Genomic DNA, 72,089 nt, shown 5'->3' on the forward strand with positions numbered 1-72,089 from the left:
AAAGCCCAACTCTTACAGGTTCAGGATTGGGAATTCAACGATGTGAATTCAAGTGCTGACAAATATCTAGCAGTATTAATTGACTGCCTATTATGTGCTGGGACATTTTCTAGGCATGAGAAAAACAGCAGTAAACAAACAAATATGTAGCTTTGGATGTGGTCTTTTAATCTTTCTTACCTGTCCAATGGAAAGAAATAAATGAAATAACATATAGTGTCCACAAGAAAGTAAGCACACAGCATCCTTCTGTATTGAATATTACCCATCAGCATTCAAACGTAGTGGTAAGTCTCCCATTTTTAAAATAATCATCCAGTTTCTTTGATTCTACACTCCCTTCCAGTTACCAATTTACTTTTTCCCTACTGTTGATTGACTACCCTGAAGATAAGTATTGTCCATACTCACTGTTTTCAACTTCTCCCCTCCCATTCTATCTTGAACACATTCCAAACAGGGGTTGGCCCAGAAACTGCTTTTGTCACCCGGGATTCAGCTTGTAAATACTATGCCTTTGTGCAAACTAGAAAACGGCACCCGCCTGCATGGGTACATTATAAATAGCTGTGCCCTCCACATGCATGGAGCAGAGGCGGGGAGAGCTTCATGACCCCTCACACACTTGAACAGACACCATTGTGCAAGACATGCCCGCCCATCCACAGTGATGCTTCTATGGCTGCTGGTGGCTAAGCCTACTGATCAGATCTCAGCCCTGATCTTGCCTACATTGCCAGCAACATAGGCCAGGGTGGATTTCTACCTACTCTTTGAAGCGCCTTCATTATAGCACATTCTTTTCTTTTCTTTTTTTTTTTTTTAACTCTTTTTCTCCTTTCTGGTTTTCCTTCCCCCCACCCCCAGTTTTATTGAGATATAACTGAAATAAAACATTGTGTAAGTTCAGGTTATACCATGTGATGATCTCATATACATATATACTGTGAAGTCATTACCACAATAATGTGAGTTAATACCTCCATCACTTCACATAGGTACCATTTGTGTGTGTGTGTTTATGTGCCTGTTTGGTGAGGACATTTAAGATCCTCTCTTCTAGCAACTATAATACAATATTGGGAACTATAATTAACACACTGCACATTAGCTCCCCAGAACTTATTCATCTTATAACTGGAAGTTTAACCAGCATCTCCAGCACCTTCAACCAGCATCTCCCCATTTCTCCTTCCCTCCAGCCCCTGGCAACCACCTTTCTAATCTGATTCTGTGAGTAAAATACTGCACAGTATCTTACATGTGGAATCTAAAAACAAAAAAGCAAAAATATCAAACTGATAGGAACATGGTAGAAGAGGGACTAATTGTCGGGGGGGAGATGTTGGTTAAAAGGTGCCAACTTTCAGTTATGAAATTAATAAGCTATGGGGATCTAATATAAAATATGGTGACTATAGTTGATAACACGTCATTGTGATTTTGAATTATTTTAACAACAAAAAAAAGTATTTGTCTTTCTCTGACTTTTGTTTAGTACAACGCACTCAAGATCCATCTATTTTTTTTTTTGCATGAAAGGATTTCTTTCTTTCTCAAGGATAAATAACATTCTGTTATTTTACATATAAGTATACACACACACACATATATAAAGGTGGTGTGTATATATATATTATACACCATCTTTTTTATCCATTCTTCTGTCAATGAACACATAAGTTGTTTTCATGTCTTGACTATTGTGAGTAATACTGAAATAAATAAGGGGGTACAGATATTTGTCAAGAAACCAGTTTCATTTCCTTTATGTATATACCCAGAAATGGAATTTCTGGATCATATGGTAGTTTTATTTTAATTTTTGAGAAACCTCCCTACTATTTTCCATAGTGGCTATACCAACAGTGTACAAGTAATCAGTTTTCTCCACATCTTGACACTTATCTCTTTTCTTTTGATAATAGCCATTCTGATACGTCTGAGGTGATGTCTCATTGTGGCTTTAATTAGTGGTGTTGAGTACCTTTTGGCTACTTGTATGTTTTGGAAAATGTTATTCACTTCCTCCGCCCATTTTTTAATTGGATTATTTGGGGTTGTTTTTGCTATTAAGTTGTCTGATTTCTTTATATATTTTGATTCCCTTTTCTTTATCTTTTGTATATACTGTAGGTTTCTGTGGTTACCATGGGATGTACATAAAACATCTTATAGATTCAGTAGTCTATTTTATGCTGATATGGACTTAGCTTCAATCTCATTAAAAATCACTCTTTACTCACTGCCATTTTATGTTTTGCTGTCACAATTTACTTTTTGTATTATATATCCATTAACTATTATAGCTATAGATATTTGTATACTTTCAGTCCTTTAATTTTTATACTAGAGTTAAGTGGCTAATACATCACTATATTACAGTGGTATCAGTGTTCTAAATTTGAGCATATATTTTCCTTTACTGGTGTTTTGTATATTTTCATATGTTTTTATGTTACAAGTCAGCAACCTTTTATTTCAAACATGAATAATTCCTCTATCAGCATTGGAAGGCCCTAACCCATGAACTTCTGTATCCATCTGCATCTCAGTTATTTCCCTCTGGGTACTTAACAAACATCTCAAAGTTAACAAGGCCAAACTGAGTTGCAGTCATTTCTCTAAGCCCAACATTATCTTCTATCATCATTCTAATTATTCGGATGAAAAACTTGAGTTACAGGATTTCTTCTTTGTCTCATACCCCCACGTTCATCTATAAGCATATTCATCAGCACAGCCTTCAAGTGTAGAAGGAATTCAACAGCGTCTTACTGCCTCTACTACTCACGCTTGATCCAAAGCAAAACCATCATTGATCTATTATTTCAATTGCTTCCTAACTGTTGAATCTGCTTCTTTTCTGGTCCCCCTTCAATCTATTTTCCACATAACTCAGAATGAGCCTGTTAACCTTCAAGTCGGATTATTTCACCTGTCTCTTGAAAACCTCCCAGTGGGTTCCTGGCTAAACCAGAGAAAGTCAGTGATGGTGACGGCACGCCAGCATCCCCTGCTGACATCTGGCCTGGATTGCCTCTCTGACCTCATCTCTGATACCTCTGCCCCCAGCACACACGGTTCATTTCTCTTCTGCCACATTTACTGATTTATTTTTCCTTGGGCGTGCACTTACCTCAGGGATTTTCTGCTTACTCTGCAAGTGTTTTTTCCTCCCTCTTTAGAAAACTCCCTTATTTACTCCCTACTTTCTTCTCAGTGATGCTTCCATGACAATCATCTTCAAACTACAATACTCCATTTTCCTTTCCTGCTTTATTATTCAATAATATAAAATACATTTTACTTATATTTTGTTTTCTTTTCGTCTCCCCCCAAAATAACAAGGTCCACATGCATAAACCATTTTTTGTATTAACTCTTTTATCCCTAGAAATTCAGCTAGAGCCTAACAATAAGTCAGTGCTCAAACAATATTTGTTGAATCAATATATTTTCATACATGTAAATTTTAAATAATTGAAAGAACGTATAATATCCATCAAGAGTGGCAAAGATTTTTCCTTGACTATTGCCAAGTGGCAGCCCCACAGAAGTTTCAGAAAGAAGAGAAGTTTCCAGTGATTCTGGAAGTGACTGACCAGATGCCGGCAGTGACATGGCAGAATGCAGGTGCTGGGGAAATAAAGGCAGTAGGAGTCGTCATTTGTGAAATTTACCAAATTTAGATTTCTTTTACTCTCAAGCACAGGTCAAACTCAGATGAATATAAAAAAGATTCCTAACGAGACAAATTAGATAGGTCAGAGAAATTTAAGGAGACTAAATTAAAAGTGTAGAGTAGTAAAATATACATGTATAGGCATGTTGACTCACCTAGAGCCAGACATCCTGGAATGTGAAGTCAAGTGGGCCTTAGGAAGCATCACTATGAACAAAGCTAGTGGAGGTGATGGGATTCCAGTTGAGCTATTACAAATCCTAAAAGATGATGCTGTGAAAGTGCTGCACTCAATATGCCAGCAAATTTGGAAAGCTCAGCAGTGGCCATAGGACTGGAAAAGGTCAGTTTTCATTCCAATCCCTAAGAAAGGCAATGCCAAAGAATGCTCAAACTACCACACAATTGCACTCATCTCACACGCTAGCAATGTAATGCTCAAAATTCTCCAAGCCAGGCTTCAGCAGTATGTGAACCGTGAACTTCCAGATGTTCAAGCTGGTTTTAGAAAAGGCAGAGGAACCAGAGATCAAATTGCCAACATCTGCTGGATCATCAAAAAAAGCAAGAGAGTTCCAGAAAAACATCCATTTCTGCTTTCTTAACTATGCCAAAGCCTTTGACTGTGTGGATCACAATAAACTGGAAAATTCTGAAAGAGATGGGAATACCAGACCACCTGACCTGCCTCTTGAGAAATCTGTATGCAGGTCAGGAAGCAACAGTTAGAACTGGACACGGAACAACAGACTGACTCCAAATTGGGAAAGGAGTACATCAAGGCTGTATATTGTCACCCTGCTTATTTAACTTATATGCAGAGTACATCATGAGAAATGTTGGGCTGGATGAAGCACAAGCTGGAATCAAGATTGCCTGGAGAAATATCAATAACCTCAGATATGCAGATGACACCACCCTTATGGCAGAAGGTGAAAAGGAACTAAAGAGCCTCTTGATGAAAGTGAAAGAGGAGAGTAAAAAAGTTGGCTTAAAGCTCAAAATTCAGATAACTAAGATCATGGCATCCGGTCCCATCACTTCATGGCAAATAAATGGGGAAACAGTGGAAAACTTTATTTATTTTTTTTTTTTTTGTGCTCCAAAATCAGTGCAGGTGGTGACTGTAGCCATGAAATAAAAAGACACTTACTCCTTGGAAGAAAAGTTATGACCAACCTAGACAGCATATTAAGGTCCGTCTAGTCAAGGCTATGGTTTTTCCAGTGGTCATGTATGGATGTGAGAGTTGGGCTGTGAAGAAAGCTGAGCACTGAAGAACTCATGCCTTTGAACTGTGGTGTTGGAGAAGACTCTTGAGAGTCCCTTGGACTGCAAGGAGATCCAACCAGTCCATCCTGAAGGAGATCAGTCCTGGGTGTTCATTGGGAGGACTGATGTTGAAGCTGAAACTACAATACTTTGGCCACCTGATGGGAAGAGCTGACTCATTGGAAAAGACCCTGATGCTGGGAAAGATTAAGGGCAGGAGGAGAAGGGGACAACAGAGGATGAGATGGTTGGATGGCATCACTGACTCGATGGACATGCGTTTGGGTGGACTCCGGGAGCTGGTGATGGACAGGGAGGCCTGGCATGCTGTGGTCCATGGGGTCGCAAAGAATTGGACACAAATGAGCAACTGAACTGAGCTGAAGCATGTTGAGGTTCACTGTTGTCACCAGTATATTGTTCTCCTTTTCTTCCTTTCCTCACCCCCACATTTAAGTGTGGTTATTCGATCAGCACTGGACAATGAAACGTGAATTTTACATCCACTTGTCACTACCTGTACTTGGCAGTTTTCTTTGTATTTATCTTGTTTGTGTTCTGTTCACTGTGATTCTTGAATCTGTGGGCTGATGTATTTGATCTATTTTAGAAATGCTTAGCCATTGTCTTTTTGAATATTGATCTGTCCCATCCTCTCTCGTCTCTTTCTTATACTCCAGTTACATACATATTAAACCATGTGTCTCTCATGTCCTTTATGCATTATTTGCTGCTGTTCTTTTTAGTTGTTCTCTCTCTGTGCTTCACTTTGAGTTTTTATCGACCTGCCCTTGAGTTCTATAAGCATGTCCTTTGCCTTGTTCAAGTAAAATTCATTTAAAATCTTAAATATTTTAGTTCCAGAATATTCATTCTTTTTTATAGTTGTCAATTATTGAATAAAATACTCTCTTCATCCTTTTTGTCAGTCTTTTATTTTTTAACCTGTTTAAGGTTTTTCATAGTCTTTGTCAATTCAACATGTGTGTGTATCTCTTCTATCAATGACTTTTTCCCCTAATTATTAGACACATTTTCTTGCTTCTTTACATGTCTTTTAAGTTTTTATTATGTACTAGACATCACATGTAAAATAAACAGAGTCTAAAATTGATCTAATTTTTTTTCCAAGAAAAGGTTTGCCCTTTCCTGAGTTGTTCAGATGAGTTGAGAGTCTGATCAAAACAACGCTATCAGGAATTTAGTTTAGTCAAAGCCAGGTTTTAGCTTTAATTAGAATTATTCCTCATCTAGTATCATCTGTATGTAGTAGGCCCCTCCCTCTAGGGCGACTTTTCCTTCAAAGCACCATGAGACTGTGAGTGATTTATTTTTCTAGTTCAGCCCTCCAAGATCCCCATACTACCCTATCACTTAAATATCTTATGGAAAAAAACAAGCCAGGAGATCCTTCTAGATTCCAGTCTTTCACAATAGCTCATGTGGCCATCAAATGCTCTGCTGATTTCTCTTTCATTCCAGTTGTATCCTTCTCTCTGTGGCAAGCCCATCCTCAGTCCATCTCCAGGCATGACAAATGCCACCATAGGAGAAAGTATCTTGTGAGCTAAATTCATCAAGCCTCTCCATGTCTAGAACTTCAGTTCACTTGTTTATTTTTTACAGACATGACTCCTATGTCTGTAAATATATAAATGTTATGAATATTGTTTTTTTTCTTAGTTACAGCTTGCCATTACCTCTTACATCATAATTATTAACACCAGTGGAAATCAAATTCTATATTTAGGATTTAGTTGGTAAAACCTAAACATAGCACTTCACCATTCTTAAGCTTTATGTCCACTGATCAGGCTTTGAAATATTAATTATGTTATTCAAACCATTAGAAAGTATTGCAGTTCTATCTCATCTAATACTTTGATTTGCAAAGCATCTGTATATTCAATCAGTAAATTAACTAGGACTAAGTTATTCTGGCTATGGTTAACTGCAGATTTTTCTAATGAAATATTAGAAATCTGCTTGAATTGATAGTTCCATCAATTAACAGTCTTTAAGCAAATATTCAAATAGATGTTAGATCATCCTTCACTAATGTTCATGTCACTTCTTCACCTACAAAAGAGATTATCAACGGGAGTTAAGGGGGCTAGCGTAATTATGGCAGGTTGGCTTAGTTTCCCTAAAATACGTAAAGTAGTTACAGTCAGTTGTTTTGAAGTTGATAATTTATAAGTTACAATTATAACTCTTAATAGTTGTACTAGTAGCTTAGAAGTGGCGGTACATTATTCAGAATACTTAAAATCATTGCAAGCTGAATAGATAAAACATCCATCTTAAATTTGAAAGCACAAGTCACTGAAGAAAACACAGGTTTCTGCCTGAAACATAACAGAAATTCTAATAAAGGATATCAGCGCATGAAAGTAAGGTGCTCTGGAAGTGGTATTTGTGGGAAAGTGGTAAGAAAAGAAGCACTTTTCATTTGTACAAATGTATTTCTTTTAGTTCCAGTAAGTTATACACCAGTCTTTTAAAAATTTGATTTCGTTTTATTTCAAGATAAACACATTTTTATTATGCTTTTAAATACATGTATGTAGGTTTCTCAACACTGATTGTATATTGCATTACCCACGAGTCTTTGTTTCAATGTCCATGAGGGATTGAAACATTAGTATTTTTTAAGGTACTAATATCAAAATTTCTGGGAAAGGAGCCCACAAATGTAATTTTTTAAAGACTATTTTAGTTTTAAGTCTACTATAAAATGGAGAGGAAGGTACAGAGATTTACCATAAATCCCCAACTCCCACGTCTATATAGCCTTCATGATTATCAATATTGCTCATCAGAATGGTACATTTCTTACCGAAGATGAATTTGCATTAATGAATCATAACCACTCAAAGTCTGTAGTTTACCTTAGGGTTCACTCTTAGTGTTATACATTCTATGGGTTTGAAAAAATGTATAATGACATTATGTCCATCATTGTAATATCATACAGAGTATTTTCACTACTCTAAAAAAAAACTCTGTACTCTCCCTATTCATCTTTTTCTCATCCTACTCTTGGCAACCATGGATCTGTTTGTCTTCATAGTCTTACCTTTCCCAGGACGTCATATAGCTGGAATCATATAGTATGTAGACTTCTCAGATGGGCTTGAGCTCTCACTTAGTAAAATGCATTTAAAGTTCCCGCAGGTCGTTTCATGGCTTGATAATTCATTTCTTTTTAGCACTGAAAAATATTCCATTGAATGAATATATAACAGTTTTATCTGTTCATGTACTGAAAAACATCATGGTTGCTTCCAGTTTGGGGCAGTAATTGATAAAGCTGCTAGAAACATTTGTGTGCAGGTTTTGGTGTGGACATAAATGCTCAGCCCCTCAGAAGAAATATCGAGGAGTGAGATTGCTGAGTCAGATGGTCACAGTATGTTGAGAATTGCCGGAAACTGCCAAACTGTCTCCCAAAGTAACTGTGCCATTATGCATCAGCATTTCCCATTGTTCCATATTCATATGTATATCTAAATCTCATTCATTTTATCTGACCCCCTTGGATCTAACAATCTGGATTTTTATTGCTTGTTCATATTTGATTTTACTTTTTGACCAGCTCTGGACTTTTTGACTATATCTTGGTCACTTCCCCAGCTTAGACCCAAGTTGAAGAATTCACTATTCATCAACTTTCACTGAGCCACATAGACTGTGTAGGGGAAATCCAACCCTTACTCATGGTTGAAAAGTGCTGCTTTACAGAGTTGTGCTCTTGTATTGAAATACTAGGCATGATTTTCCAATATTATGGCCAACTTCATTCATAGGCTGGGCAAGTAGAATGAAGATCTGAAATGAAACAGCACAACTTTCCTTTATAAGTAAATATATGTTAAACACTTATAATCCAACAGCTAGAGTAGACTCAGTTTGGTTCAGTTCAGTCCCTCAGTCATGTCCAACTCTTTGCGACCCCATGGACCACAGCATGCTTCCCTGTCCATCACCAACTCCCGGAGTTTACACAAACTCATGTCCATTGAGTCGGTGAGGCCATCCAACCATCTCATTCTCTGTCGTCCCCTTCTCCTCCTGCCTTTAATCTTTCCCAGCATCAGGGTCTATTCCAATGAGTTAACTCTTCACATGAGGTGGCCAAAGTACTGGAATTTCAGCTTCAACAACAGTCCTCCCAATGAACATTCAGGACTGATCTCCTTTAGGATGGACTGGTTGGATCTCCTTGCAGTCCAAGGGACTCTCAAGAGTCTTCTCCAACACCACAGTTCAAAAGCTTCAATTCTTTGGCGCTCAGCTTTCTTCATAGTCCAACTCTCACATCCATACATGACCACTGGAAAAACCATAGCCTTGACTAGATGGACCTTTGTTGGCAAAGTAATGTCTCTGCTTTTTAATATGCTGTCTAGGTTGGTCATAACTTTCCTTCCAAGGAGTAAGTGTCTTTTTATTTCATGGCTGCAGTCACCACCTGCACTGATTTTGGAGCGCAAAAAAAAAAAAATAAAGTTTTCCACTGTTTCCCCATTTATTTGCCATGAAGTGATGGGACCAGATGCCATGATCTTAGTTTTCTGAATGTTAAGCTTTAAGCCAACTTTTTTACTCTCCTCTTTCAATTTCATCAAGAGGCTCTTCAGTTCTTTTTTACTTTCTGCCATAAGGGTGGTGTCATCTGCATATCTGAGTTTACTGATATTTCTCCAGGCAATCTTGATTCCAGCTTGCACTTCTTTCAGCCCAGCGTTTCTCATGATGTACTCTGCATATAAGTTAAATAAGCAGGGTGACAATATACAGCTTGACGTACTTCTTTTCTTATTTGGAACCAGTCGGTTGTTCCATGTCCAGTTCTAACTGTTGCTTCCTGACCTGCATACAGATTTCTCAAGAGGCAGGTCAGGTGGTCTTGTATTCCTATCTCTTTCAGAATTTTCCAGTTTATTGTGATCTACACAGTCAAAGGCTTTGGCATAGTCAAGAAAGCAGAAATGGATGTTTTTCTGAAACTCTCATGCTTTTTTGATGATCCAGCAGATGTTGGCAATTTGATCTCTGGTTCCTCTGCCTTTTCTAAAACCAGCTTGAACATCTGGAAGTTCATGGTTCACATACTGTTGAAGCCTGGCCTGGAGAATTTTGAGCATTACTTTACAAGCGTGTGAGATGAGTGCAATTGTGCAGTAGCTTGAGCATTCTTTGGCATTGCCTTTCTTTGGGATTGGAATGGAAACTGACCTTTTTCAGTGTGGCCACTGCTGAGTTTTCCAAATTTGCTGACTAGCAAAGGCAAAACAAGGCTGTTAAAGTGTGTGGGTGTTTAGGTAGTGAGAGGAGGTAAAATTGGTTGACTTCTGGAACCAAATTAGAATAGGACAGGAGCAAAATCCTGGTTATTGTTAAGTTAGATCACATTGCCATGTGATTATATAGATGGAGAAGATGATAGTACAAGGGTTCAAGAGTTCTGATATGAGATCTCTAAGGGAATGTTCTGTGACTCAGAGAAAGTCTAAAAACTATAGAAGTTGTTAACTGCGCAAGAACCTAGAAGTCATCACTTGAGCTGGAATTACAGATCAGACAAACAAGAAGCATGGCTCCATACTAAAGCTTAGCAAACACTTGATCAGAACTCTGTACCACTTTCTGCTCTGCCTAGAGCCCAAATTATACCAACAAGAAACACTATGTAGGTCATCGATTATATTCAATATAACCAAAAGGCCCAGTTAGATTAGAATTGAATGGGGGAGGAAGGTGATGGTAGGTAGATAGATAGCATGAAAGTGAAAGTGAAAGTCGCTCAGTCGTGTCTGACTCTTTGCAACCCCATGAACTATAAGGTCCATGGAATTCTCCAGGTCAGAATACTGGAGTGGGTAGCCTTTCCCTTTTCCAGGGGATCTTCCCAACCGAGAAATCGAACCCAGGTCTCCCACATTGCAGGCAGTTTACCAGCTGAGCCACAAGGGAAGCCCAAGAATACTGGAGTGGGTAGCCTATCGCTTCTCCAGTGGATTTTCCCAACCCAGGAATCAAACTGGGATCTCCTGCATTGCAGGCAGATTCTTTACCAGCTGAGCTGTCAGGGAATCCCAGATAGATAGCATGGACCAAGTAAATAAGTCAGGGGTTAGTGACACAGAGAGAAAACACTTTTCTGTAATGAACTGACAAGAGATTAGGTAGGTCGAAGAAAGGTTGACTGTTACCTCAAAGCTGAGAGTAGGGAAGAAAGGAGGTCCTGTACCCAGTGCTTGCTATGGGATCAAGAAGTGCTTATGAGTGAAAAGTGGGTCTGATATCACAGTGTTTTATCATCTTGAGCAGACCACTTTTCTTATCAGGCCTCTGATCATGCAATAAGTGCAAAAGGATTTTAGGAACTGAGCTAATTAACAAGTCAAAGATCACTATAGATAAGATCAAAACCAGCCTATGCAAACTGTAGGCTAATAACTTAAGGGAGCAGAACAGATGCTGACAACCTACAGAGCAATGTCTTCCAGTCTTAGAATTCTGGATCCCCAAGGAGACCCTGAACTATGGTTAGGAATGTTTAGATCCTTCTGTGTTCCAGGCATTTTCAAATGATGAGATAATATACTATTCTTTTCAAATGTCTGCTGATACCATAAGGTTAATCAAATATAAGTTAATTAAGACATATCATTTTATTGAATCCATGGTTTATTTTCATTCTGTATTTTCTAATTGCAATCTATAATTGCAAATACTAAAATATAACTACTATCAGATATTGGTCTGAGTAAGTGTTAGTCATTCAGTCATGCCCGACTCTTTAGACCCCATGGACTGCAGCCGTGCCTGTGAGATTTTCCAGGCAAGGATACTGGAGTGGGTGGTCATTTGCTTCTCCAGGGAATATTGGTCTGAGAAAATGTTTATAGGGAATATTTTCCAACATTAGTCACATAGGCTGAGAACTACTGCTCTAAAGGAAAAGACAGAGACAGAATCATCCCAAGGAGGAAGCAGCTAGACTTGATTGGCATGGGGTGAAGGCAGTGTGACAATGCAGAGGTAACTCAGCTCAGATCCCCTCTGCATCATTTCCTAGCTGTGAGCAAATTATTTATCTTTCTATGGCTGTTTTATCAATGTTAAAATGGTCAGAGTATTATCCAAATGGAAAGTGTTGTTGCAAGAATTAATGACAATGTATGCAAAGAATCTGGCACATAATAGCTACTCAATAAATGGTAACCATTAACGCTACTGCAAAAGAGAAGATAATTGTGAGGTAAAAGTGATAAACAAGTAAAATTCAAAATAAGGAAAAGTAAAGAATGCTGAAAAATTGGTCAGAAAAATATAAATACTGAGTCAAGGTATAGAGAGATGAGAACTTTACTCCTGGATCTGCCATTTAGGAAGTGAGCATAAATTACTTAACGTGTGGACACTAGTTACTTCCTCACTGAAATAAAATATTTGGACTCAGCTTTAAAATCATATGAGTTTTCTGTGATTACTTTTAGAATAACAAATTCAACCCCAGATACATGAGTCAGTTCAGCTGTTGAGTAATTGGTGCATGCTCTCTGCAGCTTCTTAATTTCTGTTCTTCCCATCCCACCCCTCCTGGTAAAGTCTCACAGAACCTACAAGAAAGAACTAAGCCTGCAGCCAGCCAGGTTCCAACAACGTAGGGCTCTAAGAGTTTTCTCCCAAGTAAGGTATGTGGACTTAGAATGGGTTTCCCAGTCACTTAGTTTCCTGTCTTATGGTAAACACTCAACCACGACCTGTTCCATCTCCCAAATGATGCCATAAATTGGACTCTGTACACGGGTGCCAGATTCTACCTTGGAGACAGAGTCTGAGTGAAGCAGAAAGAAATGGCTTTATTGCCTTGCAAGGCAAAAGGATCCACAGAGGGCTAATGTCCTCAAAAGTGTGTGTACTGACCTGAAGGGGATGGTGAGGAGTTTTATAGTAATGGTTCAAAGGACAGGGCATGATCAACTCCTGGGCGTTCTTCTGATGGGTTAGTGGTAAGGTAAGTGGGAATCAGCATCATCAACCTTTTTGATCTGGGGTTTACATGCTTGTGGGCGGCAGTCAGGTAACTTCTCCCAACTGGCAGGGTAGGTTTCAGTCTCTGCGAAACATCTCAAAAGACATGGTTCAGAATATTTTCTATAGTCATTGAAGAAGAACCAAAGATCCTTGAACTTTGTTTTATGGCTAAAATATCATTGTTTTGTCTTGCTTGCCTGATTTCCTTTGTTTCTGCATTTTTTCACTTCTGTGAATTAAATTTATTCTTTGACTACAATTTGTTCTACAGACAAAACGCAGGTGGAGGACTCGGGTGGCAGTTTATTCTGGAAAGGCCTCATAGCGCCCTGCTCGGTTACACAAATACTGTGAAATCCTTGTCTCTCAAACACAACCCCTGTTCATTTCCACAGTGTTTGACTGCTTCCTCCTCCATGTCCTCTCACTATTCACACTCACTTCTTGTTACCTGTTAATACATATAACTCGTCCTTACTAATAGCTGTATACAAATAATGCTGTACCATGAAAATAGTTCTGTAAAAATATGCCATGGTTTGTGCAAACTTCTACTTATGAACTTTCATCTGGCTTTCAAGTTTTATTTCTATGAATAATGCCACCTCCCATAAAAGCAACTTACATATGTGGTTACGTATTCATACTTTAATTTCTATAGGGTAGGATCCCATAGTGTAGTATTTCTGCTTGAATAATGTAGGTTTTTAAAAAAATTATTTATTTTTGGTTGCACTGGGTTTTCATTGCTGCGGGCAGGCTTTCTCTAGTTGTGGCGAGCAGGGGCTACTCTTCGTTGCGGTGCACAGGCTTTTTTTTTAATTACAGTGGCTTCTCTTGTGGTGGAGCACAGGCCTCAGTAGCTACAGCATGTGGGCCCTCGAGCACGCAGGCCTCAGCAGTTGTGGTGCGCAGGCTTAGTTTTTCTGCAGCATGTGGAATTTTCCCAGACCAGGGATCAAACCTGTGTCCCCTGCATTGGCAGGCAGATTCTCATCCACTGCACCATCGGGGGAGTCCTGAATAATGTACTTTCAATTTTAATAACTGCTGCCAAATTGATTTCCAGAAGAGCCTGCAACAATGCATATTTCTACCATTAATATCTGAAAATGTCCTTTTCTATGATTCCCATCAGTAGTAGGTGTTGTAGTTTGGTAATTTTTGCCAATACAATGAATGGAAAATAAGGTCACTATTACCTTGATTTTGCAGAAGCTTGGGTACATGGGCAGGCTCAACTTATTTTTATACAGGTATATGTGATACAAATTTTCTCTCTTCTGAAAAGTCGTTTGAAACTTTTGTTTATTTTCCTATTGGGTGGTTTGTGTCTTTCTTATCAATCTGTAAGAACTTTTTCTGGCCAATAGGTGGTCGTTGTAAACTATGAATACTGCCACATATACCTTGAAAATATTTCCCCAAATAATGTTATCTACTCAGTTTGCTTTTTGCCAGAGAATATTTCGGTTTCGTATACTTAAGTGGGGTTTTATTTCTTTTGAAGCTGCAGCATTGCATTTTATTTATTTTATTTTTGGTCGCACTGGGTCCTTGTTGCTGTGCCTGGGCTTTCTCTAGTTACAGAGAGCGGGGGCCACTCTTTAGCTGGGGCGCGTGGACTGTCATTGCAGTGGCTTCTCTTGTTTCAGAGCACAGGCTCTAGCCACATAGTTTCAGTGGCTCCAGCACGCGGGCTCAGTACTGAACCTGCGGTACACAGGTTCCATTTCTCCACAGTGTGTGGAATCTTCCCAGACCAGGGATCAAACTCAGGTCCCTGAATGGGCAGATGGATTTCTATCTACTGTGCCACCAGCAAAATCCCAGCATTGTATTTTTATTTAAAAACTTCTACACCAAATCCTCTAAAATTTTGGAAATATTACAACAATTTTTTAACATTTAAATGTATAATATTAGTAAAATTTCTTTGATTATAATGTGAAATAGGACTCAAGTGTTTCTTTTCAGATGGTTAGTTATTTTGGCCAGCCATTTATAAATTGAACCATTATATTCTTACCAAATTGTCCCAATTTCGAGTATATTAAATTTGCATGATTACTAGAAGGCTAAGCTCATATTTTTGTTCAGTTGCTCAGTTGTGTCCAACTCTTTGCAACTCCATGGACTGCAGCATGCCAGATTTCCCTGTCCTTCACTATCTTCTGGAGTTTTTTCAAACCCATGTCCCTTGAGTCGATGATGCCATCCAAACATCTCATCTTCTGTCATACCCTTCTCTTCCTGCCCTCAATCTTTCCCAGCATCAGGGTCTTTTCCAATCTATCAGCTCTTTGCATCAGGTGGCCAAAGTACTGGAGTTTCAGCTTCAACATCAGTCCTTCCAATGAACATTCAGGGTTGATTTCCTTTAGGATTGACTGGTTTGATCTTCTTGCTGTCCAACAGACTTGCAAGAGTCTTCTCCAACACCACAGTTTGAAAGCATCAATTCTTTGTAACTCAGCCTTCTTTATGTCCCAACTCTCACATCCATACTTGAATACTGGAAAAACCATAGCTTTGACTATACAGACCTTTGTTGGCAAAGTGATGTCTCTGCTATATAATATGCTGTCTAGGTTTGTCATAGCTTTTCTTCCAAGGAGCAAGCGTCTTTTAATTTCATGGCTGCAGTTACCATCCACAGTGATTTTTGAACTAATACTGTACTGTTTTATTATAGTGAGTGTGGAGGCATTTTGACTTTTGTATTCAGTTCCTCAGTCTCTCTTGTCACGTGACCCTGAAGTGCAGAGGAGTGGTAGAGTATATTTTCCAAAACCCATCGATGTTGGGGCTGGCCTTGTGACATGTTCTGGCCAACAGGATGTGGGTAGAAGTGACAGTGTGCTAGTTCAAGCCAGGGCCTTGTGGTCCTATGAGCCACGAGAGAAGAACATGTCCCATGTGATCCAAGGAGAATGTGAAGGCACACAGAACAGAACTGAAACCAGAAATGCTGGCTTCTAGCCCAGGAAATACAAAGCATGAAGCAGAGCCATCCCACCTGACCTGCAAACACAGGACAGAAAGAAAAACTTGCTGCTGTAAGCCACTGAATTCTATGCTGCTTGTTATACCTCATTCTGACAACAAAATACCAACAATACAGTATAGCTAATATGACTTAAAATCTATCAAGGGACCTCATACTTACTCATTTTCATCTATATTCACATATGTAAAGTTTCATAGGAAGTTTAATATCACATATAAAAGAAGAAAAATCATAAAATTGTTGCTATTTATAGATATGTCATGTCTTTCCATTTTATTCAGATCATTTTCCCTAAGTTCTGAAGTGTAATTTTATAGTTTTCTTGAAGTAAGTCTTTTATTAGACAGTTTGTGTCTATTTGAAATGGATTATCTCCCCAATTATTATACTAGTGCTTTTTTTTTTTTTACTAGATATTGAGTTTTTTAAGTATCCAATAATATTAGTAGAATAAAAGGTAATTATAGCTATCTTATTCATGGTAATTTTGAAAGTTTCTTTTACTTTTTTGTTGTATTGTGGTCAGTATAATGCAAAGTCTTGATGGATAGCATTATAGCGAACAGCATAATTGCAACTTGGTTTGAGAGCTAAAGATATAAACAGAAGTGATATGGAGAAAATAAATACATTATTACATTGTGTGTGTGTAGTCACTTTAGTCATGTCGAACTCTATGTGACCCTGTGTACTATAGCCTGCCAGGCTCTGTCCATGGGATTCTCTAGGCAAGAATACTGGAGTGGGTTGCCATTTCTTCCTCCAGGGGATCTTCCCAACCCAGGGATCGAACCCATGTCTCCTTACATCTCCTGCTTTGGCAGGAGGGTTCTTTACCACTAGCACCACCTAGGAAGCACTCACTATTACATTAGAATTAAGTGTAAATGATTTAGCAATGCTAGGGCTAAATGACATATGTCATTATAGACTGGGCTTCCCTGGTGGCTCAGATGGTAAAGAATCCACCTGCAATGTGGAAGATCTGGGTTCGATCCCTGATTGGGGAATATCCCCTGGAGAAGGGAATGGTTACCCACTCCAATATTCTTGCCTGGAGAATCCCCATGGACAGAGGAGCCTAATGGGCTACCATCCGTGGGCTTGCAAAGAGTCAGACAAGACTGAGCTACTTTCACGTTTGAGGAGGATCATGATAGACTTAAAAAAGAAAAACTGAAAAAAAAAAAGCCACTTAAAGATATTTCATGATCTATTACTAAGTGGTCTACAAGGGAAGTCATGCTACCTACCAAAATATTCATGTGAATCTAGCTACTTCCTCTTCTTCTTCTTCTTCCTTAGGTTTTGATCTTTGATAGTACTTTTCATTAGTGGCAATTCTATTCTATACGGCAGGAAAAAAATTAACATAGGCTTGAAAAACGCTGTGCAAGAAAACAAGTATGTTTTTTAAATACCAGAGGCAGTGCTGAAAACATGAAGAAATGTCTAAAGAGGTTTGCATTGGCCAGTTACAACATCATAAGTATCAAAAAGAAAGTAAAATTCTGCTTGAATGGAACAGGTTGTGTTTAAAACAGCCATCTATAATGATACTGGAAAAGTAGGAAAATGAATGTAAAAAGAATGAATGAATTTATTTAGTTTTAATGAAAGGAGTATAGATTTGTGCCGGCCTTCTGTTTATCCCATTAAGTACATATTTGCATGTAGAAAATAGATATACATTTTCTCTATCCAGTCTAAGTAGAGTAGATAGAGAAACCTACAGAAGACTGAATAGTATCAGAAAATTTGGTCCAAAAGATGAGCATGATGTATATGAAGAAATTCTACATTGCTTCTGAAGAGTATAAAAATAAATGAATGAAAAAACATGCAATGTTATTTGAAAGAAAGACTCAGCATCCAAAAAGTTTCCCAGTTTAGTGTAAAACTTTATTGTAACCTATTAGCAATAAAGGTTGTATTGTTTTGTTGGACTGGGAAATAAATTCTAAAGTTTCTAGGAAAATTTAAAACTATTAGGTTGGTGCAAATATAATTGCAGTTTTGGACCATGAATTTTGAATCATTACAACTTGGCTCAAACACATCTTTATTAATCAAAATAGGAACCATTACAATCAACACATTTTTTGCCAATGAGAAACAAGTTTGTTTATTCTTGTAGCATAAAAATCTGTGCTTTGGGATTTGACAGACACTTAGAAAGCATTTTCTGCCTCTTGCTGGCTATGGAAGCATTTTCCCTACATAAAGTTATTGAGATCTTTGAAATGGTAGTCAGCTGGCGAGAGGTCAGGTGAATACAGCAGATGAGGCCAAACTTCACAGCCTAACTCGTTCAACTGTTTGAAGCGCTGGTTGTGCGACATGCAGTTGGGGTTCACCGTGAAGAAGAGCTGGGCCCTTTCTGTTGACCAGTGTTGGGTGCAGGTGTTGAAGTTTTCAGTGTATCTCACTGATGTGCTGAGCATACTTCTCAGATGTAATGGTTTTCCCAGGATTCAGAAAGCTGTAGTGGCTTTCAGACCAGCTGCAGACCACAAAACAGTGACCAGGACCTTTTCTGGGTGCATGTTTGGCTTAGCAAAGTGCTTTGGAGCTTCTTAGTCCAAATACTGAGCTGGTTCATCACCAGTTGCAATTTAAAATCCACTTTTCATCACACGTTATAATGCGATGGAGAAATGGTTCATTATTGTTGGGTAGAATAATAGAAGATGACACTTCAAAATGGCAATTTTTTTTTTTCATTTGTGGTCAGTTCATGAGGCACCCACTTATCACACATTGTCACCTTTCCAATTTGCTTCAAATGCCAAATGACCATAGGATGGTCAGTGTTGAGTTCTTTAGCAGTTTCTCACATAGCTGTAAGAGGATCAGCTTTGATGGTCCTCTCAATAGGTCCTTGTCAACTTCCAATGGCCGACCACTGTGCCCCTCATCTTCAAGGCTCTCATCTCCTTTGCAAAACTTCTTGAACCACCACCGCACTGTACATTCGTTAGCAGTTCCTGGGCCAAATGCATCACTGATGTTGCAAGTTGTCTCCACTGGTTAATGACCCATTTTGAACTCGAATAAGAAAATCACTAGAATGTGCTTTTTGTCTAACATCATTTCCCTATTATAAAATAAATATAAAATAAACAGCAAGTAATAAGTCATGAGCAAAAAACCCATAAAGCAAGAAGTGTGCATTAATATGATATATAACATAACCACATTTATTAAAGAATGTATTCTAATATCAAACGGCAAAGTTCAGCAATGCAAAACCATAATTACTTTTGTTACAACCTTATATATATATATATATATATATGATATATATATGAAAAGATGGGACTTCCTGGTGGTCAAGAGGCTAAGACTTCATGCTCCCAATACAGGGAACCCTGGTTGGATCCCTGGTCAGGGAATTAGATCCCACACGCTGCAACTAAAGATCCCGCATGCTGCAACTAAGACCTGGTACAGTAGAATAAAAATACTTACATATATGTATGAAAATATTCATATATATATATGAAAAGACAATAATTTTGGAAGTATGTTTCTAACAAGTAAAAAATTGTTAATAAACTTAAAAATTTAGAAAGTGCTGAAAAATCTGCAACTCATAAAGAGACTTCATATATAATAAAGATAAAATTTCTAATTACTGGGGAAAATAATTCATGAATGGCATTTAAGAACAGAGAAATGATTTAGAAAATTACAAAGTTTGATCCCAAATGTACCAATTACATTTAAATCAATGTAATAAGGTTTTAAAAATTAAAACTGAAATTATAAATTATTAGATATCTTAAAAATATGCTTTTTCAAGTTAAGAAATCCTTTTTCTGCTTGGGGGTTGGTTTGTTTTATAATGGATGCTGAATTATACTCAGAATTGTTTTGATTTTGTCAAGATCAAGGAAATTCACTTTGCTACTTGTTGTTCAGTCGCTGAGTCATGTCTGACTCTTTGTGACCTCATGGACTGTAGCACACCAGATTCCCTTGTCCTCCACTATCTCTTGCAGTTTGTTAAAATTCATCCATTGAGTTGATGATGCTATCTAACCATCTCATCCTCTGCTGCCTTCTTCTGTTGCCTTTAGTCTTTCAGCGCAAAACAGGATCTTTTCCAATGAGTCAGTCCTTCACATCAGGGGTCAAAGTATTGGAGCTTTAGCATCAGTCCTTCCAATGAATATTTAGAGTTGCTTCCATAGCTCAGTTGGTAAAGAATCTGCCTGCAATGCAGGAGATCCCGGTTTGATTCTTGGGTTGGGAAGATCCCCTGGAGAGGGGAAAGGCTACCCACTCCAGTATTCCTGATCTTCCCATATGGCTCAGCTGGTAAAGAAACTACCTGCAATGTGGAAGATCTGGGTTTGATCCCTGGGTTGGGAAGATCCCCTGGGAGAAGGGAAAGGCTACCCACTCCAGTATTCTGGCCTGGAAAATTGCATGGAGTGTATAGTCCATGGGCTCACAAGGAGTCAAACACGACTAAGCGACTTTCACTTTTTCTTTTAGGATTGACTGGTTTGATCACCTTGCAGTCCAAGGAACTCTTAGGAGTCTCCTCCAGCATCAGGATTTGAAAGCATCAATTCTTTAGTGCTCAGCCTTCTTTATGGTTCAACTCTCACATCCATACATGACTACTGGAAAAACCACAGCTTTGACTATATGGACATTTGTTGGCAAAGTAATGTCTCTGCTTTTTAATACACTGTCTAGGTTTGTCATAGCTTTTCTTTCAAGAAGCAAGCGCCTTTTAATTTCATGACTGCAGTCACCATCTGCAATGATATTGGAGCACAAGAAAATAAAATCTGCCTATGTTTCCATTTTTTCCCCATCTATTTGCCATGAAGTGATAGGACTAGATGCCATGATCTTAGTTTTTTTAATGTTGAGCTTTAAACTAGTTTTTTCACTCTCCTCTTTCACCCTTATCAAGAGGCTCTTTAATTCCTTTCACTTTCTGCCATTAGAGTGGTATCATCTGCATATCTGAGGTTGTTGATATTTCTCCTGGAAGTCTTGATTCCAGATCAGGATTCCTCCAACCTGTCATTTTGCATGATGTACTCTGTGAACAAGTTAAATAAGCAGGGTGACAATATATAGCCTTATCGTAATCTTTTCCCAATTTTGAACCAGTCAATTGTTCTGTGTTCTAACTGTTGCTTTTTGACCTGCATAAATGTTTCTCAGGAGACAGGTAAGGTGGCCTGGTATTCCTATCTCTTTAAGAAGAATTTTCCAGTTTTCTGTGATGAACACAGTCAATGGCTTTAGCATAGTGAAGCAAAAGTATATGTTTTTTCTGGAATTCTCTTGCTTCCTCTAGGATCCAACAGATGTTGGCAATTTGATCTCTGGTTCCTCTGCCTTTTCTAAACCAAGCTTGTATATCTGGAAGTTTTCCATTCCATACAAAGTCACTTCAGTCGTTTCCGACTCTTTGCAACCCTATGGACTGTAGCCCTCCAGGCTCCTCTGTCCTTGAGATTCTCGAGGCAAGAATACTGGAATGGGTTGCCGTGCCACTCCTGTGATCCAGGGGATCTTCCTGACCCAGGAATCGAACTCACGTCCCCTGAAGCTCCCACATTGTAGGTGGTTTCTTTACCCCTGAACCACTGGGGAAGCCTGTTCTTTATTCTGTTGTTGTTCAGTCACCCAATTGTGTCTGACTCTTTGTGATCCCATGGACTGCAGCATACCAGACCTCCCTGTCTCTCACCATCTCCCAGAGTTTGCCAAAGTTCATCTTCATTGAATCACTGATGCCATCCAGCCATCTCTCATCCTCTGACACCGTCTTCTCCATCTGCCCTCAATCTTTCCCAGCATCAGGGAATTTTCCAATGAGTCATCTGTTCACATCAGATGACTAAAACACTGGAGCTTCAGCATTAGTCTTCCCAGTGAATATTCAGGATTCATCACCCTTAAGATTGACTGGTTTGATCTCCTTGCTGTCCAAGGGACTTTGGACTCTTCTCCAGCACCACAGTTCAAAGGCATCAATTCTTCAATGCTCAACCTTCTTTATGGTCCAGCTCTCACAACCGTACTTGAACACTGGGAAGACCATAGCCTAGACTATAAGGATCTTTGTTGGCAGAGTAATATCTCTGCTTTTCAACATACTGTCTAGGTTTGTCATCCCTTTCCTGCTAAGAAGAAATTGTCTTCTGATTTCATGACTGCAGTCACTATCCACAGTGATTTTGGAGCCCAAGAAATCTGTCATTACTTCCAACTTTCCCCTTCTATTTTCCATGCAGTAATGGGGCTGGATGCCATGATCTTAGTTTTTTTAATATTTAGTCATAAGCCAGCTCTTTCACTCTCCTCCTTCACCTTCATCAAGAGGCTCATCAAGAGTTCTCCATTCACGTACTGCTAAATCCTAGCTTGAAGGATTTTGAACATAACCTTGCTAGCATGTGAGATGAGCACAATTGCACTGTAGTTTGAACAGTCTTTGGCATTTCCCTTCTTTGGAATTGGAATGAAAACTGACCTTTTCCAGTCCTATGGCCACTTTTGAATTTTCCAAATTTGCTGATATTTTGAGTTTAGCTCTTTAATAGTATCATCTTTTAGCATGTTAAATAGCTCAGCTGGAATTCCATCACCTCCACTAGCTTTGTCCATAGTAATGCTTCCTAAGGTCCACTTGATTTCATACTCCAGGATGTCTGGCTCTAAGTGAATGACCACATCATCACAGTTATCCATGTCATTAAGATCTTTTTTGTATAGTTCTTCAGTGTATTCTCGCCACCTTTTCTTAATCTCTTCTGCTTCTATTAGGTCCTTGCCACTTCTGTCCTTTATCTTGCCCATCCTTGCATGGAGTGTCCCCTTGATATCTTCAATCTTCTTGAAGAGATCTCTACTCTTTTCTTTGCATTATTCATTTAAGAAGGCCTTTTATCACTCCTTGCTATCCTCTGGAATTCTGCATTCACTTGGGTATATCTTTCCCTTTCATGACTTTCACTTCTCTTCTTTCCTCAGCTATTTGTACACCCTTCTCAGACAACCACTTTGCCTTCTTGCATTTCTTTTTCTTTGGGATGTTGTTGGTCACCACCTCCTGTACACTTTTATGAACCTCCATTCATAGTTATTCAGGTAGTCTGTCTCAGTTCAGTTCAGTCACTCAGTCTTGTCTGACTCTTTGTGACCCCATGAATCGCAGCACTCCAGGCCTCCCTGGCCATCACCAACTCCCGGAGTTTACTCAAACTCACGCCCGTCGAGTTGGTGATGCCATCCAGCCATCTCATCCTCTGTTGTCCCCTTCTCCTCCTGCCCCCAATCCCTCCCAGCATCAGGGTCTTTTCCAATGAGTTAACTCTTCACATGAGGTGGCCAAAGTATTGGAGTTTCAGCTTCAGCATCAGTCCTTCCAATGAACACCCAGGACTGATCTTCTTTAGCATGGACTGGTTGGATCTCCTTGCAGTCCAAGGGACTCTCAAGAGTCTTCTCCAACACCACAGTTCAAAAGCATCAATTTTTCAGTGCTCAGCTTTCTTCACAGTCCAACTCTCACATCCATATATGACCACTGGAAAAACCATAGCCTTGACCAGATGGACCTTTGTTGGCAAAGTAATGTCTCTGCTTTTTAATATGCTATCTATGTTGGTCATAACTTTCCTTCCAAGGAGTAAGTGTCTTTTAATTTCTTGGCTGCAGTCACCATCCGCAGTGATTTTGGAGCCCCCAAAAATAAAGTCTGACACTGTTTCCACTGTCTACCCATCTATTTCCCATGAGGTGATGGGACCAGATGCCATGATCTTAGTTTTCTGAATGTTGAGTTTTAAGCCAACTTTTTCACTCGCCTCTTTCAGTTTCATCAAGAGGCTCTTCAGTCCCTCTTCACTCTCTGCCGTAAGGGTGGTGTCATCTGCATATCTGAGGTTATTGATATTTCTCCAGGCAATCTTGATTCCAGCTTGTGCTTCTTCCAGCCCAGTGTTTCTCATGATGTACTCTGCATATAAGTTAAATAAGCAGGGTGACAATATACAGCCTTGATGTACTCCTTGTCCTATTTGGAACCAGTCTGTTGTTCCATGTCCAGTTCTAACTGTTGCTTCCTGACCTGCATACAGGTTTCTCAAGAGGCAGGTCAGGTGGTCTGGTATTCCCATCTCTTTCAGAATTTTCCACAGATTGTTGTGATCCACACAGTCGAAGGCTTTGGCATAGTCAAGAAAGCAGAAATAGATGTTTTTCTGGAACTCTCTTGCTTTTTCGATGATCCAGCGAATATTGGCAATTTGATCTCTGGTTCCTCTGCGTTTCCTAAAACCAGCTTGAACATCTGGAAATTTATGGTTCACGTATTGCTGAAGCCTGGCTTGGAGAATTTTGAGCATTACTTTACTAGTGGTGAGATGAGTGCAATTGTGCAGTAGTTTGAGCATTCTTTGGCATTGCCTTTCTTAGGGATTGGAATGAACACGGAACTTTTCCAGTCCTGTGGCCACTGCTGAGCTTTCCAAATTTGCTTGCATATTGAGTGCAGCACTTTCACAGCATCATCTTTCAGGATTTGAAATAGTTCAACTGGAATTCCATCACCTCCACTATCTTTGTTCATACTAGCCTGATCTAATTCCTTGAATCTATTCATTACCTCCACAATATAATCCATAAGGGATTTGATTTAGGTCAAACCTGAATGACCTAGTGGGAGCTTCCCAGGTGGCACTAGTGGTAAAGAATCTGCCTGCCAATGCAAGAGATACGGATTCGATCCCTGGGCTGGGAAGATCCCCTGGAGGAGGAAATAGCCCCCACTCCAGTATTCTTTCTGGGAGAATCCCCTGGACAGAGGAGCCTGGACAGCGATAGCCCAAGGGGTTGCAAAGAATCAGACATGACTGAGTGATGAATGGCCTAGTGGTTTTCCCTACTTTCTTCAATTTAAGTGTGAGTTTTACAATAAGGAGCTCATGATCTGAGCAACAGTCAGATCAAGGTCTTATTTTTGCTAACTGTACAGAGCTTCTCCATCTTTGACTGCAAAGAATATAATCAATCTGATTTCAGTATTGACCATCTATTGATGTCCATGTGTAGAGCTGTCTCTTGGGTTGTCACAAAAGGGTTACTATGACCAACATGTTCTCTTCACAAAACTGTTAGCCTTTGCCCTGCTTCATTTTGTATTCCAAGGGCAAACTTGTCTGTTATTTCAAGTATATCTTTAATTTCTACTTTTGCATTCCAATCCCCTCTGATTAAAATGGCATTTTTTTTTCTTTTTTGCTGTCAGTTCTAAAAGGTCTTGTAGGTCTTCAAATAACCAGTCAACTTCAGATTCTTTGGCATCAGAGGTTGGGTCTTAGACTTGAATTACTTTGATGCTGAATGGTTTGCCTTGGAAACAAACTGAGATCATTCTGTCATTTTTGAGGTTTCACCCAAGTACTACATTTCAGACCCTTTTGTTGACTATGAGGGCTACTCCATATCTTCTAAGGGATTCTTGCCCACAGTAGTAGATATAATGGTCATCTGAATTATATTCACCTATTCCCATCCATTTTAGTTCACTGATTCCTAAAATGTTGATTGTCAGTCTTGCCACCTCCTGATTGACCTTGATTCACAGACCTAACACTCAGGTTCCTATGCAATATTGTTCTTTATAGCATGAGATTTTACTTTCCACTAGACATATCCATAACTGAGCATCATTTCTGCTTTGGTCCAGCCATTTCATTCTTTCTGGAGGTATTAGTAATTGCCCTCTGCTCTTTTCCAGTAGCATATTGGACACCTGCCAACCTTGGCGTTTCATCTTCCAGTGTCATATTGTTTTACCTTTTCATACTGTTCATATGGATCTCATGGCAAGAATACTGGTGTGGTTGCCATTTCCTCCTCCAGTGGACCACATTTTGTCAAATCTCTTCACTATGAGCCATCCATCTTTGGCCCTGCACAGCATGGCTCATAACTTCATTGAGTTATACAAGCCCCTTTGCCATGACACGTCTGTGATCCATGAAGGGTTTTTCCACTTTAATATATATTAATATGATGAATGATATTTCTAGATTTTCTTTTCTAAAACATTATTACATTTCTGAGATAAATAAAACTTGGTCAATTTTCACTACTATTTTAATAAACTTTGTTAGTTGGTTTGCACATATTTCCTTTGAAACTGTATCAATGATCATGTGTGATACTAGTCTATGATTTTTTTTTTCATGGTGAGTTTGGCTTAGTACCAAAGTTATACTGTCTTAATAAAATAAGTAGTAAAAAATCTTTTTCTATTTTCTGGGAGAGTTTATATAAAACATGAATAATTTGTCTACTATTGGTAGAAGTCTTCTACACAACTATCTGGACTTCATTTGCTCTTTATAAGAAAATTTAAACTTCTGATTTGATTTCTTTTTTTAAGTCAATCTTTTATTATGATATAATTAGAAAATATATTTCAACGTACTCAACAATACCTTCTTCTAAATCTTTTTAAAATTTTTATTGGAGTATAGTTGATTTACAATGTTGTGTTAGTTTCAGGTATACAAGCAAAATGAATCAATTATACATATACATGCATCCACTCTTTTGTAGATTCTTTTCCCATGTAATTCATTACAGAGTATTGAGGTAGAATTCCTTGTGCTGTATAGTAAGTCCTTACTAGTTATCCATTTTATACATAGTAGTGTATATATGTCAGTCACAATGTACTAATTCATCTCTATGCTTCCCTTCCTCCAAGGAAACCATACATTGTTTTCTACATCCATGAGTCTCTGTTTTATAAATAAGTTCATTTGCACCTTTAAAACATTTTTTTAATTTAAAATATATGATATCATATCATGTTTGCATTTCTCTGACTTACTTCACTCAGTATGACAATATCTAGGTCCATCTCTATTGCTACAAATGGCATTATGTTTTTTTTCTTTTTATGGTTGAGTAACATTCCATGCATATGTGTACCACCTCCTCTTTGTCCAGTCTTCAACTGATGGACATTTAGGTGACTTCCATGCATTGGCTACTGTAATAACTAGTCCTTCAGTGAACATTGTGGTGCATGTATCTTTTTAAATTATTGTTTTCTCTGGATATATGCTGAGGAATGGAATTTCTGAGTCATATGATAGTACTATATTTAGTTTTTTAAGGAACCTCCATACTGTTCTCCATAATGGTCTTACCAATGTACATTCCCAACAACAGTATACATAATCCAACAGGAGGCTTCCCTTTTTACCACACCACCTCCAGTGTTTATTGTTTGTAGAATTTTTTGATGATGATCATTCTGACATGTGTGAGATGATACTTCATTGTAGTTTTGATTTGCAGTTCTCTAATAATTACTGAGGTTGAGGATATTTTCATGTGCATTTTGGCCATCTGTATGTCTTCAACCCATTTTTCAAGTGGGTTGTTTGTTTTTTTTATATAGAGCTGCATGACCTATTTTGTATATTTTGCAGATTAATCCCTTGTTGGTTGCTTCCCTCCCAAATATTTTCTCCATTCTGTGGATTGTCTTTTTGTTTTGCTAATGGTTTCCTTTACTGTGCAAAAGCTTTTAAGTTTCTTTAGGTCTCTTTAAATTTTGTTCTTATTTTCTTTAGGAGGTAGATCAAAAAAGAATATTGCTGTGATTTATGTCAGAGTGTTCAGCCTATGACAACCCACTCCAGTATTCTTTCCTGGAGAATCCCATGGACAGAGGAGAGCCTAGTGGGCTACAATCCATGGGGTCACAAAGAGTTGGACATGACTAAACGACTCTCACACACTCACTCACTGACTTCACTCTGCCTATATTTTTCTCTTAGAGTTTTATAGTATCTGGCCTTACATTTAGGTCTTTAGTCCATCTTGAGTTTATTTTAGTGTTTTGACACTCTCTAAATGTCTAATTTCAGTCTTTTACATGTAGCTGTCCTGTTTTCCCAGCACCGCTTATTGAAAGGACTGTCTTTTTTCCATTTTGTATTCCTCCCTCTTTTGTCAAAGATTAGTTGATCACAGATATGTGGTTTTATCTCTGGACTTTCTATCCTGTCCCACTGATACATATTTGTGTTTTTGTGCCATTACCAAGCAGTTTTGATTACTGTAACTTTGTAGTATAGTCTGAAGTCAGGGGGCCTGATTCCTCCAGCTCTGCTTTTCTTTCTCAAGGTTCCTTTAGCTATTCAGATCTTTTGTGTTTCCATACAAATTGTAAAAATTTTTATTCTAATTTTGTGACAAATGCCATTGGTGATTTTAAAGGGGTTGCTTGAATATGTAGATTGCTTTGGATAGTATAGGCATTTTGACAACATTCATAACTTTCAATCCAAGAACATGTTGCATCTCTCCAACTGTTTGTGTCATCTTTGATTTCTTTCATCAGCCTCCTATAGTTTTGAGAGTGCAGGTCTTTTGCCTCCTTGTGTGTGCTTAGTCACTCAGTCATGTCTGACTCTTTGCAACCCCATGGACTGTAGCCCACCAGGCTCCTCTATCCATGGGATTCTCCAGGCAAGAATACTAGAGTGGGTTGCCATTCCCTTCTCCAGAGGATCTTCCTGACCCAGGGATCAAGCCCGGGTCTCCTGCATTGCAAGCAGATTCTTTACTGTATGAGCCACAGGGAAGTTCCAGAACTTAGTTGTGGCATGTGGGATCTAGTTCTCTGACCAGGGATCAAACCTGGGTCCCCTGCATTGGCAGCATGGTGTCTTAGCCATTGGACCACCCAGAAGTTTGCCTCCTTAGGTAGATTTATCCCTAGATATTTTATCCTTTTTGACGTGATGGTGAATAAGATTGTTTCCTTAATTTCCCTTTTAATCTTTTGTTGTTAGTGTATAGGAATGTAAGATATTTCTGTGTATTAATTTTGTATCCTGAAACTTCACTGAATTCACTGATGAGCTCAGTAGCTTTCTAGGAGCATCTGTAGGATTTTCTATGTATATGATCAGGTTATGTACAAACAGTGATAGTTTTACTACTACTTTTCCAATTTGGATTCCTTTTATTTCTTCTTCTTCCCTGACTCCCATGGCTAGAATTTCCAAAAAAATGTTGAATAAAAATGGCTAGAGTTGTTTTTGTATCCATGCAAAAATTGTTTTGAAACAATTTTGTATCTTGTTTTCTGGTTGGAGCATTTAATCAACTTAAATTTAAGGTCATTTCTTGTATATTCTCAGTCTGTGCCTCCATTGTTTTTCCAAGATTTTGAGTCATCTTTACTAGCATTATTCTGAATTCTTTTTCATGTTAAGTGCCTATCTCCTCTTCAGTTAGCTGTTCTTGTCAATTTTTATGCAATGTGTTTTTATGTCTCTTTTTGTCTTTTGACTTCCTGTGTTTTTGGTCTCTTCTTTCCACAGGCTGCAGGATCGTAGTTCCTCTTGCTTCTGGTCTCTGCACCTTGGTGGGTGAGGTTAGTCCAGGGGCTTGTATATGTGCCCGCCCTCTGGTGTGTGGAGCTGGGTCTTATTCCTCTAGTGTGCAGGGCTATCAAAGGCTGTGTTTTGAGGTGGCTGTGAGTTCAGTATAACTTGAGGCAGCCGGTTTTCTGATGGGTGGGGCTGTGTTCCCATCTTGTTGGTTGTTTGGCCTGGGGCTTTCCAGCACTGGAGGTTGTTGGGTGGGGCCCAGCATTGGTGCCTAAATGAGAAGCTCTAGGAGAGCTCTTGCTGATCAATAGTCCCTGCTACCAGATTCTTGGACCCCACAGTAAGCTACAGTCAACCCTTTCCTCCCCAGGCGACCCTCCAAGAACCCTAGGTGGGTCTGTCTCCGGTTCCTAGGGAGGCACTGCTTCATACTCAGTCTCCGTGCACCCGAGACCTTGTGTGTGTCCTCCAAGACTGTAGTCTCTGTTTCCCCCCAGCCCTTTAGAGCCCCTGCACTCAAGCCTTGCTGGCGTTCAAAGCTAAATGCTCTGGGAGTTCTTCCTCCCGCGGCCAGTCCCTCAGACTGTCTTGTATAACTATTTTCATGTGGGATTCTCCCTGAGTAGGCTGCATGGGTTTAATACTTTTTGGTGTGAGGGCTGTTTTTAGCATAGACGCATGCCTCCTCTTTCCTCGGTGTATGCTGATCACTATCCCCTTGATAGGTGTGACTGATGTTGTGGGGACCAGAGCCTGCACTCGACACTGAGTAGGGCCTCCTCTGTGCTCTGTGGTTGGAACTGCCCTGTCAAGCATGAGGTCTGCTCTCTGGCTGTTGGATTAGAGGCACCCAGATTGGTTCTTAGCTGTGTTTCTGGTCTGTGGTGTGGGTAGGTGGGATTGGGGCTCGCCCACTGGGAAAGAAGTCACTGCGTCTTTCTCCTCCAGAGCTGTTCATCTGTGGGTGTGCTCTGTTGTGTCACCTTCCACCAACTGTGTGAACCCTCAGACTACAGTTGTTGGCTGTCAGCCTCAACTTAACTGTGGGTGTACAGTCAACTGGCCCTGGTGTCCCTCTGGCATTATTTTCATTGGGCCACCAGTAGAGATGCACTGAAGTCAGGTCCCACGATCACACTGATCATGGATCTGGACCCACTGTAGGTACTATGGGGGCAACTCAGACTCTGGCCTGACCCAAGCCACATGTGTATGTGCCCACAAAGTCCACAGTTGCTAAAGTTTGACCCTTCTTGGTCATGGAAGCACTTGTTCATTCAGATGTTCTTCAGGCTCAGAGTTTAAAAAGGCAGTTGAGGGGATATAAATCTGTAGGTTGCACAGCCACGAGGACAGAGTTCAGCTCTTCTTCCTGAGGTGGCATGGCCCCTGGGGCTCAGCTGTGGCTTCAACCCTACCTCTGCATGTGGACCACTCACAGGCACTGCTCCTGAGGTTGTCCTGAAGCACATGAGCCCAGCCCATCAGGGAGGGGGCACAAAGGGAGCTTTCTCCACAACCATTCCTGGTTGCAGAGCTCCTCACTCTTATTCCCTCTGGCATCTCCTCACAGCCAACAGCAACCCTCTCCCTGAATTTGCTCTCCAAACCCTACATTCCAGCACCCAGCCCCTGACACACATCTCAGGGTGGGGCACACAGGGCATCGCATGGACCATCTGTGTAGGTCTCACTCTGTCTTGCCTGCCACACACTGGTTGCAGAACTCTCCTCTGAGTACCCCTTCTGTCCCAGCTGATCTCCCTACCAGTGAGGGAGCTTCCACATATGTGGGAACCTCTCCTCTCCTTTAGCTGCCCTCCAGGAGCACAAGTCCCTTCCTACATCCTTTCCTCTTCCTTTTCCCTTCTTACTTTGGTCTTACCTGGTTATTCTGGGAATATTTCTTATCCTTTTAAGTGTCTGAGGTCCTCTACTAGAGTTCAACAGCTACTTTGTGAGATTTGTTCCACTTCTAGATGTATTCTTGATACATTTATGGTGAGACGTGAACTCCATATCCTCCTCCTCCTCCTGCCGTTTTACTCCTGTTGATTTGATAGTATTGGGATTATTCTGGCTTCCTACTTCATCTTGAATAACTTTTGAAAAATTCTATTTTTCTATGGAATTGTCAACTTGATCAAATTCTGTAATCTTCCATAACTGCTGTGTAACAAACCATCCCAAAACCTACTGGATTAAAATAACACAATAATTTATTGTTCTCACTAATCTGCAATTTGGGTTGAATTTAGTTAAATGCCTGCTCCACATGGCATTAGCTGGGGAGGCTAACTGAAGCTGAATGGTCCACCTCCAAGATGGCTCACTCATGTGGCTGGTAAGCTCTTTGCTGGAACCTGAGCCGGGGCCATTGGATTCAGGCCTCCATTATTCTCTGTGTGGGTACTGCCACAGAACTGCTTGGATTTAATAAAGCAGGATAGGTTGGTTCCAGGTATGAATGTTCCAAGAGACAGGAAATGGCCGCTGTCAGTCTCCTAAAGCCTGAGTGCAGAAAAGTAACACACCATCGTTTCTCCATATTCTACTGGCCAAGTTATCATAGAGCCCTCCCAGAGTTAAGGACAACAGATATGGATCTCAAGTCAAGGAATTATTTGATCACTACAATTTACTTGTATAAAATTATTCATTTGGTTTTATTACCATTTAAATATCCTAACTATAGTTGCATTTCCATTTCCATTCTTACTCATATTTGTTTCTCTGTCCACCCCTTTTTTCCTATCTTTCCAGCTAATTTTTAATCTATACTCTTCATGGAATCAAATTTAAGCTTAGTTAATTCTGTTGACATTGTGTGTGTGCTCAGCCATGTCCAACTCTTTGCAACCCCATGGACTGTGGCCCTCCAGGCTCCTCTGCCCACAGTTTTACTATTAATCTTTTTTTCACTGTTTCATTCTATGTATTTTTTTAAGGATAATTCTACCATATTCTAATTTCTTCTTTTGGATGTCTTTTATTTTAAGGTAGGCATTTAAGATGATGTATTTATTCTCCAGTTAAGTAACTGAAAACAGAAAATACCAGAGCAGGCCTGACTAATGTTCCTTGAAAGGCTTTCTTATAAGGTTGGGCCTTTGCTGGTTTGTAGTGACTTGGATTTGGGGAGGGTTCCCGCTGTATTTGACAAGAGTGCCTATACTGTACAAGCAACGTGGTTTACTCTGAACACCTTCTTTCATCATGGGAGTCTGGAATCTGGAATTTGCCTGGAATACTTACCAGGCAAAGGGTAACTATGGGATCAGTTCCCAATTAAAACCTTGGTCATTGAGGCTCTAATGAGATTCCCTAGTTGGCAACATTTCTTTTGTGCTGTCAAAAGTCCTCACTGGGTGAATTAAGTGTATTCTGTGTGATTCCACTGAGAAAGGACTGTTGGAAACTTGCTCTTGGCTTCTCCCAAACTTTACCCCATGTGCTCTTTGCCTTTGTTGACTGTGCTCAGTACACTTCTGCTATAATAAGTCATCACCATGAGTACGAATATATGGTGAGTCTGCTGAGTCTTCCTAGCAAATTACTGAATTGGAGGGTTGTCTTGGTGACCCCAGCACAGTAACATTGTGGCTTCATCCTACATATTTTTACATATAGTCTATTCATACTTACTCATTAATTTACAAGTTCCATTAAGACTTTTTTTCTTGGACCTTGTATTTGGAAAGAGATTATTTGAAGTGTCTAGTTATAATCTTTTTTGATTATTTTTATTAATTTCTAACGAGGTGCATTTTGGTCAGAGAGTTCGGTTTTCATACATGGTGCAGGTATATTTGTAGAGATGTGTATGTATTATCAAATCATTTGCAGTTGTATGTTTGTAAGGACAGTTGACTGAAAAGCCACACAACATAAAAGCTGTGAGTTGAGTTTGTGTCTTGCTGAGGATGATGGCCCAGGAAGCAGCCTCTCAGATAGCTCTGAGAAGCTGTTCTGAAGAGGTAAGAGGGAGGTGAGTACCTATGTGATTTCTGGCTCAGGCAGGGGTAGGTGTGACCAAGCACACATCCTGGTAAAAGGTTGTTGCTAGTCATGAGGGGAAGATATCTTAGAAAAGCACTAAAACCATTCAGTTTGGGAAGAGGTAAGAATTAGGGTTCATTAACCTTTCTCCTGAAAGTTTAAGTCTCTAAAGACCTGACAGTTTTTCTAGGGCACTGAGTATCTCATTCCTGATTTCCAATCCAAATTCCTTTCAGGGTATGCTAAAGGTTAACCACACAGTGGCTAATGACTTAATTTTTGTAGAACCAGGTGGCAAGTGACATTCATTCATTGGTAGTGCATCCTAATAGTCATAAATTCAACCAAGGTTTGGCAGGTATTTCAGGACCATTTTGTCCCATGGTGCTAGAAATGCTTATTCCTAGGCCAGAATATCATTAATACTCAACGTGCTATTGCTGGACTAGGTCTTATAGTCCAAGACAAAAATCTCCTCTTGTTGCATCTTCTCCTACCTAGAATTACACTATAGCAATCATTGATCTCATCAGTTCAGTTCAGTTAAGTTCAGTCGCTCGGTCGTGTCTCACTCTTTGCAACCCCATGAATAGCAGCACGCCAGGCCTCCCTATCCATCACCAATTCCCGGAGTTTACACAAACTCATGTCCATCGAGTCAGTGATGCCATCCAGCCATCTCATCCTCTGTCGTCCCCTTCTCCTCCTGCCTTCAGTCTTTCCCAGCATCAAGGTCTTTTTCAATGAGTCAACTCTTCACATGAGGTGGCCAAAGTATTGGAGCTTCAACATCAGTCCTTCCAATGAACACCCAGGACATATCTCCTTTAGGATGGACTGGTTGGATCTCCTTGCAGTCCAAGGGACTCTCAAGAGTCTTCTCCAACACCACAGTTCAAAAACATCAATTCTTCTGTGCTCAGCTTTCTTCACAGTCCAACTCTCACATCCATACATGACTACTGGAAAAACCATAGCCTTGACTAGATGGACCTTTGTTGGCAAAGTAATGTCTCTGCTTTTTAATATGCTATCTAGGTTGGTCATAACTTTCCTTCCAAGGAGTAAGGGTCTTTTAATTTCATGGCTACAATCACCATCTGCAGTGATTTTGGAGCCAAAATATAAAGTCTGACACTGTTCCCACTGTTTCCCCATCTATTTACCATGAAGTGATGGGACTGGATGCCATGATCTTAGTTTTCTGAATGTTGAGCTTTAAGCCAACTTTTTCACTCTCCTCTTTCACTTTCATCAAGAGGATTTTAGTTCCTCTTCACTTTCTGCCATAATGGTGGTGTCATCTGCATATCTGAGGTTATTGATATTTCTCCCAGAAATCTTGATTCCAGCTTGTGCTTCTTCCAGCCCAGCGTTTCTCATGATGTGCTCTGCATATAAATTAAATAAGCAGTGGGACAATATGCAGCTTTGATGTACTCCTTGTCCTATTTGGAACCAGTCTGTTGTTCCATGTCCAGTTCTAGCGGTTGCTTCCTGACCTGTGTACAGGTTTCTCAAGAGGCAGGTCAGGTGGTCTGGTATTCCCATCTTTTGAAGAATTTTCCACAGTTTATTGTGATCCACACAATCAAAGGCTTTGGCATAGTCAAGAAAGCAGAAATAGATGTTTTTCTGGAACTCTTGCTTTTTTGATGATCCAGTGGATGTTGGCAATTTGATCTCTGGTTCCTCTGCCTTTTCTAAAACCAGCTTGAACATCTGGAAGTTTATGATTCACGTATTGCTAAAGCCTGGCTTGGATAATTTTGAGCATTACTTTACTAGCATGTGAGATGAGTGCAATTGTGTGGTAGTTTGAACGTTCTTTGGGATTGCCTTTCTTAGGGATTGGAATGAAAACTGACCTTTTCCAGTCCTGTGGCCACTGCTGAGTTTTCCAAATTTGCTGGCATATTGAGCGCAGCACTTTCACAGCATCATCTTTCAGGATTTGAAATAGCTCAACTGGAATTCCATCACCTCCACTAGCTTTGTTCATAGTGATGCTTCCTAAGGCCCACTTGACTTCACGTTCCAGGATGTCTGGCTCTAGGTGAGTGATCACACCATCATGATTCTCTGGGTCATGAAGATCTTTTTTGTACAGTTCTTCTGTGTATTCTTGCCACATTTCTTAATATCTTCTGCTTCTGTTAGGTCCATATCATTTCTGTCCTTTATTGAGCCCATCTTTGCATGAAATGTTCCCTTGGTATCTGTAACCTTTTTGAAGAGATCTCTAGTCTTTCCCATTCTGTTCTTTTCCTCTATTTCTTTGCACTGATCACGGAGGAAGTCTTTCTTATCTCTCCTTGCTATTCTTTGGAACTCTGCATTCAGATGTTTATATCTTTCCTTTTCTCCTTTGCTTTTCACTTCTCTTCTTTTCACAGCTATTTGTAAGGCCTCCTCAGACAACCATTTTGCTTTTTTGCATTTCTTTTCCATGGGGATGGTCTTAATCCCTGTCTCCTGTACAATGTCACAAACCTCCATCCATAGGTCATCAGGCTCTCTGTCTATCTGATCTAATGCCTTGAATCTATTTCTTACTTCCACTGTATAGTCATAAGGGATTTGATTTAGGTCATACCTGAATGGTTCAGTGGTTTTCCCCACTTTCTTCAATTTAATTCTGAGTTTGGCAATAAGGAGTTCATGATCTGAGCCACAGTCGGCTCCCGGTCTTGTTTTTGCTGACTATATAGAGCTTCTCCATCTTTGGCTGCAAAGAATATAATAGATCTGATTTGGGTGTTGACCATCTGTGATGTCCATGTGTAGAGTCTTCTCTTGTGTTATTGGAAGAGGGTGTTTACTATGACCAGTGTGTTCTCTTGGCAAAACTCTATCCACCTTTGCCCTGCTTCATTCTGTACTCCAAGGCCAAATTTGCCTGTTACTCCAGGTGTTTCTTGACTTCCTACTTTTGCATTCCAGTCCCCTATAATGAAAAGGACATCTTTTTTGGGTATTAGTTCTAAAAGGTCTTGTAGGTCTTCATAGACCTGTTCAACTTCAGCTTCTTCAGCATTACTGGTTGGGGCATAGGCTTGGATTACCATGATATTGAATGGTTTACCTTGGAAACGAACAGAGATCATTCTGTCGTTTTTGGGATTGCATCCAAGTACTGCATTTCAGACTCTTTTGTTGACTATGATGGCTACTCCATTTCTTCTAAGGGATTCCTGCCCACAGTAGTAGATATAATGATCATCTGAGTTAAATTCACCCATTCCAGGACATTTTAGTTTGCTGATTCCTAGAATGTTGATGTTCGATGTTCACTCTTGTCATCTCCTGTTTGACCACTTCCAATTTGCCTTGATTCATGGACCTAACATTCCAGGTTCCTAGGCAATATTGTTCTTTACAGCATCGGACCTTGCTTCTATCACCAGTCCCATCCACAACTGTGTATTTTTTTTTTCTTTGGCTCCATCCCTTCATTCTTTCTGGAGTTATTTCTCCACTGATCTCCAGTAGCATATTGGGCACCTACCGACCTGGGGAGTTCCTCTTTCAGTATCCTGTCATTTTGCCTTTTCCTACTTGCCTTGAGAACCCCATGAACAGAATACTGAAGCGGTTTGCCATTCCCTTCTCCAGTGGACCACATTCTGTCATACCTCTCCACCATGACCCGTCCGTCTTGGGTGGCCCCACACGCCAGGGCTTAGTTTCACTGAGTTAGACAAGACTGTGGTCCTATGATCAGATCGGCTAGTATTCTGTGATTATGGTTTTAGTGTGTCTGCCCTCTGATGTCCTCTCACAACACCTACCATCTTAGTTGGGTTTCCCTTACCTTGTACATAGGGTATCTCTTCACAGCTGCTCCAGCAAAGCATAGCCGCTGCTCCTTACCTTGGACGAGGGGTATCTCCTCATGGATGCCCCTCCTGACCTTGAACGTGGAGTAGTTCCTCTCAGCTCTCCTGCAACCGTGCATCCGCTGCTCCTTGGATGGGGATTTGATCTCATAGAACTATATATTTGAATGGATCATTTCATGTCACTCAGTCATCAGTATTTTTTATTGGAGACTCAGTCACACATCTGGTAATGCAAGAAACAACAATCTTATAAAATAGGCAGAGTACAGTAATGTACCTACTAGATCTAGTAAGGTCACAAGAAAGAATTTAGTCATTAGGCCCAGTATATATCCCCAAGTTATTTAACCAAGTCTGTTCTGTACCAATTGCTATCTTAAAAGGTATTGATTTAATGGCATTGTTCATAAGGCAACCAGCCCAAGTTCCTAGCGTTATTAGACTGATTATTCTTAGCATGGCTTAACTGTTTCCACCATAAGTGCTTTTAAACTTAAATAATCATAGCCTAGTGTTAAGTCATATAAACCCATCCCATAGGTGATGGAGGTTATATTTTTTTTACTAAAATGTTTATTAGCGCATTGCTCTGATAACTTTAAATAAAATTCTTATTTACAGTCATGGTCAGAGCAAGTGTGATTGATTGACCAAGTGAGGGGACCACATCTAATAATATACTGTGGCCTGAGCACAAATACAACTTCTTTCTTCTAAAATAAATTTCCTAAGGGCCATCCAGTTAGGGCCTTGGCATGGAGAAATCTACCAAGGTAACCCAGAAGAGACAGACTTAGGTAATTGACTATAAACCCAATAATTGTATTGATTTCCAAATTATGCATAGGATCATATCCAAATTATGCATAGGATCATACTCATGACAGAAAAACATTTGATTTATGCAAAAGTCCAAGAAATCAAGAAAATACTATAAATAACCATGTGGGTCAGGCCCAGCATCCTGGGATAGCTGTCTGCCTCTGGTGCCATCATCTTCTCATCTTGATGTATGTGTAGTTTAAGGTAACTTTGAGGTCAGCAGTCCCCTCTGTAGTCTGGTCTGGCACAGGGGCCCTTTTTAAGTGGGAAGTATAAATACAAGAGTCAATTTCTCTTAGTTTTGCTACACAAGACCTAGTTAAGAGTACCTAGTAAGGGCCTTTCCATCCAGGCTTGAGTGAGTTATTTAAACAATGTCTTTCCCAGCCTACATGATTTTCTGATTGTACGTCATGAGACATCTGATCTTCATTTAAGGATAGATTATTGTGATAAGCTTGAGAAAACAAGTTGAATGTCCTTTTAATAATTCAATTAGACTTTACAATAATGCAACAGAGCAACAAGGAACTATCTGGAAAGTGAATCTTTGGCAGTAAATGCAGCACTAGAACCCAAAATCCACTGAAACATTTAAAAATGATCCTCAATTCTACCAGATGTAGCCAAATTAAGACTAATTTGTATAATTTAAGTCTGGTTGCAATAAACTTACTCAGATTATATAACTGATCATATGGGCTTTTAAAAATAGGCTTTGCTGAAACTTTCCATAAAAAATCTCAGATTAAAATTTTAAAAGGTCTCTCAAAACCAGGAAAGTGACATCAAAGAGTTGCCATCAGATTTTACCTGCAGTATCTATAGATTTGGGTGAATTCCTCTCTTCTTGAGGTCCCCAAAATCTTGAGATTCCTGCACCTATCAGGAGATGACCTTCCTTATTCACCTGATAAGGCTCCTGGGAATCTGTGATTCTTACTTTCAATTTCTAGAGGGATCAAGTAGGAGAGAAATGATAAATGTTTCAGTTTTGCTTATAAAAGTATATCTTACTAAATTGCTGTAACAATTAGCTCAAGAGACAATATTCAGGATCTCTCAACTGAACAAAATCATCCCAGTATTTTTCAACTGGGGGTAAGCTCAGTATCTTTTACCTGAGTAATATAGAGGTAGCTCTTCTTGAACCTAAGTGCAAGGACAACATACTCCTCATTGTGAAAGAGTTTATCAACCTCTGACATTACTTTGTCAACAAAGGTCCGTCTAGTCAAGGCTATGGTTTTTCCTACTAATAGTAGTCATGTATGGATGTGCTGAGCACCAAAGAATTGATGCTTTTGAACTGTGGTGTTGGAGAAGACTCTTGAGAGTCTCTTGGACTGCAAGGAGATCCAATCAGTCCATCCTAAAGGAAATTAGTCCTGGGTATTCATTGGAAGGACTGATGTTGAAGCTGAAATTCCAATATTTTGGCCACCTGATGCAAAGAGCTGACTCATTTGAAAAGACCCTGATGTTGGGAAAGACTGATGGCAGGAGGAAAAGGGGATGACAGAGGATGAGATGGTTGCATGGCATCACCAACTCAATGGACATGAGTTTGTGTAAACTCCAGGAGTTGGTGATGGACAGGGAGGCCTGGAGTGCTGCGGTTCATGTGGTTGCAAAGAGTTGGACATAACTGAGTGACTGGACTGAACTGAACAAACTGTGAATCTTCAACCAAAAGTAAGAGATCCAATATCAGGAGAGACTCACCAAGGAGGCTGATGGGCACAAGGGTCTCTGATGGTACCAAGGCTCCAGATCCCCATAGAGTTCAGGTGAAGAAAAGAAGTCTGCTCTGGGTCCCTTCATGGTCACTAAAACTGTTGACAAACACAAAATAAAAAACAAACATGAAAAGCAAATGTGCAAAATTAAAGTTGTGAGTCAAGTTTATTCTGTGTCTTAATGAACTATATATAGCCCAGGAGATAGCCTCTCAGAGAGCTCTGAGAAACTATTATAAGGAGGTAAGGGGAGAGGTCAAGAACTATGTGATTTTGACAATGGAAGTACATGAAACCAAGCACACATCTTGGTAGAAGATTGTTGGTTTTTTCTAGTCACGAGGAACAGATATCTTAGTTAAAGGTTTCAGTGCTTTTCTAAGTGTGAGAAGATGCAAGAGTTGGGGTTCATTAAATTTTCTCTTAAAAATATAACATCTAAAGGTCTATTCTGCCAGTTTTCCCGGAGCACAGAGTGCCTCATTCCTGATCTCTGACCTGAATTCTTGCAGAGTGTGTTGAAGGTCAGCAAATCCAGTGGGTAGTGACTTAATCCTTGTAGATGGCCATCACTGGATTGCATGTGACATTCTTTAGTTGGCAGTACAAATTAAAACATGGGTTTCAAGGAAGACAGATTATTGTAGTGTTCCTTTCTCTGGATCGATTAAAGGAGTTGCTCCTCTTGGTATTTTCTAGGAATTCCAGGCATGAATAACTCTAATATGGAGAATTGGGTACTTCCAAAATAACTAGAAGCTTAGCAGATCAAAGGCCAAAGAAAATAGTGGCAAGTTTTTTGGAAATCAGGACACTGTAGGAATGACTGATCAGTTTTCTGCATCCCCGAGGTAGCTGATTCACAGAAGACCCAGATATCTCTTATGATATTGTAATTCTTAATAATAAATATATATTTGTTCTTTGTCCCAGTTTCTGGCACAGAGCTCCTAAAACTTTTGAAATTACCTAAGAGATATAAATGTTAAAGATGTCTTTTGTTATTCATAATAAGCTCCTTTCAACCAGACCTGAGTTTATATGTTAGTGAAGGGACTCTTGGAAAGTCTCTAAGCCAGAAGAACCAATCTCCTGTTTAGAGGGTTGGAACTTTTAGCAGCCTCAATCTCCTAGGAGGGAAAAGAGGCTGAAGATTGAGTTTAGTCACTAATGGCCAATAATTTCATCAATCAAGTCTAAGTAATGAAGACTCCATTGTTATTTAGTCACTAAGTTGTGTCTGACTCTTTTTTGCAACCCCATGGACTAGAGGCCATAAGGGTCCTCTAGTCCATGGGATTTCCCAGGCAAGAATACTGGAATGGGTTGCCAGATCTTCCAGACCCAGGCATCAAACCTTTATCTCCTGCACTGGCAAGCAGATCCTTTACCACTGAGCAACCAGGAAAGCCCATCATGAAGACTCCATATGGGCTACTATTTCCCCATACGTTGCTCTATGCATTTCTTCTCTATGGCCATTCCTAACTTACATTCTTTTATAATGAACCAGTAATCTTGTAATAGAGGAATTTTCCCAGACCAGAGTGTTTTTCCCTTTTACCTATCTGCTAAAGCCCACACACCACCATCTCCAAAGCAGTAAAGTCTTCTGCTTCAAGTATCTTCAGAATATCACAGAATGCTTCTCATGGTTGAATCTAAGCTAGAAATATTAGGACAAGGGAATTAATACACTTGCCACACTTCCTGTCCCTGAAAACCAGGAGAAAAAATAAGAGTTGGGATGAATGTTGGCTACAAATAAGCATGCAAAACACACACACACAAAAGGAAATGAAACTCCACAGTATGTAGCACAGTAGACCAACTAAACGTCTCCTACAAGATGATTCAGAGTCACAAGAGTATGTAGAGCTCAGAGAGTTGGGTTTAGCTTCCACTGAAACCTTGTCATCAAAGTTGTAAAGGATGCAATACCAGCATGTGTCAATACCCTTAGGTGAAGCTTATTAATCTTGTAGTTTATATCATCATCACTTTTACTAATTTGGGGCTCCTCTATACATCAATTAATGAAAGAAATGTTTTAATCATTTACTATGATGGTGTATTTATTGTTTTCTTGTGATTTTGTAAAATTTTTATATACCTAAGTATATACAATTTTACAGTCAGTATATCTTCCTGATGAGTGAACATTTATCTTCATAATACTTTTTTTTTTGGCCATGGAATCTACTTTATCTGAGACTACTATTACCAGTTTTCTTTGAATAGTATTTGTCTCACATATATTGATTTCATCTCATCTAGTTCAATCTTTCTTGTTGTTCTGAAGTTGATCCCTTATAAATAGCATTAGCTAGATTTTGTAGGATTTTTATTCAGTCTGAAAATCATCTTTTACCTGAAAGTTTGGGCTTCCCTTGTGACTTAGCTGGTAATGAATGTGCCTGCAATGCGGGAGACCTGGGTTCAATACCTGGGTTGGGAAGATCCCCTGGAGAAAGGAAAGACCACCCTCTCCAGTATTCTGGGCTGGAGAATTCCATGGACTCTATAGTCCATGGGGTCACAAGAGTTGGACACTACTGAGCGATTTTCACTTTCACTGTTGTACATTTACCAGGATGACCTATTTGCTTGGATTAATTTCTACCATATTGTCTTATGTTTTCTATATTTTTTCTCTACTTATTCTTTTCAATAAATTAATATCTTTGTTGTTTTCATCTTAAATTTTTCCCATACTAGTTTGGAAGTTAAATATTCTGCTTCTGTCTTTTAGGTATTTGCCTTTACATTTTAACATGCCAAGTTAACAATTTCTAGATTTAAACAGTATATTGTTTGTTGTTGTTTAGTTGCTAAACATGTTGGATGCTTTTGTGACCCTATGGACTACAGGCCACCAGGCTCCTCTGTCCATGGGATTTCCCAGGCAAGAATACTGGAGTGGGTTGCCATTTCCTTCTCCACAGGATCTTCCCTGCTCAAAGCTTGAACCTATGTCTTGTGCACTGGCAGGCGGATTTTTTTACCGCTGAGCTACGAGGGAAGCCAAAGAGTGTGTTACCCCTCCCAAATACTGCAACTAGATTGCACAGTTATAACAATTACTGTCTTCATAAAGTACACGCTATTTTTCTAGTATTCTAATTGTCATTTCTAAGTAGCAAAAATTAGATATTATTTACTATTGTTGGTTATAGTGCACATTGGTTTATAATTTTTCACATTTTCTTTCTCTAATAAAATATTTGATAAACAGTACATCTCCTACACCCGTTCAGGCTATGAACTAATTAAAAGATAAGCAAGAATGATTTATGCATATGGGGAAAAAATGACTGGTATTCAAGAACATGGCTTAAATCTATGGGCAAGAGAGCATCATAATATTGAGCTACAGAAATTTGCCCATAAGTAGCATGAAAAAGTATGTACACTGTGTAGGTATACATCCCTAGAAACACAGATGGAAGAGCACAGTGGAATTTGTCCATATGGCAAATAGGCATCTGATCACAGTCTATAACATTTGTGTTTTGGTATATGTTAAGTATTTTTAGCAAGCTTTGTTGTTGTTCAGTCGCTCAGTCATGTTCAACTCTTTGCAAGCACATGGACTGCAACATGCTAGGCTTCCTGTCCTTCACCGTCTCCCGGAGCTTGCTCTTTCCAGTGAGTCAGTGATGCCATCCAACCATCTCATCCTCTGTTGTCCCCTCCTCCTGCCTTCAATCTTTGCCAGCATCAGGGTCTTTCCCAATGAGTCAGATTTTTGCATCAGGTGGCCAAAGTATCGGAGCTTCACTATCAGTCCTTCCAATGAATACTCAGGACTGATTTCCAGTAGGAATTAACTGGTTGGATCTCCCTGAAAGTCTAAGGGACTCTCAAAAGTCTTTTCCAACACTACAGTTCAAAAGCATCATTTCTTCAGTACTCAGCCTTCTTTATGCTCCAATCCTCACATCCATACATGACTACTGGGAAAACCATAGCTTCGACTATATGGACATTTGTCAGCAAAGTCTCTGCTTTTTAATATGCTGTCTAGGTTGGTCATAGCTTTCCTTCCAAGGAGCAAGTGTCTTTTAATTTCATGGCTGCAGTCACCATCTGCAGTGATTTTGGAGCCCCCAGAAATAAAGTCTGTCATTGTTTCCATTATTTCCCCATCTATTTGCCATGAAGTGATGGGACCAGATGCCATGATCTTAGTTTTCTGAATGTTGAGCTTTAAGCCAGGTTTTTCACTCTCCTCTTTCACTTTCATCAAGAGGCTCTTCAGTTCCTCTTTGCTTTCTGCCATAAAGGTGGTGTCATCTGCATATCTGAGGTTATTGATATTTCTCCCGGCAATCCTGATTCCAGCTTGTGCTTCATCCAGCCTGGCGTTTCGCATGATGTGCTCTGCATACAAGTTAAATAAGCAGGGTGACAATATACAGCCTTGACGTACATCTTTCCCAGTTTGGAACCTGCCTATTGTTCCATGTCCAGTTCTAACTGTTGCTTCTTGACGTGCATACAGGTTTCTCAGGAGGCAGGTCAGGTGGTCTGATATTCCCATCTCTTTAAGAATTTTCAACAGTTTGTTTTGATCCACACAGTCAAAGGCTTTAGTGTAGTCAATAAAGCAGAAGTAGATGTTTTTCTGTAATTTCTTTGTTTTTTCTGTGATCCAGTGGATGCTGGCAATTTGATCTCTGGTTCCTCTGCCTTTTCTATATCCAGTTTGTACCTCTGGAAGTTCACGGTTCATGTACTGTTGAATTCTACTTGAAGGAGTTTGAGCATTACCTTGCTAGCATATGAAATGAGTGAAATTGTGTGGTAGTTTGAACATTCTTTAGCATTGCCCTTCTTTGGGATTGGAATGAATACTGACCTTTTCCAGTTCTGTGGTCACTGCTGAGTTTTCCAAATTTGCTAGTATATTGAGCACAGCACTTTTAACAGTTTAAAATACTCTGTTCTATCCATTTCTTAGGAATTTGAAACATTTAAATGAAGATAAAAGTTTAACTCTACTTTCTAACCTTTAAAATATATACTATTTCAATTCTATATTTAGCTCAGGGGAAATTTTCTTCTATGATTATTTAATTATTGCATTCTTTCCATCTGTTACCCCATTTATTCCTGGGACACATATTGTTGATATAGTAACCGTCCTGTATCTCCTTTGAGGATATCTTATTTTCCCCATAAGGTTTATAATTCTTTGTCTTTTCCTTTTGTGTTTCATCACTTGAATTTTCAGGCCATTAATTCAAGTTTCAACAGTGATTTTCTCCAGCTAAACTTCTCTGAAAATATTTTTTAAATTGTTTTTAAAAACGTTCCAAGAAGAACAGGGTATCTTACCAAAGGGTTAGCACAGGGACACATAATACTGTGGTATTTAAAATATATAGCAACATATACACACTTCTATATATAACATAGATAACTAATAGGGACCTACTGTATATGACAGGGAACTCTATTCAGTACTCTGTAATGGCCTATATGGAAAATAATCTAGAAAAAGAGTGGAGAGATATATATGTATGTATAACTGATTCTTTTTTTGTACATTTTTTTTGTACATCTGAAACTAACATAGCATTATAGATCAACTATAGAAAGAAAGTGAAGTCGCTCAGTTGTGTCTGACTCTTTGCGACCCCATGGACTGTAGCCTACCAGGCTCCGCCCTCCATGGGATTCTCCAGGCAAGAATACTGGAGTGGGTTACCGTTTCCTTCTCCAGGGGATCTTCCCGACTCAGGGATCGAACCCAGGTCTCCTGCATTGCAGGCAGACGCTTTAACCTCTGAGCCACCAGGGAAGCCCCAACTATACTCCAATACAAATTTTAAAAATATATATGTACATATATATATATATACACACATATATATGTATAGCAAACAGCATTAACAAGTGTTTTCAGCTGATTCTAAGTGTTCAAGGTCAGAGTTCCATTCCTTGAACTGGAAACTAGGCAAATTACTAAGTAATGAGCTTGTACAAAGGACATGTGATAAGACACCAGTAATCAAAGCTGCAGTAAAAGTAATGATAGTATATTAAAAATTTGGCAGACATATTGTCATTAATATAGGGGTTAAAGTTTGAAATTAGGCAGGCAGAAAGCTAAACTTGTTCTATCTAAAGGATGCTCCATAAATGACTATCCTATATAAAGAATGAGATGACAAGCACCTAGAGATCTAGGTGTGGCAGGAGTCTGAGAATTAAACTGACCCTGCTTGCTCCTAGAATGAAATTGTTTTCTAAAACCCACAAGCTAATGGATTTAGGGTTTGGAGGGCAGGTCAGCCAAGATGGCTCCTTATTTATGTGAATCAGGCCCATTGATTGTTTGCAAGTGAAGGATGGAATATCATCTATACTCATAGTGCAGATAACACTATTTACATATTTACTATGTACCAAAGTAGTCAGAATGTAAGTCTCTAGGGATGCCTGGGATAATGCAGTGGGTCAAGGTCGGACAGGGAGAGCAAAATGAGCATGGAAGTCAAAGTATAGTTCACAGAACTTACAATGCTGCAGCTGCTCTTCAATGTGATGGGAGGAAATAAACCACGCTATGGTAGGGACAGGGGATCAATCTGTCCGGAGCAAGAGAGAAATGGCCTGCAAAGGAAAAGGTTGGTTGGAGAAGCATTTGACAAATGTCATCAGTTTTAACAGAAAGGTCAAGGAGAATGAGGGTAGAGAGGAAAAGCTGAGAACAATTGGAAAAACAAAACCTAGATTTTTAGAGGAATTCTGAAGTCATGAATCCCAAAGCTAGCCAGCATGTTTCTGCTGAGAGAATCAGCAAGAGAAAACAGGTCCATGTACTGATGGAGTGAAGATGGATTTTTTTCATCCAACTGACAACAAATATATGCTTCATGTGTTGTGATCTGTAGCTATCTCTGGGGCTTTGGTCACTTATGAATGTTATTTCATCACACTCATGGTCTGTGGGGGTGGAAATCCTATATAAATGATTGGGATTACTGCAACATGCACCTCACAGCTGCATGCAGTTTGTAAGTAATTGAACAGGATTTTCTTGCCACGGCCAGCCTCCCAGGTGAGTTGGATACAGGACATATTAAAATAAAAAGTTAGATCCATGTAGTTCTGTCTGGCCTTGTTATCATGTGAAGGCCATCTTGTAATGAAGAACCCTCAAGAATGACATCTGAAACAATGGTTCCTTAGGTTGATGAGTTCAGTAATGAATCGCTCCGTGATTTCCTTCCAAGATTGATTAAAACAGCACTTGAGTTCCTGAAAACACTGAAGTGCTTGTAAATGAAGCAAACAGCTGTCTGGTGAAAAATAAGGCAAGGCATGCTCATACAGGGGTCAGTGTCTTTATGGTAAAACCAGATCCTCTCAGCAAACTCATATGAAAGTATTTCTTTCATACTGAATAATTCTGATTTTGTGAGAGAGGCTTCTCTCCACATGGGTTGATTATAACTTCCATGTAATGTAATGGACCAATCTTAAGAATCTATTTATTTTTTAGATCTTCATGAATAGGGTCTGCCTAATCATGCATTCATTCAAGATTTACTGAATAAGCACCTACTGTGCAAAAGTCTCAGTGGGTAAAAGAAAGTTGAATTAGATGTAGCACTGACAAGGGGGAGCAAACTTACTATCCATGACTCACCAGACTCTGATGTATAGTGATATAGCCCATAAGTATAAAGCATTGTAAAAGTTTCATTTTGCTTTTAAGCTGAAGAGAGATTAGAATAGAATAGTCTACTCTGAGGATGGGATATATGAGTGAGACAAGAATGTGTTAAGATCTATTTAGGTAAGAACAGATATTAATAGTGTAGAGAGAAAACCCAGGGATCAAGGAACAGAGAAATGAATAATAGTAGAGTTATAAACTTGAAGGGACCACAAGAGGACATTTGATTCTGAAGATATGTACACTATTCTGATCCAAAATAATTTTGATTAACTTTCATAATATTTGAAATTAATAATTATGACATACTGCTTTATTTGTATACACCTGTATGTCTCCGTGGGCCCTTGAGGACAGGAATCACATATACATTTACATTCCCACAGAAAGTGCTTAGTATGTGGTTGGCCAAAATACTTGTCAGCTTAAAATAAATATATGGAAGAGTATGGTCTTAGAAATGGTGGGTGTGACCACTTCCTCACATTACTTTTTGTACCTTTTTCACATTATAATAATAGGATTTGACTTCTCCATCTCTTCATTCTCCTTAGTTTCTTTTATCCATTTTATTACAGTCCTTAAAATGCACATCTCATTACTTTCTTCAATTTTCATGTGACATGACATCATTTCCTTCATGCCCCTCATTAGATTATTTAACGTGCTCCTCTCATTACACCTTTCCCATCTTGCATCTCATTACACCCCTTGAACATGCACATCTCATTACACAGCCCTTACATATCTCATTACACCATTCCATTTTTGTATCTCATTGTCATTTCATTTCTGCATCTTATTCCATTAAAACCTAGTTCCCATTATATCTTACATATTTGGAAAATTTATATACTCTCCCTTCCTTGTTTTATACATCTAATTATACAGCCTCTCCTTTATGTGACCAGCTCATTACACTTTTCCTTTCACCCATCTCATTTCAGCCCTGAAGGATGCCCATCTTACAGGACACTTCCTGAGACAGCTCATTAAACCATCTCACATATTCACTTCATTACAGATTTTTAACATATACGTCTTATTACATAGAACTCTTCATGAATCTCATTAAAATCTTGGAAGGTACATATCTCACTATCCTCTTCTCTCTTATGAATTCTGTCACTGCATCACAACTACACATCTCAGTAAAATATTTATTTTTATTCTTTTAATATGTGCCTTTATCATGAACTTTCTATTTGCTAATATTTCATTACTCCATTACATTTTTATGTCAATGTATAATGAGAATGACCACATATCTTTAAAAAAGTGGGGGTGTTCTTAAATAGTATTTCATTTGTCTTTAAATTATTACACTGATGCTTCTCAAACTGGCATCCTGGGGATGTTAATAGACCTTCAGTAAAGATAAGTTAAAATAACTTTGGTTACTATTAAGTTTACATAAGTTAAGAAAGTAAGTTTATTTAGTTAATTTTTATCATTTTAGGATTTCCTGAAGCTTTTTATATGCTATTGAGAACTACCAATATTCAGAAAACAGGTGTGGGGTGTAGCATCTCTCAAATGTATCAGCCATGCATTTTAGCCACAGAACATATATTAACTCCGCCCAAAACTTGTGTCCCATAGAGCACAATTTAAGAAAGCCTAGTGTAATATTTTAATATGCACATCTATATGTAGCTCTTTATTTACCACTATTTATTTTACTTGTAATCTTGCATAGCTTTCTGGAACTAATAAGACTTGCTTAAGTGACATGCTGAGTAATACTCATCATAGTGGTTCTTAAACTCTGGTGAGTAGCAGAGTCACCTGAAGAATTTGATGAAAATACAAAGACCTGGACTCCATCCTATTTCAGCAAGCCTGGGCTTTGTATGCTTTATTATCTTTCCAGATGATTCTGATACGCATCAAAAGTTGAGGAACTAGTGCCTTATTGAGTGTTTACTGTATCACATTCTATGTGAGAACACATAATTATATCAAAAGACATGACCCCCAAATCATGAAGTTGGAACAATGCAAAGATCATGGCTGTTTCCTTTCTCCTTGTTGTTCAGTTGCTAAGTTGTATCTGACTCTTTGCCACCCCGTGGATTGCAGCACACCAAGCTTCCCTGTCTTTCACTAGCTCCCAGAGTTTGCTCAGACTCATGTCCATTGAGTCAGTGATGCCATCCAACCATCTCATCCTCTGTTACCCCCTTCTCCTCCTGCCACGAAATAAAGACATGCAGGTACTTTTCCCCAGTGAGTTTGCCTGCTTATCCAACAGCTAGCAGAACTCTGAAGCTATTTGCTTGGTGGCTGGAGCACAAGCTTTGGCATCAAACAGACCTGGGTTTGAATCTCTTTTTAACCAATATCTGATGATTTTAGTGAAGGATGCACTATGTCTCTGGGCATCAATTTCCTCAACTGTAAAACTGGGCAATGATATTTTCTTAAATCATTGTTAGGAATAAATTAGCTTAGTACAAAGAAAAGTCTTATCACAATCACTTGCACAGAGTGGCTCCTTAAATAATAATCACTATTGGCAACTTTATTTTGACCCCCACATGCCACATTAAATTGACTGCCTTTTGAAACGACTGCATGTGTGCATGCTAAGTCACTTCAGTCATGTCTGACTCTTTGCAACCCCATGAACTGTAGCCCGCCAGGCTCATCTGTCCATGGGATTCTCCAGGCAAGAATACTGGAGTGGGTTGCCATCCCCTCCTCCAGGGGATCTTCCCAACCCAGGGATCAAACCCACATCTCTTATGTCTCCTGCATTGGCAGGCAGATTCTTTACCACTAGGGCTACCTGGGAAGCCCTTTGAAATGACTACTGTGTATCAACTGATCCTCAGTTAACAGAAGTGAAGGATTAAATGAAGGCACATAATTTCCCTATGTGATTATTAAGAGAAATTGCACCTAAACTCCACAAGTCTGCCTGTGTACCAGGAACTTTACAGACCTTACCATATGTAGTAAATTAACATCCTATTATAGAACAGAAATCCAGAAATTCCACACTCATACAAATGTACATAGTAGTGATCTAGAGCACTGATCCCCAACCTTTCTGCCACCAGGGACTGGTTTTGTGGAAGACAATTTTTCCATGGACCAGGGTTGGGGGGAATGCTTCTAGAATGATTCAAGCATGTTACATTTATTGTGAACTTTATTTATATTATTATTATATTAGCTCCACCTCAGATCATCAGGCATTAGATCTGGAGGTTGAGGATCCCTGATAGAGGAGAGAAGATCTCAGTGCCTATATCTCTAAGGTTGAGTGATCTTTAGATAAGTTGTTTCACTTGATAGTCTTGATTTCTTATCACTTGTGCAAATGATGCTAATAATCCTTGTGACTATCTCAGAAAACACTGTCATCATCACACAATATCATCCATGTGAAAATATACAAAATATTTAATACAAACCTAAGAGGAGAATTTGTCATTATTTCTCAACATTTTCCAGAAGCGTTAGCTCCCATGAGAACCTCAGTTAATTACAAGGGTGTTTGCAGTGTGGTCTCTAGCTAGCAAATCTGCTCTTTTAACTATTAAAACTGATTCTTTGAGGGGCTCAGGCACCGATGTAGAGATTGATGAGATTTTAGAAGAGGACAAGACAAGGATACTTTTTGTAAAAGCAACTCCTTCATCTCCTTTTTACTCCCCAAAAGATGCAGGAAAGCTGATAAAGAAATTAGAGAAGTGGTTCTTAAGCTTGTCTACACACTTAAATCAACTGAGAAGTTTTAATGACTACTGATGCCTGGGTCACACTAATAGATTCTAAATTAATTGATTTGTGGTGAGATCTGGGCATCTGAAACTTTATAAGGCCCTCAGCTGTTTCTACTGTACAGTGAAGCTGAAGAATCTCTGCCCTTTCAATTCAGAGGTCCCACTGACTCTCGAATCATTTGAAATAGGGAGTCAGCTGAAATTGACTTCTATGGATGCCCAGTATAGCTGTCTCTTTTGGAACCAGTCTTTTTTCTAATTACTCTAGAGCTGTTTTAAAAATACTGACACTACCCCTATTCTTTCTCAGAAGTATGTGCTAAGTCACTTCAGTTGTATCCAACTCTTTGTGACCCCATGGATTCTAGTCTGCCAGGCTCCTCTGTCCATGAGATTCTCCAGCCAAGAATAATGGAGTGGGCTGCCATGCCCTCCTCTAGAGGATCTTCCCGACCCAAGGATCGAACCAGCACCTCTCAGGTCTCCTTCATTAGCAAGCGGACTCTTTACCACTGAGCTACCAGGTGAGCCCTTCTCAGGAGCATCTGGCCCTCTAATTAGGGAATTTCATGACTGGAGTGAGGAACAACTTTCTTCCACTGGAGCCTCGGTTTTCTACCCACAACCTAGCACCCTGCTGGCATCTAAAGCTCCCTGAATGCATGGTGACTGAGTAAACTCTGGCCATGAATATTGTCAAAATCAGATTGTTAATTAGACATACTCATCAGAATTAGTATACTCTAGTTTTACAAAAATCAGAAGCAAAGTAAAACTGTGGCTTATTTTCCTTTCAAGAGAAATGTTGTCAGTGAGATGTATGTTTTGAAAGGCATCTCCATACTCAGTTACAAGCATGGCTTTGGATTAATTCAAAGGTGAAGATGTATTTTCCCTTAGTGTTATGATTATATTACATTCAATTAGAAAATACATTTGCAGGCTTTAGAATGTATTGGTTTTAGAGAACTATCTTTAACCTTCTTTATCTATTTTATATTTCTGTATGTGATAGAAATGGTAGTAATTCACTGGCTTTACATAATATATTGTTCCTCACAAATTACCAAGGCTAGTTCTCCCATACTACAATGTTACCAAAATATCACAAAAATAACTTATAAGGAAATATCCCAGATTAAACATGAGCACATGAAATTCTGATTCAAAATATTCAATAGTCTAATCCTAGGTGAAAGCAAAAATAAGATTTTTGTAAGAAATGAAAGGAAAATAAAAATACTTGATAAGGAATAAAAAATCAATAGTATATATCAAATTTATGGTCCAAATAAGACAAATCAAATGTCTTACCAAAACACTTGATAAAATTTAGTATAATCAATGATATTTTAAAGAATTCAAAAATGAGGGAAAACAGGAAAAAACCCAACTGCACTCATTTTGGAGAAGTGCTAGTAGCATTTTAATTAAAAGCAAGAACAAGGTAAATATGTTCAGTAGCTGATCTTTATTTAACTTAGTTTTGGAAATTTGGGCTGATGTAATGAGATGAAACAAAACCAGTAAGTATAGATATCAGAAAGTAGGTGTGAAAATTTAAAGCAATATAATTTTCTGTGTTGAAAACCTAGAGATAAAGCTTTGTATCTCATGATTGGATTGCTATAATATAAATATACATAAACAAACTCTCTTTCTGCCAGCACTATCCAATCCAAATAGATAATAGAAAAAAATCAATTTTCTATGATAGTTTAAAATATAAAGTGTTGGAAGTAATTTCAACAGGAAATATGCAATACCTTTGCATCTGGTAGTTATAAAGCTGTTAGCAGATCAAGTTTCTATCTTACCTGTTTATTTCTCTCATCCCATATGAACTTGCTGTTCTTCTCACGGGATTGACAAAAACAAAAGAAATAACAAAAGTACCTGGCACTTAAAGAAGGAACTATATTAATTTGATCCAAAACATAAAGATTACAGCATTAAAAACAAAGATGGGTCCCCACTTGTGATGACTTCACAGATATCAGGGTTTCACTTTGAACCATTCCGAGATGTTCTCCTCCAGCCACCACTGCTACCTAACAGCATATGATCCAGCACCCTTAATGCAAATTGCAGCCACATAAGAGTGGATCCTTTCAATGGGGATCCCAGTGACTCCATGAGTTTGTTCAAATCCTGTGTGGTGAATGGGGCCAATGCATACATGCTTCTGTTCTTACCTCTTTTGAGGCTCCTAGAAAGACTGTATTTCCCAACCCACGTGAAGTTTGGTGAGGGCATGTGATCCCCTTTGGCTCATGAAAAATGAACAAAAATAAGAAAGATGTGACAGTGAACTGTGTATCACCTCACCGCAGAAATAATGGAAGTGCATGTTGACGGCGGAGCCTGGTGGGCTGCCGCCTATGGGGTCGCATAGAGTCGGACACGACTGAAGCGACTTAGCAGCAGTAGCATGCTGACAGAGAGCTTCCCCTAGCCAGAGCCCCTGAGTAATTACAATGGTCAAAGGCCCCGGCCAAGCTACAGTGAGAAAGAAAGAGTGATGTGTTGTGTTACTAAAGAAATAGGCTCTGATTGTGTTATGCCATTGAGATTTTGGAATTGTTTGTACCATGACTTTATGTTACCGCAGTGCAGAGAAAGTTCATTTTAGTGTTTTTACAGAACTCGAAGTAGCCATTGACTGCCAATTCATTAGTTAGTCGATGCATGAGATAAGATTGCTACCAAATTGCTATTGTGTGAGGAAAAGTTGGTAAAGTCAGCTATTAGCTTCATTTTAAGTCGCATGGAAAAATTCAACTCTGGACATTACATTGTCACATTGTCATCAAAATCAATGGAATGTGAAATGTTGAGATTAAAATATTACTCAGTGCTCTAAGGGTTGTAGAATAATAGAGCTTTTCCTTATTCTTTTGCAGAGATATTGCCTCTCTATTTCTTTGCACTGAGAGCCAGCTCACTCTTTAAAAGGAGTGGTCATTCTGTCTCCCTGGAGACACTGGGGGAAAGAGGAGAAAAAAGACAGGGAGAGACAGAGATACAAGGGAAATGTGTGTATACTATAACCTGTTGGATTTTTCCAGAAAGAAAAAATAATGATTTAAATTTAATAAAGGAAGAGAAAGTGGGAAAATAGAGGCAAAATAAGAGGTCAAAGACAGAATGGGGCAGGGGGGAAAGACACTAGCATAAAAAGAGTATCACGAAGGGAAAAAAAAATGAGAGAAACTTAAACTGTTGAATGCCTGCATGATTTTCTAAGTGCCTCAAAGATTTTTTTTCCAATTAGATGAACACAACTGATATAATGCTATTCATAAATAACCAGATCATCTTCTACAGCACAAATTGCATTTTCAGCTGACTAGTTTATAATAAATAAAAATTCACCAGTGTGCATGCTTCTTGAGATTGGGTCATTTAGAAATTTCCATTCCATTAAAAGTAAGTTCTACTTCCTTGACAAAGACCACTAGCTGAAACATCAACTGCCTGTTCTAATGGATGACACCTGTAAGTAAAATAAACATATTTTTAATGGAATAGATGGTCAAAATGACCTTATCTCAAGATAGCATGCACTTTGGTGAATATTTATTGCTGAATTAAAGAGATCCTAATATGAAAGGACAGTAGTTTCTCTTCATTACCTTTCCCTGCTATATAAAGGCAGAAAAATTTTAAATGCTCAAATTAACTTCACAATTTACCAATCATTGAGTAAAAGTTTAACAAATATAATAAATGCCATGAATAATTTGGGATAAACCAGCTGGTTTATTTCAAATTAATAATTATAATGTTATATATTAATTATAAATATTAATATGAAAACAATGCTGGAATTAACCATATATTCTTCCAACCAAAAGTTCTTACTAAATTTATCAAAAATACTGTTATTAAAAAAAAAAATACTGTTATTTGTTACTCTACAACATTTAGTTGGTTTGCAATATATTTTCAAACAGATAACAATTCCAGGTCTACTGATGAAATACACAACAGAAATGTCAAGCTGTATTTTTTTTTAATTAAAATATTTGGTGATATACTATATTTTCAGTTCTTAACTGGTGGAAAGATGTCTGTACCTATATTGGATTTAAGTATAAGGTTTCAATTGATGAGAGATGAAAAGTTGACATAAGATATGGTAGCCCATGTAGAAATTAATAGGGGCCAGTTCTCCCGCTGCAGCCCCATACTGCTCTAGCTGGCCCCGGGCTGGAAGCACCGTGGGGCCCACGCAAGGAGAGCCCGACTGTCCTGGTAACTTCTAAGATTAAATTTGGTTGAGGATGGTTCTGAGCAAACACATCATTCGTTTTATCTGAGGTATGCCATTTTGAAGACTGAGACCATGGAATTTTATCCTTAAGCATAAAGGAAATCTTTGTGATAGTCTGTATTTTGTATAGCAAAAATATGAATTCTGAAGCTGAATTATCTATGGGGCCTGTACAGAGAAATAGATGTTCGTGGAAGCATTTATACCCAGTCAGCTTGAAGAATCTCAAATGGACCCTACCACTGAGAAATCAAGATAGCAGTACCCCTGAGGGAACTGAGAAAAATGGATTAATATAGGAGTGCTGTGATAAGATACAACCCAGAAGGGTTAGCACGGATTTCATAAAGTGAATGAAGTATAGGTTTCTTACACACCACAAATGGACAGTGAGACTTTTTGCATCATTAAGAATATTTTTGACACTTGGAGAAGATGGCACATTAACAGATGATAGTTTGAGTATGACCTTGTAGAGAATGTTAACTTTAATGAAATTTCTAACACTTAAAACAAAAGAAATTATACCAAATCCCACAAGGGGAAAAAATGCCAGAGATATTCTAAGAATTGGTTTTGATGTGTTGAAGTAGATTTACAAAACCTAGTATTTTCAAATTCTGAAGGATCTTTTGAAATCATGTAATCACTGTTTTTTATTTTCAAGATTAATAAATTAAGTCCCCCCAAATTCAAAAGGCTTGGTAAGATTCCTAACCCTGGATATTTGTACAATTAGAGGCAGAGCCTTGATTCTTTGCAGAGAAAGATACAAGCATTCCCTTCAAAGTTCTGTGCTGTGCTGCGGGAATCATAACCACTGTTGTTAATATTCCTGCCTCCTGTTCCACATTACATAAAAACTGTTTGGGTCTGACCTATGTGCAAATTACCTATTGCTACTTTAAGTTATGGCATGATTTTTTTTTTTAATGTCCAAAATTATTTTTTTAATGTCCAAATTATTCATTGGCTTTAAGAAATTTGGGAGTAGCTAAGCTGAAAGTTTTGGGTTAGAATATCTAAGGACGTTCAATCAGATGTTGGCTTGAGCTGCAATCAACTGAAATCTTGAGCTGCATAATCGCCATTTCAGATCTCCTTTGCTCACAGGACTAGCAGACTGCTCAGAGCCTATCCACAGAGTAGCCGGCTTCACCCAAAGTGAGAGATCTAAGATTACCAAGGATGAAACTTCAATTTCTGTTATATCCTAGCCTCAGAAAACATACTGAACTCTCCCAGCATATTCTATTGGTCATATATTAATAGTACTAGTTCTAATCAAATGTGAGAGGAGACCACACAAAAGAATGAAGACCTAGAGGCAAGGTTTATGAGAACAAATTTGGAGGCTGCCTACCACAGTCTGCCTCATGCTGTCAAACAATTCATGTCCCTCCCACACGCAAAACATACCCACTCCCGACGTCTACAAAAGTCTTATTCCATTACAGCAAGGCTTTCTAGTTCTCATTATATAAATAAGGTCTAGATAAAAATGAGGCTCCTTGACTGACTATGCTTCCTTTACTCCTTGAATAGAGTCTTCCTCAATCTCAACATCTATGAACTAAAGATATAAGATGACTGCTGGAGAACCATTCAAACAGGAGAAAACAGAAAATACATAGAAGTCACTGGTTCTTAACAGTTTTGAAATCTAGCCAGGCAGGTCTTGGCAGTTTCTGCATTAGAGGTGGGCCTGGGAATGATACAGCTCTGCCCTCTGGGCTGATTTTTTACCCTCTGAGTATACTTTTTTTTTTCCTGAGAAATGGTCAGTATTTGTAAATGAATATTTTTCTCAGTCTGCTTCCCACCTATAGCAGTTCAGAGGTTCAAAGGCCTCTCTTCATTTTGTATTCGCTATCCTTTTAACTTCAAAGTGACAATGTTTGTGTGCTTGCTAAGTTGCTTCAGTCATGTCTGACTCTCTGTGACTGGGTCAACTATAGGCTGCTATTCCTCTGTCTGTGGGATTTTCCAGGCAAAAATACTGGAGTGCATTGCCAGGCCCGCCTCCAGGGGATCTTCCCAACCCAGGGATCAAACGCATGTCTCATTGTTTATCATGGTATAATTCTCTTAAAAAAAAACTATGGGCTTTCTATAAAGCTATTGACTTCAGTCCACTAGACAAAATCCACACAATCAGTCTTTCTCTACCTTGAGATTCTTAGAAAATTCCTGTAGGCCAACATATTTAATGTTCCTAGCAACCCTATTGTTTAATGAGAGGATCCATGAAGCACAGCCTGAAGATTCTTACAGGATTTTTTTTCTGAGTCACCACTCAAAATCTTCCTGAGCTTTTAATGTAGTTTTTCAGCCACACACTCAGTTTCCTCTTCAGATCAGGAGTTATCAAAGTGTGATCTGAGGACACCTGGAGTCCTCAAGACACTTACAGAGAGTCCACGAGGTCAAAACTATTTTCAGAATAAAACTAAGACATGATTTGTCTTTTCCTGTCTTATTATCCCATGCAGTAGAATTTTCCTGAGGCTAGACCTATTATATCTTCCAGATGTCTTCTATCAAGTATTAAAAAAATTTCAAACATGTAAAACAATGACATTGTATTTCTTTTGTTCTCAAAAATATTTTTATAAAAATATATGATTTTGTTACCATGTATGTGTGTTGTTTTAAATTCCTCAATTTTAATTTCTAAATCAGTAGAAATATAACACACATACAAAAAGTATTTTGGGTCATTGTAACAGTATAAAGGACCCTAAGAGAAAAGTCTTTGAGAAATACCACTTTAGATTGTGTTTTGCTCACAGAGGTATGCTAAGTTGCTTCAGCCATGTCCCACTCTTTATGACCCCATGGACTGCAGCCCTCCAGGTTCCTTTGTCCCCAGGATCCTCCAATCAAGGATTCTGAGAATAGTATAAGCAATAGCAACAAAAAATAATCCAAAACAAAATAACACATAACCTATACTACAAAGAATAACAGAACAGACTGCTTGACCAAGAGATGAATAGTTGTACTAGGAGGTTTTTTAATAATTCCCTGGCATTCAGAATTGTATTTTTTTTTCTATAGAAATAGCATGTGGACCACAAAGATCCAATGATGAATCTTTTCATGTGGGATCCAATCCATAGTAGGCAATAAATATCTGATTTTCTCTTCTTTTGGCTGAGGAAGTGAGATCTCATTCAAGATGATCTCATTCTTACAACAAATATGGATAGATCCATGTGCACAAGCCTAAACCCAACCAACAGATCAAATTAAAAGGAAAGAATAGGTGCAGGACACACACAGTCATTATGTTTACACCACAGGAAGCATTTTCCTAGTAGCTGGAGCCATATCTTACTATCTGAATCAGAATAATTCACTCTTTTGTCATCTCCAACCTAGACAAAAGACAACAAACAAAATTAACCAGACTGTTGTTATGACCATGATATCATATGCCATCCTAAAGTTATTTCCAAAGAAAGCTTTTTTGTTAAAGTTCAAGTTTAAAATTGGATATTAAATGAAGTTGATTCTTGAGTAAGATTTCAATACTGTTAGGTGAAACACAGTATCTTAAGCTTTCAGATCATTTTGTGCATTCAAGAAATGTCTGTCACTTCACTTTAGTTCCATGCTCAATCATTTAGAACAAAACACAACAAAAATCCCAATCCATTCTGCCAGCTCAACAAAAGGCTTTGTGTGGGTGTGTGTTAGAAAGTAATTATGAGGTTTTTATTTCACTAATTATTCTTCAGCCTTTGAAATGTCAGTGTAGGTCAAAGTAGCAGCCAATGTTTCGAACCAGATCTGAATTCAAATAAGGAGGCCACTGCAGGAATAACAAGAAAAAGAATCAACAGAAAAGTAATTTGATGTTATGAGTGACAGAAAATGAGACTCAAGGTCACAGGATTTAAAGTTTCTATCCAGAGAACTTCAAAAACTCCAAAGTGTCATGCAAAATTTATTTTTTAGACATGACATGATTGACTATGCCTCTGTATCCACACTTGATGTTGTAAAGCAGTATAAAGACTTAATTAATGAGATTTTAAAATATTTTAAAAATTACAAAATTACATAGGACTCTTTTTCCAAGTAGCCGTTTTGGGAGATTATAAACTTATACTGAATATTATATAACTGCTCCAAACATTTTCCTTGACTCTCCTTGAGAAATTATATTTTGAGCTGATTTCACAAATTAGAAAACTAATTCCATTATAACAAAATTTCACTTTTACAAATACTGTGATATTTTCTAACTTCAACAGAAAGGAAGTACATTCTCTGAGAAGAGACCATGAGTAAACCTGGCAAATTCTCTTATAATAACTAATATGCATTAATATGCTGATTTTTTTGTTCAAAAATTATCTCAACGAGATTAGTAGACTTAGGTGTATCACTGATTTCCCTGTCCCCAAGCCATCAGGATCAGCTAAATTTACACAATAAAAGCGAAGCAGATTGGAGTAAAGTGATTCCATTCATTTCAGTCATGCTCATGACTGATACCTGGTGTCATGACCAAATTGATCATACAATGGTCTCCATCAATCTTTGCAACAGTAGAATTGAGCAGATTAGTTGTGCTGTGGCCTGTTCATTTCACCTTCTCTAGATACAGCTCAATCTGAGAGGAGTAAGTTAATTGAGGATAGTGGGATCTCTCTGACTTTATGACAATCACTTCATCACCTCTCTTTTTTGTTCCCAAATTTTGAGTCTGGTAGGTCTAATGTGTCCTTGCCTCTTGCTGCTTCATGCCTGGACCTCAGACCTGAATGCTTGACATCATCTCAGGCCTCTTCCCAGACTTAATATCTGAGTCTCAACATTGATTTAATAAGACCTCCTCCCACTCTCATGATTTCTTTGCACTTTAAATTTAAGAAGCACTGGTCTGGCCATAGCTACTTTGGGTGTTGATGGGGCTCTCCTTTTTAAGCAAGTGCATTATTTATAAGAAGACCTGACAAAGTTTCTATGACTAGAGACCAGGAAAGGCGCTCAAGAAGAATACACCAAGAGACCAAATAAGGACTTCAGAAAAATTTCTCTATAACTGATCCAAAGTTATCACCTTCATTAAAATCTGAACTATTTCTAGAACAGAAACACTCTTTGCAGTTTACTTTGGCTTGCCCAGTTCCTAACATTTTAGCCCACTACTGTCCAACAGAAATAAAATGTGAACCATAAGAGTGAGCCATAGACGTAACTTTAAATTTTCTATTAGCCACATTAAACAGATAAAAGTAAATAGGTAAAATTAATAATTTCTTGTAATTTAACCCACTACATCCAAAATTATTGGGGCTAAAAACAACCAACCAAAATATTAATATTTAATCAATTTAAAATAGTAATGATATAGTTTATATTTTTGTACTAAGTCTTCAATATCTGGTGTGTATTTTACCCTTCTAGCACCTCACAGCTAGAACTGGACACATTTCAAGTTCTCTGGAGATATATGTAGCCGTGTTTACTATATTGGACAGCACAGTTCTAGCCCAAAGACCAGAACTGTAGCTAAGCCCATTCTCCCCAAATCTTGTGGGTTCCACTTTGGGGCCCATACTTTAACTATTTGTGTTCTGATGCATCATTTAGAGGCTTCTATTATGTTTTAATTGTATGTGTGTGTGTGTATGTGTGTGTGTGCATGATTTTTTCTTCTCCAATTTGAAGCATGTCCAAGTACTGTACCTATGACTTAACTGAGATAATAACATTCTGGTGAGTTCTGCCCCTTTCCAATTTACTAGATTTAGTTGTAGCCTGGGTTAATAGATGCTTCCTATTAACATATTCTTCTTGCCTATTCCTAGACAATTTAGAATGAAGAAAACTCAACTTTACAGATACCCCATTGTGGATTGAATAACATGGAGGCTGCACTTCCTCTAGTTTTCAATTTCTTTATCTGTAACAAGGGAAAATAACAGCATCTCCATTGCAAGTTGTAAGGATTAATTAAGGTCATGCATGTACCATACAGTCCATAACCTGAACTATGGGTTCAGTAAATGCTATTTATCATTCATTGTAGTCTCCCTTTAACCTCAATAACTGAGGGGCTAAAAATGCTTATGTGACCCAGGATGGGGGCTAGGCATGGAATAGATTATAAGAATGATAAACACTCATCTTAAGCCCTTTGAACATTAAAACCAGTATCTTATGTTTTAGGTTTTTGTTTTAGCCACTTTGAGTTCTCTTTTTTTTTTTTTTTGGTACTAAGTTCTGTATTAGTCAAGATAAAGTAGGTTATTCTGTGGTAAATAAATGAATAAACAAAATTGAAATCTCAGAGGTGTAATACAAAGTTTTAATTCTTATTCAAGTCATAGTCTGATGTGTCTCAGGTGGCTCTCTGTGGGGATGGCCCTCCAAAAAGAGACTCAGGGATCGAGTCCCTTTCCATATTGCTGTACTCATCTTAACACCCGGCCTCCAAGATTTCCAAAACAGAGTGATACAAAGCCTGGGTAATGAGCCAAGTGTATAAACAGCTCTGGAAATGGCACACATTATTACTGTTCACATTCCATTGAACAAAATATAATCAGAAAACCACTGCGTAATCCCAAGTCTACTGCGATGTCCAGAGTGGGCACTAGGAAATAATTTGGAAAACACGTAACACTGTTTCTAGCACAGGTTGATATTTTGTCCATTTGGAGTATAGAATGAATGCGTGTCTGGGTGTGTGTGGTGGTTTAGGTTGTTGTGGATGGAACAGACGGAATCAAAGGCTTACGGAAGAAAAAAATGGAGTACCTGGCTTTTATGTATATAACAATGAAAATTTGAAATCTAGGGGAAAATACTGATTTATCTTCATTTAATAATGTCTCATGCTCCTTTAGTCTAGGATAGTTTTTAAATTCATCAAGTGCTTTTCCAATTTCTGTAAATGGTCATATCGCATCTTCACAGCACCTTGTGGCATAGGTAGTAATTTTTTCCCCACTTTACAGATGAGTATCAATTAAGTATTGGCAGGTACCGTGACTGCCATCCAAGGTGTCGAGTGCCAAAAGCAGGACTCTACCCAGGTGCCACAGGGCTTCAGAACCCAGTCTCCCATCTAGGCTGGCTCCCAGTGCAATGGTAGACGTTACCCCAGACCCTGGGTAAACACCAACCAAACAAGTTCACTGTGTTATAAGGCTTCACTTCGATCCTCAGACAGTTCTAGCTACTCAGTTTAACTATCATAGATTGTTTCTTATTCTGCTTTAGGGACCATAGAAAAGACTAATCCTTCTTTTGTATTAACTCTTTTAATAGTTGGAGACAATTAGACCTGTTCACCAGCCCTAATTCTTTAAAAATACTTTTTTCCAAACATTCCTCAATGACATTTGCAGATTTTACTGTCTCCATATCATGTTCTAGTTTAACATCCCTTTTAAAACTTCACACTCACAATTAAAAACAGTGTTGGACATGTAATCTGAGATTGCTCTTCAAGCAAGAGTGATGCACTGCATGTCACATCCCATTCTTCACCCCTCCTATTCCTGATGACTTTCTCTTACTGCTGCACCTCACTTCTTGGGCCTGTCCCACTTCCTTGAGGGCTTCATATATTGAGAACCATCTGAAAACTTAAAATAAACTCTGTAAATTTGTTTCTCTGTGGTAATCTTCAACCTTGAAACTTCTGAATAACTCAGTAGGCACTGATGTTTGTTCAGAAATACATTACCAAATAGTCTTGATTGCATACTGCCCCATGAGTTCATAGAAAAGTATGAAATGGTAAAGGAAATCTTTATTTTACATTTTCAATTTTAATTTTATTTTACACTTACTATGTGCCTGGGTCTGTAATATAGAGTGGATTAAAATGATAAAACAATTGTGGTCTTTGCTTTCATGGTGGTATGAGTATAATAAGACAGACAGACATTGCTCAATAATATGCAAGTAAATATAAAGTCACACCAGTGATAAATGCTTTGAAAGAAAATACCAAGTACTTTGAGAGGCAAAGAGACCTCTTCTAGACTGGTACTAATTTGAGGACATAGAGATTTGTGATCTGAGTTATCTAGGGTGGCTAGAACCCCCATGTCATGCTCTATCCATTATACATTCCGCCCAGCTAAAGGAAACAAAAGATGCCTGTCCTAGAAAAGTTTCTCACACATGGAATTTGCAGCACAAACATAATAGCAAATACACACACACACATATATATAATATATATATATAATAAGGAGTAAAACAACCCATGTTCACCCTTCAGAGACAGACAATCTGATAGTGATTATTTTACAAAGAAACTCATGTGCTGAGAAAGCAGGGAAGTGTACAGTGGACTACAAAGGAAAAGTAACATAATCTAAAGCATAATTTGGGAAGTATTCCAGCAACCTGGGTCATTATTAGGATATTGAAGGAAGCAAAGGCAAGGTTTGAGCCAACAGAAGAGAGATGATATTTGAAATGGACTGAATGATGGCACGTACAATGCCTTGAAGGCAGGAAACAGGAAGGATGACATGTCCTGACCTCAGGTCCCAGGAGCAATCACACACACAATACTTAGGACGGGGTCTGTATACTCATGAGACACCAACTTGCCTTCTTCATCATAAGAAACCAAGTGTGATGGACTTGTTGAGGGTTAAGTACAATGTGGACTCCCCCCTCCACCTACATGAGTTCGCCTATGCTGCCCAGCATAGACCTTTTGGGTCACATTAGCTTTGGCAAATCAAAGTTCTGAAATGTGGCTTTTGCCAATTAAAAAAAATAAATAAATGATTATCCGGTGTACTGTACTGTTTCCAAGAGAAGCTGGATTTATGTACCACAAAAATTACATTGGTTTTCTGCTTCTGAAAAGTCTTCCCTTGATTGACCTTATGGCTTGGGGTATGTTAACATTCTGAAGACTTTAGGTGATAAACTGCACTAATGGAACGTGATACCCAATCACTTGCTTAGTTGACAGCTTTTACAGAGCAAAATAGTCAATTTCAAATCTGCTCTTGTTTAACTATGCTGGCTCTTTCCAAGGTCAGTGTTAATAAGTCCACACCTTGACTGGAACTGACAGCACGTAAGTCTTTTAAAGACTGATAGAAACCTCAGAAAGGTGTGCAATAGAGTTTGGCTTTAAAACAGGTTTGCTAAGAACAGGCTATTTCCCATACTGAAATTATAGCCAACCTTCATATTATTTTTAAAAGTCTAAGGGCAATTCAACTTAATATGACATTTTCAATGGGATGTACTTCTTGAGTACAAATATTTCTGTATTATAAAATCCTTTAGTGCTTCCTTTTCAGTCTTTCAGTATCTAGACGTATTTCTTTTCCCCTCAAATCTGTGATCAGGCAGAATTTCTATCTTTTCTATCAAGGACATTTAAGCAGAATGTAGATTTCAGGCTTGTTTTGTCTATGACTCTAAAAAATGTAAAGAGCTTCGTTTTAATATACTTGATTTTCTTTAGAGTCAACATTCCTTCTTGCATTTCAATGTAATGATGTAAATCAGCGCAGACACTCAGCTGTCTGCAGCTTCTGCTTTGGTCCCATATTATGCACCTCCTCCACATTCTGCATTGTTTATCCCAATCACTATTACACTAAGTGAATAAACATTGTTCTAGTTTACATGTAAAGCAGCTTCCAAATAGAAAAGATTCATGGTGATTCATGATAACACAGAAAACCACACAACTCCCATCAGACCTGTTATACCGTGGAGTTATATTTTGTTCGGTTCTATGCAGGAAATTGAACACCCCTTAAACTGCACGTAAAACACAGTTCACGCGGCATCATTTTAGAGACCAGCAGTCTTTCGAAGTCCAGCACAGTCTGTCTTCCAGCTCTGGAAGAGAACCACCTTTTCTTTGAACACTAAAGGAAGTTGTTGGCCTTTGTTTGGGGTCTGTGCAGCATAAAGAATGTGCACCTTTGAATCCGAGACTAACACTCAGCACTGTGAGATGCTCAGGCGCTGGAAGGCTTCCGGGAGGAGCAGGTGCACTTCTCGTGGCTCATCTGCGATCTGAGATGCACGCTGTCTCCACGGCAGATGCTCGTGGAGTGCAAGAGCGATGGACTCCTCTGCCTGCACTTAATTCACCTTTTCTTTTTGCCCTTCCTTCCACTGACCTCCTCGCAACTCCCCCTTTCCTCCTCTTTGCTCCCCGCTCTGTCTTTACACCCCTACCCCTTTTCCTCCCTCTTTTATGTAGAAACCTATAAAATAGAATGTTTATACAAAGATTAGGTAATGCATTTCCATTGTGCTGCTGGGTGATGTGCTTTGTCAGGCCAATATTACTATGCAGCTCACAGAACCACAGATATATATTTTTTTTTCAGCTAGAGGAGAATTAGAGATAACCCTGTGAAGTGGTTTCCAAATTGTATTTTAGCAGTGGAATCTTTGGTTTAAAGAAAATTCTACATGGGATCATAATATATAAAATTGATGAAAGTGAAGCTGCTCTTTGAAACAAAGAAGGAAGAAGGGCCCAGAGTCCCTCATCCTCAACCTCCTCCTTCCCTTCAAGAAACCCTGGTCTCCTTGGGAGGAAAACCTTGATCTTATGCTCTCTCTCCCCTATCTGAGGACCAGAAAGATCAAATATTTTCTCCCAGGTAACATACCTTTTAAGTTACAAGGACAGAACCACAACCCAGCGTTCTATATCTAGGAATCGTAGGTGATTTTGTTCTTATCTTAATAAAATGGGAATTCAGGTCTGATGAAAACACAGCGTGACTTTGAGGGAGGGGTGGAATAGTTACATAACTCCAACAAACATGTACTTAGGATTTATACTGTGTTAGGCAGTGAGCAGGTGTTACAAATATAAAAGGAAAGATTCATTCCTTCAAGATGCTTTAAGTCCAGTAGGTAGAAAGATGCATAAAACAAAAGAAAAACATAACCCAGGAGTTTGAGGAGAATAAAACACAGAAAGACCCTTCCATCTTCCCTGTGGGGTCATGGAAAGCTTGATAGAGGAGGTAGCATTTTAGCTGGAATATGGAAAGATAGGAACTGACCAGGAAAAGGGACATTCAGACAGTAGATCCAGCATGGCCCAGACGTGTGGAGAAATGAAAGACTCTGGCATCAGCCAGAATCTTAGCCAGTAGCTTGGTGCGGCGTGCCAAATGGGAGGAAGAATGGTGGGGAGCGGGGCTGGAGAGGTCAAAAGGACCCAACATCTATTAACTTGGGAAAAACCAGAAAGAATTCAAGAATTCTGAGCAGGAAAATGACGTGCAAGCTAGAAAAATCATTTTACAATGAGGAGGATGCAAATTAGAGCAGGGGCAGTGAAGGTGATGATGAACTACAGAGTCCAGAGGACTTAGTTATTAATATATCCTGGGGATGATGAGGGAGGGTAAGAGAGAAGATAGGGCCAGGTTTCCAGTTGGAACAGTTTGGCAGATGGTTGTCAGTCCTTGGACAGGAAATATAGGAGGGAGATCAGATTTTAGGCTCGGAGAAAAGAATGATTGGTTTTGAATATACTGAGTCAGAGGAGAATATGTGGAGTCTTGATGAAAAAGTCTTGTGCTTAAGAAGAGAGTCAGATTTTAAAAGAGGGTAGGGAGGAGGCCAAAGGATGCAATGCCAGTTTTTTATGTGGTAACGAAAACCTTGGATGAGATTTCTCGGGAAGACCACAAGGATGAAAAATACAAGAGAGCGGCAGGAGGAGCCCCTGAGGACTCCAAACTCTAAGTGATGGCTATAGAATGAACATCTCACAAACAAGACTGAGAAGGTATCACCAGAGGCATAAGATACGAGACAGCAGTGTCATGGAAACCAACCCAAATGAAGAAAGAGCCTGATCTCTGTTACATTCCACTGAGAAGCCAGTTCAGATGAGAACTGAACATCCATCACCTACTCTGGTTACGAGAAGGCTGTTTGTGGTCTTTGCAGGCAGGTTAGTGGACTGACAGGCACAGAGGCTGAGCCTATTGCTAACTGAGGAAAGGATATGAAGTAAGAAGTGGAGATATTCATTCTAATTGGTATCTCAAAGAACTTGACTATGAAGGGAAGGGGAAATACAGGCTTCTAGCTCAAAGAACATGGAAGGTAAAATTAAGGTTTTCCTTTTATAATAAGAGAAACTTGAGAGAGACCAATGAAACTGGAAGGCTGAGATCCAGGAGAGAGAAAAAATGGCAAAAGGAGCAGAGCCCAAAGGATTCCCAAACCACAGAGGTAGTAATGGTCTTGAACAGGTGGAAAATGGGTGCAAATTTAGATGTTTCCTAACAGTAAAGTTGATCCAAGCATGTTCTTCCCAGAGTGCTAAATGCCAGAAGTGAGAGAGAAAGGGAACAGAGTTTGAAGACACAAGTTTGGAAGAATCCCTGAATGTAAAGGCTGAGGACATGAAGTACATGGATAAGGACACATGTAAAAAGTATCCATTCATGTTGATGGATAACTGAGCTTAGAAATGTAAATTTCTAGCTTCAATCTAGTTTTAGGCAGATGTCCATTCTTAATCCTAGCCTATGGGTTGGATGCAGCAACATTCTACCCAAATGTCAAGGGGACATGGAGCAGACAAGAAAGACAGTGTGCATTCTGAAAATTTTCAAAGTTGTTAAGACACTCAACTTCCCTCCAGAAGATTTAATCATCTTCTCGGTTCCATCCTGACTTCCTATGCCCTTCAGGCAGAGACGAACCAACTTTCTTCTCTTCCTGCCGGCAGCATATTCTTCCTACTTAGCATTTACTTTCAACTCCCCTTTCCAGTGTCATTAGGAGGAACAACAGTGGGCGCCTCCTCTGTCTGCAGGCTGGTTGTGTCCATAGACACCACCTGCAGGCCATCGGAGGGCAGATAACATTCTCTCCATTGGTGGAAGATGATACTGGATACATCAACACCAACACTCCCTACCTTGATATGATCAGTTAATGGCAATCTGTCTTTTTAAAAGCCTGACTGAATTCAGGCGCTATTGCCTCCCAGAGTGTTCTCACCGCTGTGTGTGTGTGTGGAGGCGGGGGATCAAATTAAGTCACTTCCCACCTACCTTTTTGCTATCAACTTGGAAATCATTAGTACAAATGATGGGTTTGCCTAACAATAGCAATGCAATCAAAACAACTGCATCCATCTCAGTGAACCATGTCACTGGCTTGGGTGTTCCCCTGGCTGCTAATTAACAATGACACGCATTAATGGCCCCAGCCACAGGGTCAACACAGCAATCGTAGTGCTATACTGCAGGCAGAAATGATAGATATTAAACACTTTTCTCCAGCCCCAAGGAAGAAAGGGGGAGATAAACATCACTTGACAGCAGATGTCCAATGGAAACAACTCTCTAAAGCAGCAGGCTTCCCCAAACCTGAGAGGAGAAAGTACTGTATGTAAGTGAGCTCCTGCTTCCAGATCTCTGAGCAATTTTACGCTGAAATTTAATAGAATGTGAAACTTCGTCCTGAACAAGGACTGAGGAGAAGAAGTCACTGCCCCGTGGAGTTCAGAGGAGGGTTGGCAGGGGCAGTGTGGCACCCAGCTTTTATGCTAAAACCTTTTCTTTCAGCAGCTGTACAGAAGTGGGTTTTAAAGCCTTAAAAAAAAATCCCCCTTAGCCTTCCAGAGCATCCCGAGTGGATTCTTCAGGAGCCCCAGTAAAGGAGCCATTGGGTTACTTGGCCAAGATGACCCAATAACTAACTTGTATGGTGCCCGCAGGCTTTGTACAGATCCAAGCAGGCAGCAGGTGCCCATTAAATACTTGTCAGCTAAATGAATAAGCCGACTCCCAACTGTTAGCCACTTAGCCCTGACTAGCCTATCAGATTACCGTCTGTGCCTACCCTGAGCAGTGTCCAGAGAGGCAGTGAGAAGACGCACGTGAGGTGGGGCTAGAGCAGAGGGGACCAGGGACCAGCTGGGGAGGAGAGGAGGATTCTGGGTCATGGGCCTCGGGCACCTGCCAGGAGAAAAGATGACCTGATGAGGGGGTGATGGCAAAGACCAAGGGGTCTGTCTGGGGGCCTCAGAAGGCACCTGGGGGCACCTCTCCCTTCTGGGGATGAACTCGAATTCCAGCCCCCTATTCAGATGCTGCTCTTCTGCTGCCTCTCCCCGCCAGTCTCCAAGGGAAGCAGACTGTGTTTGTTTGTTATGCACAGCGCTGCAATACACAAACAGATTGACATAAATTTATGCCAGCCTTTCTTGTTTAAAAACATGAATTATTCAAGAAATATTACAATATTAATTAGAAATCATTAAAATACGAGTGTTGGGGGAGGGAGCAATGAGATGGTGCATTAGCAAAATCGCATTTAGCCCAAACATAAAATGTGCCAAAGCTGCTTAATCATTGTTTTGATAGTCAAAATACCATAACACCAGTTTCACAGAACGGGGAAGAGGAAGGCTCTTGGAAGCCTCTGCTTCCCATTATTATTGGCGAGATTAATTATTTATGGAGCTCCGGCCGTGTACTGGGTGCTCCAGGAGACACAAATAAGACGAGGTTTCTGCCCAAAGGGCAGAGGAGCGAAATCAGAGCAGCACAGAGTTCTGACACACACACCCAGCCAGTGATTAATGATCGAGAGAACGAGGGGCTCTGACTTCTCAGTTTACTCAATATTTTGAGTTTTTAGCCTTCAGAGGAATCACAAAGTGAATGCACTTACTAAAGAATGCCACGGAAGAAGTAAGTTATCAGGAGCTCTAGAAATGAATGAAATATATGCATCTGGAAGGTCAATGTTTCATTTACAAACTTAGGTCTGAAGGATTCACTGGTGATGGTGATTATTTCATATTTGTTATGGGTCCACAGACCACAATTGTCACACAAAATGCACACATGGCATAACTTCTGTAAATTTGAAACATTACAGGTAAATGTGGATATCATATATACGAGTATGACACTGGCACTGACATGTGGTAATCATTTAAAAGAGGGACTTGAAGGTGATTGATGTAACAGCACATGTGAAAGAAAAAAACCAGGAAACACAATGAGTCAGTTCATCTCAGTCTAAGAGAGGCTATTTCGACAGCTGAATTAACTATTTCATGGTAGGGTATCATTCAGAGTCTGCTGCAACGGAACACCAATAGAATCCTTGTGACTTTAATGGATTACAAGCGCTTTCACTCAGCACCAAAAGATGTTGAAATCGATCAGCAAGTGATTATCACACCCTGCAGGATATGGACAGGAAAGAGTGAAAGCAGAGTTGCAGAGAGCCAGAATTGGAAACTAGTTCATCCTCTTGCCCCATTTAGCTTAGTCTATGCCCAGCAAGGGACCGAGGTCCCACCCAAACACCATCAGCATGGATTGTCACGGGGCATAGTGGAAGAAGCCAGTGAATCTTTCAAGAACACCGAAATTGACATGACCTCAGAACAAGCCAAGGACATCCAGGCCAGGCTGTTTCTCTCTCACTTAGAATGTGAGTCCGTTCTGTTGTATGATTAAAAGTTCCTGGTCTAGAGCTACTTGATAATGGGGGACTTTGTCTTATTTCCTTCCAATGCCGGGTCAAGGTCCACATATTAAGATGAAGACATGGAAGGTAGGGCTTGAAGCTAGCCTGCCTGGAGTAGTGAGTCAGGAAATCAAATGGGTCTAAACAGAAACATACAGTAACTGGAGGAGGAATGAATCCAGAAACAAGAGGTGGACAAGCAAAGGAAAGACAAACCCAGAAAAGCCAGTCTCAAATTCAAGCTAGGAATGTAGATGCCCTAGTGGATCAGAGTCTTAGGAACGGTAATAGTCACAAAGGAAGAGATGGGTGAATTCTCTGGGGCCTGCTTCAAATGGCTTTTTGTTCCTTTTCCCGATTCTCTTGAGTGTTTCCTCTCGCAGAGATCCTCTGGTTGCTGAGCGAGCCTCTGACAGTCTGCACTGGCCCCAGGATGCTCAGTAAAGATTTGTGGGGTGAATGACTCAATGATTTTAATTTCAGTGCAAGTCCATCTAGAGACCGGCAGATGTTCAGGGAATCTAAATTAATGTACTTCCCACTACACATATATAAATTGACTGATATTACTAACAGGAGCAGAGACAGGGGTTGGAACGAATGTGACTATTTATAAAACTCAAAGCTAAGTGAGGCAGTTATAGAACTTTAGAAGTTGGGTAGTTTTCCAAACTCATTAGGCGGCCTCCAAACAATAGTTGGCTTGTAGCACTTGCACTGGTTCACACTTGCACACTGCTCAGTATTGCCATCTAGTCCTTCTGGTGCTGATCCTTTTTACCTTGTGCATCTGAATCCTCTTTCTCCTTTGCTAAGACAAGAGAATATGTCTTCAGTCACTCTTGAATTCAGGTACAAATATATATTAACTAACTCTCTCAACACACACACACACACCACACTCCACATTCACACAAATTGGGAAACTAGTATATTAACTTTTTCATTAGATTTTTTTTTAAGGAATGTTTCTTTTAACTTCTGGGAGTGGAAATAGGAGTTATTTTTAAGGCTGCAATAATAGGCTGTAATAACAAGCCAGAAAAAACAACCAGCAGACTGAAATAAAGGTA

The sequence above is a fragment of the Cervus canadensis genome, chromosome 17 (assembly GCF_019320065.1).
Source record: "Cervus canadensis isolate Bull #8, Minnesota chromosome 17, ASM1932006v1, whole genome shotgun sequence".
Taxonomy (NCBI): domain Eukaryota; kingdom Metazoa; phylum Chordata; class Mammalia; order Artiodactyla; family Cervidae; genus Cervus; species Cervus canadensis.